Raw genomic sequence first — 72089 nt, 5'->3', positions numbered from 1 at the left:
TTCCTTGGGATTTTTGTTGTTAAAAAATAAATTTACATGTATTTTATTTATAAAAAAAATTAAAAAAGGGCCAAGGAAAAGCAGTAGCTAAGGAAAAGATGTAGCTAAGGAATTAATGTGACTAAGAAATAATTTCATTGAAACATAATTTTGTCACCATTCTTTGCATATATTTTATTACTGCTTTTCCTGACGATTGTATTTAAAAATAAACTTCTATTTATAAAAATTAAAAGGTCCAAGGAAAGCAGTAGCTATGAAAAGATGTAGCTAAGGAATTATGTGACTAATGAATTATTTCCTTGAAATATAATTTTTTGGCAACATTACTCCTTAGTGTCACATATTCTTTGTTACATCTTTTTCTTAGTTACTGCTTTTCCTTGAACCTTTTAATTTTTTCATAAATAAAATACATGTAAATTTATTTTAAAAAATACAAATGTCCAAGAAAAAAAAAAGTAGTCAGCGGGAAAAGATGTAGCTAAGGAATTAATGTGACTATAATTAATGTTGCAAAGAATTATATTTTGAGGAATATTCATTGTCACATGGATCTTAGCTACTATCTTTTTCTGCTTAAGCGCTTTCTTGGACATTTGTATTTTTAAAAAATAAATTTACATCTATATTATTTATTTAATAAATAAAAATGTCCAAGGAAAAGCAGTAGCTAAAGAAAAGATGTAGCTAAGGAATCAATGTGACTAATGAATTATTTCCTCGAAATATAATTCTTATAACATTAATTCATTTTAGTCACATATCTTCTATTAGCTTAGTTACTGCTTTCCTTGACCTTTTAATTTTTTTTCATAAATAAAATACATGTAAATTTATTTTTTAAAAATACAAATGTCCAAGAAAAAGCAGTAGCTCAGGAAAAGATGTAGCTAAGGAATTAATGTGACTAAGGAATAATTTCATTGAAACATAATTTTGGTTTTAATTTAGTTACATATCGTTTCCTTAGCTACTGCTTTTCCTTGGACCTTTTTAATTTTTTTTCATAAATAAAATACATGTAAATTTATTTTTTAAAAATACAAATGTCCAAGGAAAAGCAGTATCCAAGGAAAAGCAGTAGCTAAGGAAAAGATGTAGCTAAGGAATTAATGTGACTTGAATATTTCCTCGAAATATAATTTCCTATAACATACTTTGTTGTTATATCTTTTTTCTATTATTGCTTTTCCTTGGACATTTGTATTTTTGAAAAATAAATTTACATGTATTTTATTTATAAAGAAAAATAAAAAAGGTCCAAGGAAAAGCAGTAGCTAAGGAAAAGATGTAGCTATGAATTAATGTGACTAAGGAATTATTGTAAGCAAAGAATTATATTTCGAGGAATAATTCATTAGTCACATTGAGGCTTAGCTTACTTTCTTTTTCTACACTGTTTTCCTTTTGGACATTTTATTTATTAAATAAATAATATAGATGTAAATTTATTTTAAAATACAAATGTCCAAGAAAAAGCAGTAGCCATGAAAAGATGTAGCTATGAATTAATGTGACTATGAATAATTTCATTGAAACATAATTTTTTGTTATCTTTTAATTTTAGTTATCTTTTTCAACTGCTTTTCCTTGGACATTTTTTATTTATTTTATAGATAAAATACATGTAAATTTATTTTTTAAAAATACAAATGTCCAAGGAAAAGCAGTATCCAAGGAAAAGCAGTAGCTAAGGAAAAGATGTAGCTAAGAAATTAATGTGACTAATGAATTATTTCCTCGAAATATAATTCTTTGGCAACATTAATTCCTTAGCTACATCTTTTTTTTCTTTATTACTGCTTTCCTTGACATTTGTATTTTTTTAAAAAATAAACTTACATGTATTTTATTTTATAAAAAAAATTAAAAAGGTCCAAGGAAAAGCATAGCTAAGGAAAGATGTAGCTAAGTGAATTAATGTGACTAATGAATTATTTCTTGAAATAGGGTTTTGCTACAGGTATTCTTAGTCATTATTCCTTAGTTACATCTTTTTTCTATTACCGCTTTCCCTTGGACCTTTTTATTTTTTTTACAAAATATAAAATACATGTAAATTCATTTTTAAAAATACAAATAAAATTCAAGAAAAGCAGTAGCTAAGGAAAAGATGTAGCTAAGAAATTAATGTGACTAAGGAATTAATGTTGCCAAAGAATTATATTTCGAGGAAATAATTCATTAGTCTTATTGATTCTTTATTACATCTTTTTCTTTTTATTAATAGAAGTCCTTGACATTTTTATTTATTAAATAAATAATATAGATGTAAATTTATTTTTTAAAAATACAAATGTCCAAGAAAAAGCAGTAGCTAAGGAAAAGATGTAGCTAAGGAATTAATGTGACTAAGGAATAATTTCATTGAAACATAATTCTTTGGTTATTTCCATTATTCCCTTTACATTATCTTTCTATTTTTACTGCTTTTCCTTGGACATTTTTTATTTATTTTATAGATAAAAATACATGTAAATTTATTTTTAAAAATACAAATGTCCAAGGAAAAGTAGTATCCAAGGAAAAGCAGTAGCTATGAAAAGATGTATTAAGAAATTAATGACTAATGAATTACTCGAAATATAATTCTTGTTAATATTAATTCTTGTTGTTATCTTTTCTTTTATATTTTTCCTTTTTGGACATTTGTATTTTTAAAAAATGAATTTACATGTATTTTATTTATAAAGAAAAATAAAAAAGGTCCAAGGAAAAGCAGTAGCTAAGGAAAAGATGTAGCTAAGGAATTAATGTGACTAAGGAATTAATTTCATTGAAACATAATTTTTATAGGTTACATCTTTTTCTTTATACTGCTTTTCCTTGACATTTTTATTTATTTTATAGATAAAAATACATGTAAATTTATTTTTAAAAATACAAATGTCCAAGGAAAGCAGTATCAAGAAAAGCAGTAGCTATAGTGAAAAGATGTAGCTAAGAAATTAATGTGACTAATGAATTATTTCCTCGAATATATTTCTTAGTAAATATTAATTTTAGTTTTATCTTTTTCTTAACAGTTTCCTTTGGACATTTGTATTTTAAAAATAAATCTACATGTATTTTATTTATAAAAAAAAAATTAAAAAAAGGTCCAAGGAAAGCAGTTTTAAGTGAAAAGATGCTATGAATTAATGTGACTAATGAATTATTTTTCTTGAAATATATTCCTTATAACATTATTAGTCACATTACCCTATTGCTATCTTTTTCTATATACTGTTTCTTTTTGACCTTTTTTATTTTTCTTTATAAATAAAAATACATGTAAATCTATTTTTTTAAAAATACAAATGTTCAATAAGGAAAAGCTAAGTAGCTAAGGAAAAGATTGTAGCTAAGAAATTAATGTGACTAAGGGATTATTAAAGCTAAAGAATTATATTTCAAGGAAATATCTATTGTCACATTGATTCCTTAGCTACATCTTTTCTTTAGCTACTGCTTTTCCTTGGACATTTTTATTTATTAAATAAATAATATAGATGTAAATTTATTTTTTAAAAATACAAATGTCCAAGAAAAAGCAGTAGCTAAGGAAAAGATGTAGCTAAGGAATTAATGTGACTAAGGAATAATTTCATTGAAACATAATTTTTTTGTTATTTTATTCTTATTACATCTTTTCTTTTATATTTGCTTTCCTGACATTTTTTATTTATTTTATAGATAAAATACATGTAAATTTATTTTTAAAAATACAAATGTCCAAGGAAAGCAGTATCAGCTTGGTGCAGCTAAGCGAAAAGATGTAGCTAAGAAATTAATGACTAATGAATTATTTCCTCGAAATATATCTTTGGTAACATTATTTCCTTAGTTACATCTTTTTTTCTTATTACTGCTTTTCCTTGGACATTTGTATTTTTAAAAAAATAAATTTACATGTATTTATTTTATTAAAGAAAAATAAAAAAAGGTCCATGAAAAGCAGTAGCTATGAAAAAGATGTAGCTATGAATTAATGTGACTAAGGAATTAATGTTGCCAAAGAATTATATTTCGAGGAAATAATTCATTAGTCACATTGATTCCTTTATTACATCTTTCTTTAGCTACTGCTTTCCTTGACATTTTATTCATTAAATAAATAATATAGATGTAAATTTATTTTTAAAAAATACAAATGTCCAAGAAAGTAGTAGCTATGAAAAGATGTAGCTAAGGAATTAATACTAAGGAATAATTTCATTGAAACATAATTTTTGTTACTTTTTAATTTCCTAGTTACATCTTTTCCTATTACTGCTTTTCCTTGGATTTTTTATTTATTTTATAGATAAAAATACATGTAAATTTATTTTTAAAAAATACAAATGTCCAAGGAAAAGCAGTATCCAATGAAAGCAGTAGTTGGTGAAAAGATGTAGCTAAGAAATTAATGTGACTAATGAATTATTTCCTCGAAATATAATTCTTTTTTAAGTAAATATTACTTTATTACATCTTTTTTCTATTATTGCTTTTCTTGACATTTGTATTTTTAAAAAATAAACTTTACATGTATTTTATTTATAAAAAAAAATTAAAAAGGTCCAAGGAAAAGCAGTAGCTATGAAAAGATGTAGTTATGAATTATCGTGACTATTATTTTGAAATAGATTTTTGGCAACATTACTTAGTCACATTAATTTAGTTGTTATATTTTTTCTTGCTGCTTTCCTGGATCTTTTATTTTTCTTTATAAATAAAATACATGTAAATTCATTTTTTAAAAATACAAATGTCCAAGGAAAAGCAGTAGCTAAGGAAAAGATGTAGCTAAGAAATTAATGTGACTAAGGAATTAATGTTGCCAAAGAATTATATTTCAAGGAAATAATTCATTAGTCACATTGATCTTTAGTTGTCTTATTTTTTACTACTGCTTCCTTTTGACATTTTTATTTATTAAATAAAATAATATAGATGTAAATTTTATTTTTAAAAATACAAAATGTCCAAGAAAAGCAGTAGCTAAGGAAAAGATGTAGCTAGGAATTAATGTGACTAAGGAATAATTTCATTTTGAAACATAATTCTTTTGTTATCCCATTCTATTACATCTTTTTTTTCTTAGCTACTGCTTTTCCTTGGACATTTTTATTTATTAAATAATATAGATGTAAATTTATTTTTTAAAAATACAAATGTCCAAGAAAAAGCAGTAGCTAAGGAAAAGATGTAGCTAAGGAATTAATGTGACTAAGGAATAATTTCATTGAAACATAATTCTTTGGTTACCTTAATTCCTTAGCTACATCTTTTATTATTGCTCTAATTTCCTTGACATTTTATTTATTTTATAGATAAAATACATGTAAATTTATTTTTTAAAAATACAAATGTCCAAGGAAAAGCAGTATCCAAGGAAAAGCAGTAGCTAAGGAAAAGATGTAGCTAAGAAATTAATGTGACTAATGAATTATTTCCTCGAAATATAATTCTTTGGCAACATTAATTTCTATTATCTTTTTTTTTTCTGATTATTTGTATTTTTAAAAATAAACTACATGTATTTTATTTTAAAATTGAAAAAGTCCAAGGAAAAGCAGTAGCTAAGGAAAGATAGCTAGGAATTAATGTGACTAATGAATTATTTCCTTGAAATATTAATTTCTGGCAACATTAATCCTTTTTTAGTCACATTATTCTTTTATATCTTTTAGATACTGCTTTTCCTTGACCTTTTAATTTTTTTTTTATAAATAAAATACACGTAAATTTATTTTTAAAAATACAAATGTTCAAGAAAAAGCAGTAGCTAGTGAAAAGATGTAGCTATGAAAAGATGTAGCTATAAAAATAATGTAACTAATGAATTATTTCGGAAATATGTTCTTATAACATATTCCTTTTTAGTCACATTAATTCTTTTAGCTGCTATCTTTTCTATTACGTTTCTTTTCCTTGACATTTGTATTTTTAAAATAAATTTTACATGTATTTTATTTATAAAGAAAAAATAAAAAGGTCCAAGGAGTAGTAATTAAAAGGAAGATAGTTAAGGAATTAATGTGACTAATGAATTATTTGAAATATAATTCTTTTGGTCACCTTAATTCTTAGCTACATCTTTTTCTTTATTGTTTTTCTTTTGGATTATTTAAAATAAAAATACCCATATGTATTTTATTTATAAAAGAAAAAATGTAAAAAGGTCCAAGGAAAAGCAGTAAGTTGTGAAAGATGTAAATGTTCAATGTTGATTTCTTGAAATATATTTGGCAAATATTAATTTTGTCACATTATTTAGTTACATCTTTTTCTTGTTGCATTAAGTTTCGGACCTTTATTTTTAAATAAAAAATAAAATAATGTAAATTCATTTTTAAAAAATAAAATGTCCTAAAAGCAGTAGCTATGAAAAGATGTGCTAAGAAATTAATGTGACTAAGGAATTAATGTTGCCAAAGAATTATATTTCAAGGAAATAATTCATTAGTCACATTGATTCCTTAGCTATCTTTTTTATTATTAAACTTTTCCTTGGACATTTTATTTATTAAATAAATAATATAGATGTAAATTTATTTTTAATAATACAAATGTCCAAGGAAAAGCAGTATAGAATAGATAAGATGAATGACTTTTGATAATATATATTTTGATTTAGATCAATATGATTTTATTATTCCTAAATTTAAAAGAAAAAATATTGTTCAACTCAAAAATTATTTATTGCTTAAATAATAATTTAATCAATTAAAGTTTCTTTTGCCTGCATTTAATACCCTTTTTTTATTATTGTTATTACATTATTGTTTTAAATCTATTTCAAAAGCATTAAAAATTACTTTGCATTGAAAGCACGGTGAATACACATGCTCATTGATGTGTATTGTAAATGCCTGCGCTTCGTGTACACGCGTGGACGCAGCGCAGTCAGATAGAGAATTTATAGACGTGACACAAAGTCAGCAATACTGACTACACGGTGTGTGCACGATGGCTACATTCAGTGCATGCACTGGCGTGTACAATAGTGCCTGCACCTTTGGCTATCGGGGAAGTCGCTATCAAACTGTTGTTGAGTGTTCCGCTAGGGCATCTTAGGATAACTCGAGAATCCCCAGTGGTCAGGGATCTGATTGATACAATCAGATTGTTGAACAGTCTTGAGCTGTAGGTTACGGATTGTCGGGACGACAATCTTCATTGGGCGGAGGGTAGTGTTACGAATATGAAGTTAATCGCTCCCTCCTCCCTTATGATAGACAGAGACAGACAATATAGAATTAGTTAAGAACAAATGACGACCTTACTACCGGGAAAGAGATGAGAGAAAGAGTTAAGTTGCAGTTGCAATAGAATAGCAAATGAATAAAGACCTATTAATTTAAATAGAAAAGAAAGATATCATTTATTTTAACCCTAAAACGTAAATAAATATAAATAAACAAAAATAAAAAAACACTGAATATAAAGAAAAATACGATAATTATAGAAAAATATTAGGAAAAATATCAGTAAACAAAAAAAGAAAAGTATAGCAAAATATCATGGAAAAATCATATTTTTCAACAAGATTTTTCAAAAAAGATTTAAAAAATTATTAACATGATTAATTATTAAATATTCAAGTTAAAACAAAATATAAACGATCACTGGAGGATAGTGAGAAAAAATTAATGAACAATACTCATCAATAAATAATAAAGAAATAATGATACCAGTAGAAGCTAATATAAAAATCGATGACGATGAGGAAAATGGAAATATACCGAACATTAATTTCGAGTTTAAAAAATACAAGAAATTGTACATCTACCATTAATTCATTTGCAGGCAAAATAATTTTAGCGAAAAAAAAAAAAAAAAAAAAGAAAACTATTCAATAGTAATAATGACATTATTTAGATATCATCGCAATCATAATAGCAATAAATAAAGTGGAATTTATAGCGATTCTGGACATGGAGATGACCCATTAGAAGGAACAAGCCAAATGAATGAAAATTGAATAAATTTTAGTTGTAACAATAAACATTGTAACGATAGAGAATGAAATAAATTTGTAGTCACGAATTTCGATATAAATTAAAGAAGAAATTAAAATTCCCCCCGCAGGGAAGGCACAGTTGCTTCAGCAACTGTATGATCATTTTTTTAAAACGAATAACATGTATTTTATTTGTTAAATAAATAAATGATGATGAATAAATGAGCGCCGACAGTGGAGAAAAAGCCCTTAATTGTAATCATATATGTAATACTACTATATTGCTAACATCCTATCTTCCCAATAAGTGGAGCTTTTCTGGAGGCAAGAGCGTCGACGATATGTCCTTCTCTTTTCAGAGCAGTAAAAAATGAGAAAGAGTAGGGAGCGTAGGGAGGGTTCGGATTAACTCGACAACTCACCAATACTATTTTTACTTTCTCACGTATATTAAATAAATAAAATAAAATATTTTAAAATAATTGAAATAACTAAATGAAAAAAAAAAAAAATGAATGAAAAAAATTATTTTACTTTATTCAATATTTATTATTCAAATAATATAATTATTATTCGTACATTTAAATATATTTGTATACATATGTATACAATATACATATACATATGTATACATTGTGTTGGTGAGTTGTCGAGTTAATCCGAACCCTCCCTACGCTCCCTACTCTTTCTCATTTTTTACTGTTCTGAAAAAAGAAAGAAATATCGTCGACGCTCTTGCCTTCAGAGACACAAAGCGGCCATATTAGCAATATAGTAGTATTTATCATTGTGTCAACTCTGTTATCCCGGTTATCTGGTCGACTGACAACAATAACAAATAATAATAACAGAGTTGACGCCAATGCTCAGCCATTTTCTATTTTTAAAATCACTTTTGTACATTTGCTCACAGATGACGCTTTCTGATCCAACAGATGGCGTTTATCTGGAGCTCCAGTAGAAGATTTTTGTGAAAGAAAGCAACTATTAGGTGCTTTCTTTTGGGTGTTTATTTTTTTTCACTTTAATGCGCATGATCATGCACATGCGTATGTCATGCAAAGTTGAGGAGAGAGTAGTGGCGTCGAAACAAATAATTCTTAAAAAATAAGAATTAAAACATGGCTGATCCAGCTCCTTATGTCCTACGCTGTTGCAATCTGACTTTTTGCCGACTGCGCATTTAACTGCGCATGTGCGAAAATAAACAGGAAAAAAAATAAACACCCAAAGTAAAGGACCTAATCTCTTTGTCGCAGTCATACTGCTCGACAAAAATCTCTTGTACATGTCCGAATTATTATTCGAGTAGGAGCTCGGAAACATTCGGCAATGCACACAAATTCATTGTATATACGTGTGAACCGAACGGATTATTCGGACATGCGCAAAAAAATTTTTGTCGAGGCGTATGACTGAGACAGAGAGATTGTCCGCACTGTAATGAATCCGCACAAAATCATACCCTATGGCCACTATAGGGTTCTGACCTATTCACCATGGCATCTGGTGGCCGAATAGTGAACTATTTCCGAACGGTCGGAATCATAAGAATAATATAATACATACAGGACATACCACACATACAAATAGTGGAGTGGTGTGAGTCGTAGCCAAGTGTCAAAATACGTATACAGACATGGTAGAAATATACAGGTATGTCCATGCCTCGGTCGAAAAAAAAAATCTACTGCGCAGACCATTGGCGGCCATCTTGTTTGCATGTGTGTAAATCTGTGTGTCCGTCATATTATTATTATTGTACTATTAATTATTTATGTATGGCATGCTTAAAAGTTACATCAATCATAAATAAAAACTTTAAAAATAATATTTGATAATTCTACGTATTTATAGATGTTGCAAAACAATTAGAAATTGAACTTTTACTTTTTTACAAAAAAACAATTTGAAAAAATAAAAGAAATTTTTACATATTTAGTTGACAAACTAGAAGTTTGGATAAAAAGAACGATATAAATATTGCACTGGATGCAATACAATGTTTGGTACATACTTGTACGTACATTTGACTCAGAGTTTCTAATGAGCAAATTATAGAAGATAAAAAAAAAAAAAAAAGAAAAATAAGTTGAAAAAAATATGTAACAAAGCTTAATATGTATTTTATTTTTTATTTTTTATATAATTAATCATGTGTTTATGTATTTTTATTATTTCAATCTTTTATTAAGATCATCTTTAATATGTATTTTAATTTATGATTTAAATAAAGTCGCGTCACTTTAGCCAATATGGCAACCGGTGGTCAGCACTTCTCATTGGCTTAAAAAAACGTATGCGCATGGACCTACCTGTATATTTCTACCATGTATACAGATTTAATATTATAAATCACAATAAATAAATTGATAATTAAAAATAATGATTATAGATAACAATAAATAAATTGATAATTAAAAAATGAATGTCGAGGCTGGTATTTTTTCAGAGCGTATAAAAAAAACTGAATATATATGTTTAGTAGAGAATTCTATCAATCTTACTGAAAAAAAATTTTAATTGAATATTTCATATATTTTTAAAGACCAATAAATGCTTAATCAAAAACAAAAACTTGGAAACAGTAGACCGTCTGTTATTGTAGAATAAATTTATAAAAATGATCCATAATAATATGATAAAAATATAACCACTGAAATATAATAAAATGGGAAGTGAACTTCGTGTCGCCGAGAGAGAAAACTCAATGGTTGGGATGTTGTCCTTGTCGGTACAGTCACGTCAACTATAATTGGTTGAGACCAAGGTCTGTAGATTAATAGACGGTGTTGATCAGCAGTCCAATTCAAGGCAATTTTTACAATTTAGGACTTTTTTGCCGCGGATGGCGCTAGTAAAATTTTTTTATAAAGATTTCATATATACAAAGCTTCACAAGCGCCGCCAGTGGAGGAAAAAGCCCTAAATTGTAATGTCCTGTGAATTGACTGCAGGTCGTCGCATGACTCAGTGCGCATGCGCGGTCAGCCATGTTTGGTGCTGTTCCCGACTACTAATGTTTACCACATGTAAACAAACAGTGTATGGCATGTCAAAAATATTTCCAATTGAAAATTTAATCATTTATTTATTGAATAAATATTGTACGTCAATGTTGTGCGATCGGTTGCTTTCCCCAGAGATTCAGATCGTCGTCGAAAATGATCTACTGGTGCTGGTGTGAGCCAAATAAAACCAAGCTCAAGGTTATGTGAGGTAAGTTTATTTCTTCACATAATTTTCTTTTCTGAAATTATTAGTTTATAGTTAAAAATATTGATATTCACATATATTTATGAAAATCCATTATGATGAATCTCAATATGAACAACATCGTCAGGATGGCTCAAAAAATTAAACCAAATGCAGTACCAACTTTGTTTGATGATGTTTTGATAGATTATTTGAGTAAAATCCACCAAAATAAAAGTAACGTGAGTAAGAATAAACATTGAATTTTAACTTATATTAAAGTTGTCTTGATAAAAAAATATTAATAGTTATTTTTTTTTAGTACATGATGTTAGTTGGACTCCATTTGAATCACTAAAGCAGTTGTCAACAATAAACTTAGGTAAATCTTTTTCCAGACCATTGCTTGATGTAATTATAGATGAATATACCACTGACAACAAAAAGAGTTTATTCAAGTTACCAGGGTTTGAATTTATTAATTTAAATAATAGGTATCTAAATTCACGACCGCTATTGCCGTGGTAGGAGAAATAGTGGTGACGTCACACACTCACACATAAAAAAATATAAATTCTATATTATCAACGCGAACGTCAGACATATGATTCGTTTATCGGACAAAACGGAAAGTGTAATATTGGGTATATTATTCAAAATCGTCAATAAGCGATACTTGCTATAGTTGTATAGACCTAGTTGGATACAAATAATATAGATCACTATTCACTAGTCATGTAATATATATTTTTTGCAGAATTAAATTAAGAACTATAAATTTTCCGTATTAAAAAGAAATTATAAAATGGATCCGCGTTTCGTGTATTGAAAAAGAAACTTGAATACTTTTTTAGAATATTTAATATTTTTTTTTTTAATTTTTATTATATAAATTGGTAAAATTCGGAAGATTACCCTCCTTGTAGACCTCCATAGGTGCGTTCCGTGGCTACCCAGTCCATACTAACTTCAAAATAGGGACGAAAAAACTGAAAATCCTAATAATGCTAAGAGTTACTATGATACATCACTATAGTCCATGAAGAATAGAGAATGCTATAGTCAGAGAGAAGGCCAGAGATTTATAAAAATTTGAAATATTAAGTATTACTATTTTTTTCAGGTTTAAGGCATGTAGCCACTAGCATAGTTTTTCGATGAAGTTCTATGCCATAGCACTTGTGTCACCATATCTCACTAGCAATATACTAGAAAATAGCCACTGAGGACTATGTTAAAAAAATGCTGCACGCAGCATTTTCAGCATAGAACCGCTAACTTCACACTAGTTTTTTTTGATCCAGCCAACATTAAAAATACAACAACAATGGTTAGCGTTGTTAATAAATTTGTTTGATTATATTTACACATGTATAGTACATATATATAATGATTGCCTGTCAAATTACAAATTGTCAACAAATAAGAAAGGTTATATTTTTATTCATCTTTTATGTGTTTGAAAGCAAGTTGGTACAGCTGAAACAATTCCAAGAAACGATTAAAACGCCGCCGTACAGCCGTTATTCCTAGCGAAAATGGCGACACCGATCCGACAGTCGGTTTGTGCACTGATCTCATACAAAAACGACACGAAACCGACACACGACTATAAGAATTTCTGAGTCACAAAAAAAAATAGTAAGAAGCATTTAAAAAATAAAATTGACATTGAGTGCTTACGTGCAATCGTACGAACGCAAACAGACAAACCAAAGTTTGCGTACTTGCAATCGTACGATCGCAAGTACGCACGCAAGAAAAAATATTAAAAATCAGCGCGCGCATGCTTAATCCGCCAGATTATTTATTATTATTATGTTCCGCCAATAAATAATAATAAATATTGATCCAAACCTACTCCAATATTGATATGAATTTAAATTTTTATAAATAAAAATATTAATTTCTTAATTTAAAAAATCTCATTAAACTTTTTAATCAATGCTGCAGCTAATATCTGCCCTATCTATGATAATACAATATTAATTATGGGAACCGATGATGTAATTGGAATTTGCAAGGTTGATCATGATAATGTGGTTGAATACAAGAATAAACTATAGCTGAATATTATCACAGAAAAAGATTAAATCAATGAATTCAATCTAGCATTCTTAACAGAGGAATAATTGTGCTGAAAATATTAGAAATAATTATAATTATCATCATTGTATACGGGTGTCCACTTCAGACAAGTAGTTGAAAGATAATGTAAATGTATAATGCAATTATATAATATTATTGTAAATGAAAATAAATTTTTTATTATCAACTTTTATCAAAATTATCTAAAAATACAACTTTTATTATGAATTTTTTTTTTTTTACTTTTTAAAAATAAAAAAGTGACGTTTCATGTTACTTATAACTTATAAGTAACATCTTCTTCTTAATATGAAAGACCAGTTGCATTTAAAATTACATTTAGAAGATCACCTAATTTTAGAAGGCTGTTGACTTCTTTGAAGATAATGTCAATTTGTATTTGTTGTGGCCACAAATAGCTTTATCGTTCTTACTGAAAAACAGATGATAAAATAATGTATATTAAATAATGAATAAATGATAGATTTAAACAATAGTATTTAAAGAAATATTGACTTACGGTGTCACCATTTTTAAATAGTTTTGTGTTGAACTGTCTACCCAAAAGTTAGAACTTCAGATGTTGAAATTATATAAGATTATGCATGGACATAATCTTGACAGCTGTTAACAGCCTCACATCAACAATATCCCAAGCACACATTTATTATAATAATTTCCGTCAACAGTGGATTATTAGTATAAATATTGTAGACCATCCAAATTGTTGTCACCGTCTCATTAATTTAAAACGAAACAATTCGATAAACAATTATCACTGAATATGACACACCATACACAAACCATTTGTTTTGATTTGTTTATTGATAATAATAACAATATTAATATAATATGGCGAATAAAGCGGCGCGCCGATTATTTTTCAGGTGCGTAGTAATGATTGGTAGTACGCAAACTTTGGTGTTGTGTACTAGATGGTGCACGTAAGCACTCAATGTCCCTACCCGGCTTCCGTATAAAATTGACATTGAGTGCTTACGTGCAATCGTACGAACGCAAACAGACAAACCAAAGTTTGCGTACTTGCAATCGTACGATCGCAAGTACGCACGCAAGAAAATTAATAAAAATCAGCGCGCGCATGGTTAATCCGCCACATTATTTATTATTATTATGTTCCGCCAATAAATAATAATAAACATTGCTCCAAACCTATAGGAGTATACTCTAATATTGATATGAATTTAAATTTGTATAAATAAAAATATTGATTTCTTAATTTAAAAAATCTCATTAAAAACTTTTTAACTAATGCTGTAGCTAATATCTGCTCTATCTATGATTATACAATATTAATTATGGAAACAGATTATGGTAGTGCTGGTATAATTGGAATTGGCAAGGTTGATTATGATAATGTAGTTGAAGACGAGAATAAACTATAGCCGAAATTATCACAGGAAAAGATTAAATCAATGAATTCAATCTAGCATTCTTAACAGAGGAATAATTGTGATGAAAATATTAGAAATAATTATAATTATCATCATTGTATACTGGCCACGTCAGGCAAGTAGCTGAAAGATAATGTAATTGTATAATGAAATTATATAATATAATTGTAAATGAAAATAAATTTTTTATTATCAACTTTTATCAAAATTATCTAAAAATACAACTCTTATTATGAATTTTTTTTTTTACTTTTTAAAAATAAAAGTGACGTTTCATGCGTTACTTATAACTTATAAGTACAATATCTTCACCATCTTTTTCTTAATATGAAAGACCAGTTGGATTTAAAATTACATTTAGAAAATCACTCAATTTTAGATGGCTGTTAACTTCTTTGAAGATAATGTCAATTTGTATTGGTTGTGGCCACAAATAGCTTTCATCGTTTTTTACCATGGTAGAAATACTACAGGTATGGCAGTAGTCCATGCTTTTTTCGTCGCGTTCTGCGCAGCCTTATTTTTTTCAACCAATCAACAACGCGCTATCGAGCTGTTTTGCTTTTCTTTCTAACACGCAATCTCTATTATAAGATCCTCTCTCTCTAACATACTGTTTTGACAACTATTTTTCATATTGTTGTAAATACTAATAAATATATGTGGAGCATGTTTATAAAAAATCAAAAAAATAAAAAAACCAAGACAGTTTAACAAATAAATTATAATATTTTCATTGTTGTTGTTTTTTTTGATGCCACAAACAATAGAGGTTGTGTTGTATTTATTATACTTGGATTCATTTATTTAATATAAATAATTAATTTTTATTATTGATGTATGTGAATCATTATAAAATATACCAAATCTAGTTGAATAAATATGATAACTTTTGAAAAATTTAAAAAAAACTTGAAAATTTTCTTAACAAATTTGTATCGCGCGCGCATAAAGTCTTCCATTTTTGCGGCGAGAAGGCGACCTTTTAATTGGTCGATTCACAGCGGCCAAACCAGGCTGCGCACTGCCATACCTGTAGTATTTCTACCATGGTTCTTTACTGAAAAAAACAGATAATAAAATAATGTATAGTAAATAATGAATAAATGATAGTTTTAAGCAATAGTATTTGAAGAAATATTGACTTACGGTGTAACTAAGTCACTGAGCTCCTTTTTAAATAGTTTTGTGTTGAACTGTCTACCTAAAGAAGTTCAGATGTTGAAATGATATAAGATTATGCATGGACACAGCTGTTGACAGCGTCTTAACAATATCCCAAGCACATACATTTATTATGATAATTTCCGTCAATCGTGAATTATTAGGTATAAATATTGTATACCATCTAATATAATGTCACCGTCTCATTAATTTAAACAAAATAATTCGATGAACTGAATATGACAGACCATACACAAACCGTTTGTTTTGATTTGTTTATTAATAATAATAACAATATTAAATATAATATGGCGAATAATGCATGCGCGCGCCGATTTTTATTTTTATCTTGCGTGCGTAAGTAGGTGCTTTCTTTTGTGTATTTATTTTTTTTCCTATTTATTTTCGCGCAGGCGCAGTTGAATGCGCAGTCAGCAAAAAGTCAGATTGCAACAGCGTAGGACATAAGGAGCTGGATCAGATTTTTTATGATAATTTCCGTCAATCGTGAATTATTAGGTATAAATATTGTATATTATTCAAATTGTTTTCACCGTCTTATCAATTTAAACAAAATAATTCGATAAACAATTATCACTGAATATGACAGACCATACACAAACCATTTGTTTTGATTTGTTTATTAATAATAATAACAATATTAAATATAATATGGCGAATAATGCATGCGCGTGCCGACTTTTATTTTTTTCTTGCGTGCGTACGATTGCACGTAAGCACTCAATGTCCCTACCCGGCTTCCGTACTAATGAGAACAATTTTGCCTCGTGAATACAGCAGTCCAATTCACAGGGCAAATTTTTTACAATTTAGGGCTATTTTTTGCCGCTGATGGCGCTTGTAAAAGTTTTTTTATATAGATTTTATATACAAAAGCTTCACAAGCGCCGTCAGTGGAGGAAAAAAGCCCTAAATTGTAATGCCCTGTGAATTGGACTGCGGGTGCAGTAAAAAAGCAAAGCTTAGGGTGCATTCCTTCAATAAAAAAATTTTTTTCGTTTTGCAATTTCGCCCTGTAATACCGACTAAAAACTAGAAACAGAAACAACGACAAAAGTGATAAAATTCTCTACGCCATATTCCAGACTTTACAGTTTACGATAATGTGTGGTACGACCCATGTGACAATAGGTGTGTTCGTTCACTTTTCACACCGAGCGTATGCACGGACCGTATGCAAGGAAGCGCTAGCGTTTTGCGGTCATTTGAAGAAACTTTAGCAACTAAAATTTACTATTTATTTATTGCTATTCGTTTTTTGCAGTTCTTTCGCTCTCTTTCATTATTATTAATTAGTAATTTGTTCTTGCGTCTGAGAAAAAATTATTAAATTAACAAAATAAACACAATGACTGAAAATAACGAATGTTTTAGTAAATTTTAGTTACTAAAGTTTCTTCAAATGACCGCAAAACACTAGTGCTTCCTTGCATACGCTCCGTGCATACGCTCGGTGTGAATAGTGAACGAACACACCTAATAACAAACAATCACAACAAGTCAATTTTCTATTTATTTCAGTTTGATAAAAACATTGAACAGTTATCCACAGTTATCCATCTAATAATTCTAAGCCAAAAAAAATAATGTCATGTGTCAGTACTGCCACTACAAGAAACAGCTTTTTCTTATAAAATTTTGGCCGGTATTACAGGGCGAAATTGCAAAACGAAAAAAAAATTTTTATTAAAGGAATGCACCCTTACACTCCTTATTCACCACCATGATTGGGTATAAGGAATTATTTTTTGAGCAACTGTAATTCCTTAGCCACGCATCTTTTCCTTAGCTACTGCTTTTCCTTGGACATTTTTATTTATTTTATGAATAAAATACATGTAAATTCATTTTTTGAAAATACAAATGTCGAAGGTAAAGCAGTAGCTAAGGAAAAGATGTAGCTAAGGAATTAAGGTTGCCAAAGAATTATATTTTAAACCACATTATTTTTTTTAAACATAATTCTTTGGCAACTTTAGTTCCTTAGCTACATCTTTTCTTTAGCTACTGCTTTTCCTTGGACATTTTTATTTATTTTATGAATAAAATACATGTAAATTCATTTTTTAAATATAAATGTCGAAGGAAAAGCAGTAACTAAGGGGAAAATGTAGCTAAAGAATTAAAGTTGCCAAAGAATTATGTTTCAAGGAAATAATGTTGCTTAAAATATACCTATAATCTAATTCCTTAGCTACATCTTTTCCTTAGCTACTGCTTTTCCTTGAACATTTTTATTTATTTCAAATAAAATTACATGTATATTATTTATTTGATAAATAAAACTGTCCAAGGAAAAGCAGTAGCTAAGGAAAAGATGTAGCTAAGGAATAACAGTTGCCAAAAAAATTCTGTTTCAAGCAACATTACTTTCTTAAAACATAATTGTTTGGCAACATTAATTTCCGAGCTACATCTTTTCTTAGCCACTGCTTCTCCTTGATATCTCATATAATTATTTAACAGTAAATGCAAATAAAATACATGAAGCAACATATATCGAGCAATGCCAGCTAATTGTCGAGTCGACAGTCGGTAAGAATGTTCAAAAATGGCGTCTCAGGTATCTTACAGTTTCTTACAGTATTTTACAGTATCTTACTGTAAGTGTAACAAACCTCAAAAATCGACCATTTATTCATTTTATAATGATTCACATACATCAATAATAAAAATTAATTATTTATATTAAATAAATGAATCCAAGTATAATAAATACAGCACAACCTCTATTGTTTGTGGCATCAAAAAAAACAACAACAATGAAAATATTATAATTTATTTGTTAACTTGTCTTGGTTTTTTTATTTTTTTGATTTTTTATAAACATGCTTCACATATATTTATTAGTATTTACAACAATATAAAAAATAGTTGTCAAAGCAGTATGTTAGAGAGAGAGGATCTTATAATAGAGATTACGTGTTAGAAAGAAAAGCAAAACAGCTCGATGGCGCGTTGTTGATTGGTTGAAAAAATAAGGCTGCGCAGAACGCGACGAAAAAAGCATGGACTACTGCCATACCTGTAGTACTTCTACCAAGAAGACTAGAGAATGTCTCTAGTAATGGTTATTTGAAGTATCCATCAGACTTATTGTATAAGTATTCTGTGGAACAAGCAATTTTAAAAACAGTTGCTAGAGGTAGATTGAGCTGTTATAGTTTTCTAGAAGTAGCTGAAAATATTTTAAAAGAAGAAACATCATTTGTTGGTTGTCCCAAACATAGGGATTTAGGGAAGCATTGACAAAAGCTGTGATTAATATTTATTCTGTACGTAGAGCTCAAATAATTAGCAAACAATATGGAAAATTATATGATCAAAAAAGGAAAGAAGAAAGAGCATATCGAAAAAGAGTTAAGCTTGTTAGTACAAGTAAAAACAAAGAAAAAAACATTATTAAAAAAAAACCAATAATTCTAAAATTAAAAAATACATCTGTTATGAAAAGAAAAATAACTAAAGTTCAAAATACCATCAAAAAAACAGTAAAAAACTAGTACATAATCAAAGCTCATTTTGCTATTAATTTAATATATTATTAATTAAAATCAAATTTTTATAAACTTGCATTGACCAACATTGACTGAAAAATAAAAATAATAGTGTATCTAAACTTATGATATTAAAAATTGTTTATTTAATTTTATTTTATATCCTCAGATACATAAAGTATTTTAATAATTGTTAGTGTTTAATAATTTTTATACAATTGATTCAATATGTTATGGTACATTTTTTTGAAAAATGTTTTAAATATAAATACTGATGATACATCCTGAATATTTTATATTCAAGAATTATAAGCAAATGTTATACATTTGTGTGTATTTAAAAATTAAATGAATATACAATTGATTTTATGAAATTTCATTTGACGTATTATTGACAATTAAAAGCTATCGAATAATATGTAATCAAGAAGCTCATATTTGTATCTTAAGATAGTGATATTTTATCAAGAATATTTATAATTTTCTGAACATCACTTGTTGATTTCAAAGGTCTAAATTTTATCCAATCAATAAACTTTCTACCACGAGTTATTTTTACTTTCAAATCAGGGTAAACAACACAGCTAAGAAGAGTAAAATCGCTTTGGCCTTTGGTATAAATTATAGTATTTCCTGATGTAACAAGCCTTCCCCACGCTTTACTAGGTAATTGAACAACATCTCTATCTGTGGCAAGTACTTGGTACAGCTTGTGGCAAGATACATCTTTAGCTTTGGCCATAATCAATTACAATAATGTTTGCTTGATGTAAATATCTAGAAGAAGAAATATATTTATAAAATTTGTTATGAATATATATTATTAAATAATACTCCAATAATATTGAAATGTATTATTGGAGTAACATTGGTACACAAACACAAAACATATATTTTAAATGCATACTTACATATGATTGACGATATTCCAAAAGTCACTCTATTATTTCGTATAAAAATTATTTTTCTTTGTGAGTGTTTTTTTGTAATATTTAATTAATAAATAATCAACTAAACCACAAGAGAAAAATTGTTGATTGAGACTGTCAGTTGTGTTGGGTTATGTTGTATTATTTTGACACACACACTACTACAAAATCCACATATTTTATTATTACAAGTTCGGAAAGCCCGGAAAAGACCGATCGTTTAGCCGAATTTCTGTCTGGTAAGGTAAAGTGGCTCTAGCTGGATCCCGACGTATATGGTCCCATCAAAAGCTACTCCCATGGTAGAAATACTATTATTTCTACCATGGCTACTCCCACCACCGAAGTTTACTCTCCTGGTCTCTAGTCTTTTTGACTTCTACCATGGGAGACACCGCTTTAATTAACCTATGCATTCCCAAATTATGAGAATCATTTCCCAAACGATTCTATATCTCAGTTTTTTATTTTTTATAATCCTGCCAACCAAGTATATGGACTATGGAGCCGCTGCTCATGTCCCCAAGCCGAATTTTCTTAATCAATCATAGAGGTGAATACCTCCATGTAACCAATCAATAACTTTTGAAATCTGCAGAAGTAATCGATGATTTTTTAAAAATAATCTTCGTTATTCAAAGAAGTACCTATAAGCTGCAGTAAAATAAAAATTTTTCATGAGGGTTCTTTAAACAGAAGTTAAAACGTGCCGTTGCTTTCTATGCTTGTGCTAAATTGTTGTCAACTTTGACACTAAATATCTCGGTATAAACCCCGAAGAAAATTGAAAAAAAAAAAATTGTTAAAATAGAACGTTATTTCATTTAAAAAATGAGTCTACTTTGAACAAAATTGCTGAGGGAATTATTTTATTTTATTATTTTAATATTTATTTTACATTCTTTGAAAAGAAAAGAGAAAATCAACAAGTTTTTCAAATAGTATCATCAAGACACTATTTGAAGATCTATACAAGCTTCATCATCGATATCTAAATCTTGAGGAGTATCTTCATCTTGAATCCGTTCTCCATCAAAATAGAATTTCATTTTTGAAAGACCCAAGTTTAGCTTATCAGCACAATACTGAGCTAATTGTAAAAATCGTTCATTTCGTTTCATTTGATATGTAAGCGATTGTTTTCCTGACAATTGAATTTTAATTTTGCAACTTGATGAATCCAACTCGTAATTCTTATTCTCAAACTCTAAAGTTTGTATAGCATCCACGTTGACTATACCACCCTCTGAAAACCATAGACATAATTGAATAAAGTAATGTGTACAGTATATGTAATGTATACATGTATAAAGTAAAATACATTATTACCAAGTACATCAGTAATGGATAAACCCAAAGATGAAGGCGTGTCTGTATTTTTAATTGGGACATCTTTTTTTAGAAGTAAGACTTGAGTTTGAGAAACATTTTCTACATTTGCAAAATGCTTAAAAACTTCTGAAAAAGGATCATCCTATAACAAAGAGAAATTAAAATATTATTTGAATAGTAATATAATATATCATTGGAACAATAATAAAAATTTATTCCAAGAACATTTTCATTTAGTCATAAGAATTATAATTAATTTTAGTTTTTCTCAATACAGAAACTTCTAGTGAGACTCAAAATTTCCAAAAAAGAACTGATGAAATTGTTCACAATTTCGATTAAAATACTTTTTAGGAGAGATCTCGTGTTGATAGAAAATTCTTACCATCGCAAGCTCGATGTGTTCTATATGTCGCGACCTCCATCTTACTGTTATTCGAATTGTGTCAAGAGTATCAACAGAAATATCGTTATCAGAATCATTATATTCGTCCAAGTCAACAGTTTCAAAACTGTTAGTTATATTAGGACATGCATTTCGGATAACAGAATCGTTATTACGATTGACATCACACAAATCAGTCTGAAAAACCATAATATTATTACGCATAACTACAAAGAAATCTTAAAAGTGAAAAAGATATAATTCGTCTCAAACCAATTTATTGGAGTTATCCTGGAACGTTTCTGACTGTTTTGAGTTAACAAGTGAGTTATCGGTTTCTCTGAAAAAGTAATATCTAGTAAATGATTTTATTATGATACAAAAAGTCAAATCAAATCATATACCGGTTTGAAAGATAATTATTGTCGTCATCTAAAGATTTATCTTTTTCCTTATGGCGCTGAGATTTGTACGCTGTAAAAAAAATTGAACAATTAGATAGGTACTTGTACTAAATAGTTACTATTACTAAGTAAAGCAGTTAAAAGCTGAAGTCGTATTTCGTAAATGATATTTAAGTATATATGAAAAACGAACATTTCAAACGTGCAGCAGCATTAATGTAGAGTTCACCATCTTCATCGTCGTATACTGGTATCGACGACATATGAAACATTTGTTGATGGACGTTACTGTCAAATGTCAATGCGTTACTGCTAGGCGAGCTATTTACTGCAGTCCAATTCACAAGGCATTACAATTTAGGGCTTTTTTTCACCACTCACAGCGCTTGTGAAGCTTTTGTATGTAAAATCTATATAAAAAAAATTTTTACAAGCGCCATCAGCGGCAAAAAAAAGCCCTAAATTGTAAAAAATTTGCCCCGTGAATTGGACTGCTGAATGTTTGGATCTGAGTTTTTCCCTCCATGCACCCGTATTCAACAGTCCAATCAAGAAGACTAGAAATACTGCACCCGCACCCGTATTCACGGGGCAAAATTGTTCTCATTAGGGCTATTTTTTTCCGCTGATGGCGCTTGACAAAATTTTTTGTTATATAGATTTCACATAGAAAAGCTCCACAAACGCCACCATCGGAAAAAAAACGCCCTAATGAGAACATCCTCTGAATACGGTGTTGATTAGGAGTTTTTTCCGATGGTGGCGCTTGTGAAGCTTTTCTATGTAAAATCTATATAAAAAGTTCACAAGCGCCGCCATCAGAAAAAAAAAGCCCTAATGAGAACATCCTCTGAATACGGGTGCAGGAGGACTTACTCCCTATCTCGCCTGTATATAAAAACCGTATCGCTATATGGTCGCCGCAAAATTGAGGGGCGCTAGTAGTACCACGGTAACGTGCGCGACTTGTATCGCTTTTTTTTTACAATGCGCACAATATACTCTAACAAACATCATGTGTATAATGCTCTATTAAGGCTTGTGGCCACTAGCATAGTTTTTCGACCAAGTTCTATGCCATAGCACTTGTGTCACTATATCTAACTGGAAACTTACTAGAAAATGGCCGCCGAGGACTATGTTGAAAAAATGCTGCATGCAGCATTTTCAGCATAGAACCGCTAACTTCACACTAGTTTTTTTTGATACAGCCAACATTAAAAAAATACAACAACAATGGTTAGCGTTGTTAATAAATTTCTTTGTTTATATTTACACATGTATAGTACATATATATAATGATTGACTGTCAAAATATCGAATTGTCAACAAATAAAAAAGGTTATATTTTTATTTATCTTTTATGTGTTTGTAAGCAAGTTGGTACAGCTGCAACAATTTCAAGAAACGATTAAAACGCCGCCCTATAGCCGTCATATGTGAACTTTTCCTTCCATAGCGCTATGGCATAGAACTTGGTCGAAAAACTATGCTAGTGGCCACAAGCCTTTAGTGTTTGTCAGAGTATGTTTGCATTGTGCGCATTGTAAAAAAAAAGCGATACAAGTCGCGCACGTTACCGTGTTACTACTAGCGCCCCTCAATTATGCGGCGACCGTATAGCAATACGGTTTTTTGAGACAAGTTCGTCCTCCTGTATTTCTAGTCTTCTTGAGTCCAATTCACAGGGCAAATTTTTTACAATTTAGGGCTATTTTTTGCCGCTGATGGCGCCTGTAAAATTTTTTTTATATAGATTTTATATACTTCACAAGCGCCGTCAGTGGAGGAAAAAAGCCCTAAATTGTAATGCCCTGCACCCGTATTCAGAGGATGTTCTCATTAGGGCGTTTTTTTTCCGATTGTGGCGTTTGTGGAGCTTTTCTATGTGAAATCTATATAAAAAAAATTTTGTCAAGCGCCATCAGCGGGAAAAAAAGCCCTAATGAAAACAATTTTGCCCCGTGAATACGGGTGCCGAACAGCCCACGTATGGGAAGCATAGGCGATGCGCAATATAGTAATATTAAATATATGGTGAAATCTGTATAAAAAAAATTTTACAAGCGCCATCACCAGCAAAATAGAGCCCTAAATTGTAAAAAATTTGCCCTGTGAATTGGACTGCAGGTATATCCATTTCTCGGACGAAAATAAAAATCTACTGCGCAGACTATCGGTGGCCATCTTGTTTGCATGTGTGTAAATCTGTGTGTCCGTCATATTATTATTATTGTACTGTTAATTATTTATGTATGGCATGCTTAAAAGTGACATTAATCATGAATAAAAACTTTAAAAATATTATTTGATAGTTCGTATTTATAGATGTTGCAACATAATTAGAAATTGATCTTTTACTTTTTCACAAAAAACAATTAGAAAAAATAAAAGAAATTTTTACATATTTAGTTAACAAACTAGAAGTTTAGCTATATAAAGAACAATATAAATATTGCACTGGATGCAATACAATGTTTGGTACATTGAGTTTTTAATGAGCAAATTATAGAATAAAAAAAAAAAAAAAAGAAAAATAAGTTAAAAAAAATATGTAACAAAGCTTAATATGTATTTTATTTTTTTTATAATTAATCATTTGTTTATGTATTTTTATTATTTTAATCTTCTATTAAGATCATCTTTAATATGTACACACACACACACACACACACACACACACACACACACACACACACACACACACACACACACACACACAGTTCAAAGAAAATAGACGACATGGGGTGCATTCCTTTAATAAAAATTTTTTTTTCGTTTTGCAATTTCGCCCTGTAATACCGGCCAAAATTTTATAGGAAAAAGCTGTTTCTTGTAGTGGCAGTACAGGCACATGACATTATTTTTTTTGGCTTCCAATTATTAGATGGATAACTGTTCAATGTTAATATCAAACTGAAATAAATGAAAAATTGACTTGTTGTGATTGTTTGTTATTGTCACATAGCTCGTACCACACATTATCGTAAACTGTAAAGCCTGGAATATTGCATAGAGAAAAGCTGTGTTCGATGGTCGTCTCGGCTCAGTTCCGTCTCACTTACGGCTCACTTATGGCGCTAGCGACGTACGGTTGTTTGAGGAACTACAAAGGCACAAAATCTCAATACAGGTGCTTATCTATATCATCACTGTATCAATGCTTCAATAAATATTGTTTATTTACTTTATGCAAACAGTGTCATCATAATAATCTATTACAATGAGTTGATAAATATATAGTCAAAATGAATATAGAAAATATAATTCAGGTGAGAGCAAATAGTGAATGAAAGAAATAAAAATGAAAATACAAATTTTGGAGATGGAATTATTATCTGTGCTATTGAACAATAATTTTTTATCTTTCATACATAGGAAATAGATGAAAACAATCAAAATAATATTATGAACTCATTTTGTTATTACAAAATTAAAGTTTTAATAAATAACAATAAATTTTGAAACGACAACGAACAACAACAACAATCGTCATTTCGTCAATCAACAATATTTATTAGGGCATTGATACAGTGATGATATAGATAGGCACCTGTATTGAGATCAATTGAGATTTTGTGCCTTTGTAGTTCTTCAAACAACCGTACGTCGCTAGCGCCATAAGTGAGCCGTAAGTGAGACGGAACTGAGCCGAGACGACCATCGAACACAGCTAGTTTTATCACTTTTGTCGTTGTTTCTGTTTTTAGTTTTTAGTCGGTATTACAGGGCGAAATTGCAAAACGAAAAAAAAATTTTTATTAAAGGAATGCACCCATGGGGTGCGTTCCGTGGCTATCCAGCAGTCCAATTCACAGGGCAAATTTTTTACAATTTAGGGCTTACATACAAAAGCTTCACAAGCGCCGTGAGTGGTGAAAAAAAGCCCTAAATTGTAATGCCCTGTGAATTGGACTGCAGCACCCGTATTCACAGGGCAAATTTTATACAATTTAGAGCTTTTTTTTGCCACTGATGGCGCTTATAAATTTTTTTTTATATAGATTTTACATATAAAAGCTCCACGAGCGTCACCGGTGGATGAAAAAAGCCCTAAATTGTAATGCCCTGTGAATACGGGTGCGGCACCCGTATTCACGAGGCAAAATTGTTCTCATTAGGGCTTTTTTTTCCGCTGATGTCGCTTGACGAAATTTTTTTTATATATCACATAGAAAAGCTTCACAAACGCCACCATCGAAAAAAAAACGCCCTAATGAGAACATCCTCTGAATACGGGTGCCAGTGTTGGGTAGGTATGATACCGGTGTATCATACAGCAGTATCATACACTGTATCATACAGTATGATACATCTCCATTATCATACGCCATGTATCATACATTAAGAGCGCCTCTACATTTCACTTTTTAAACTATTTTACTGACGCCATTTTGCCTATCCGCCATTATACACATATTTGGCGCCCAAAAACAATATGTTAACATCCAACATAATATGTAATCTCAAGAATTTATTAATATTCATTAATAAATCAACTAACGAAAAATGATTGTGTGTATTTTACTTGAATAATCTCAAAAATTACAATAAAAAAATGAGATAATAGCCATGATATGTGGGCAAGGAGGGTTTTGACAAGTTCTAAGGAACATCATGAAATGCCAAGAAAAAAGATAGTTTCATTAGCTTGCAAAAAAAAAATAATAAATACAGTAATTATGAGATTATAATCACACAGATAATTCAACTCAATAATCACTTAATATCACAAATATATTTTCCCTGTCGTTCTTCATGAGAAACGTAATATATTAATCTGGGAGACCTATTTGCCAAGTTGACCTCTTTCATCATATTAGCATACTTGAATATAATCCAGGCGAACTCATGAGTCAATTTTTTAAAGAAGTCATAATAATAACTGTTCAATCATTTTCTCGTATAATGTTTTAATTCTAATAAAACTTTTTATACAAGTTGATGAATTTATTTATTATTTATCGTGTAATAAAAAAAAAAGTTTGACAGCTGTGTACAGTGGTGTGAGTGAGAGTTTGATAAATCATTTAGTTCATTTTATAAAAAAAGAGGGCACTTTCAACTACCATACACTTTATGTAGTATGATACGTATCATACGTATGATTGTATGATACCCCGAAAATCGTCGAATTACCCAACACTGACGGGTGCAGCAGTCCAATTCACAAGGCGTTACAATTTAAAGCTTTTTCCTCCACTGGCGGCGCTTGTGAAGCTTTTGTATGTAAAATCTATATAAAAAAAATTTTACAAGCGCCATCAGCGGCGAAAAATAGCCCTAAATTGTAAAAAATTAGCCCTGCACCCGTATTCAGAGGATGTTCTCATTAAGACTTTTTTTTTCCGATGGTGGCGCTTGTGAAGCTTTTCTATGTAAAATCTATATAAATCTATATAAAAAGTTCACAAGCGCCGCCATCGGGTGCAGCACCCGTATTCAGAGGATGTTCTCATTAGGGCGTTTTTTTTCCGATGGTGGCGTTTGTGAAGCCTTTCTATATGAAATCTATATAAAAAAAATTTTGTCAAGCGCCATCAGCGGAAAAAAAAGCCCTAATGAGAACAATTTTGCCCCGTGAATACGGGTGCAGTGAATTGGACTGCAGTCCGTACGAACTTCAAAATGGTGGAGTTTGGAAATATTTTGATCCTTTGTTATGGGGCGCATTCCTTTAATATAAAATTTTTTTCGTTTTGCAATTTCGCCCTGTAATACTGACTAAAAACTAGAAACAGAAAAAACGACAAAAAAGATAAATTTCTCTATCCAATATTCCAGCCTTTACAGTTTACGATAATGTGTGGTATGAGCTATGTGACAATAACAAACAATCACAACAAGTCAATTTTCTATTTATTTCAGTTTGATATAAACATTGAACAGTTATCCATCTAATAATTGGAAGCCAAAAAAAATAATGTCATGTGCCAGTACTGCCACTACACGAAACAGCTTTTTCCTATAAAATTTTGGCCGGTATTACAGGGCGAAATTGAAAACGAAAAAAAATTTTTTATCAAAGGATTGACACAAATCCGACAGACGTACGACAGTATATTTTTATTTTGTATTTAATATAAAAAAAGAGCATTTTATTAATAACAATTTTTTTTTTTTGTCAAAATTTATTCAAAAAATAAAAACTTAATATGCCTAAAATTATTAAAATATTATAACTTTAATATTGAACAAAAATTTTTATTAATAAAATGCTTTTTTTTATATTAAATACAAAATAAAAATATACTGTCGTACGTCTGTCGGATTTACAATTCTCACAGTCGTGTGTCGGAATTGTGTGAGAATTGTAAAATCTCACAGTCGTGTACAGATGATTCTGACAGCTAACCTCACTTTTAATACATAAATGGAATTGAGTTTTTTCAATAAAAAAATTATTTAAAAAAAATTCTAATGTGTCTTAAGTTGTGAGAATATTATTTAGAAATTTTAAGACATAATATTTTATTTTTTAAATGCTTCTTACTATTTTTTTTTGTGACTCAGAAATTCTTATAGTCGTGTGTCGGTTTCGTGTCGTTTTTGTATGAGATCAGTGCACAAACCGACTGTCGGATCGGTGTCGCCATTTTCGCTAGGAATAACGGCTGTACGGCGGCGTTTTAATCGTTTCTTGGAATTGTTTCAGCTGTACCAACTTGCTTTCAAACACATAAAAGATGAATAAAAATATAACCTTTCTTATTTGTTGACAATTTGTAATTTGACAGGCAATCATTATATATATGTACTATACATGTGTAAATATAATCAAACAAATTTATTAACAACGCTAACCATTGTTGTTGTATTTTTAATGTTGGCTGGATCAAAAAAAACTAGTGTGAAGTTAGCGGTTCTATGCTGAAAATGCTGCGTGCAGCATTTTTTTAACATAGTCCTCAGTGGCTATTTTCTAGTATATTGCTAGTGAGATATGGTGACACAAGTGCTATGGCATAGAACTTCATCGAAAAACTATGCTAGTGGCTACATGCCTTAAACCTGAAAAAAATAGTAATACTTAATATTTCAAATTTTTATAAATCTCTGGCCTTCTCTCTGACTATAGCATGAAGAATAGAGAACAGGAGGACGAACTAAAATGGGGCTATCGAGCCAAAAACGCTACAAAAACTAACAAGGTGAATTAGTTCTATTTTGGCCTGTAGATAGCTCTGCTGCGAGGCTCGGACCACTTTTAGTTGTGGTAGTTACGTACGTGTGATAATATATGAAACGGTATCTTTACATGTGTAGGTGCAATGTTTATGTTTATCATATCAATGTGTGAAGTTAATGTTTTTTTTATTAAACAATATATTTAATAACTTTTAACAATTATATTGAATAGATTAAAGAAAAAAATTACAATTTTACGGAAAAAGTATGCGCGAAAGTATACATGATTATAAAAAAAAATTAAAAAAATCAAGGTTGATCATGATTCAATAATAAAAATATTTATCAATTGAATTTATATCAAAAAAGAAATCTTGATTAAAATTAATTTAAAAAAAAAAAATAATATTGTCGGAAATACAATACTCGTATAAACATGTTCGTTATTTTTAGAATTAATTTTTTCTATATTTCAATTCATAAGTGCTTTGAAAAAATATTGACTCCAATATTAACAATTTAGCATCTATCAAATAATAACAAAAATAAAGTGATTTAAAAACAAATTTTGAACTATGTTAATCATTATTTGTTTTAGTTTGTTATTTACAGATAATTGTAAGTTACCTTTAATATAATAAATTAGTTGATATTGTTATAGTTTAAAAACATTTTTAAAGTTTATTTTTTATATATATGTCAATAGCCGAATACTATTTTAGTAGCCATACCTAAAACTCATAGTAATTATCATTAAAATTATATGCATTAATTTCTTGACTTAAATTTCATTATTTTATTATTATTATATTATTATGAATATATATAAAAAAAAAACTATGTACTTATTTTATCTTCATTATACACCAAGATTGTTTACATTGGAGTAATCTAAAGAGTAATAACTAATCAATTTTATGTTCTTGACAATTTATTATTAATTTTTTTATTATGAATATTATTATTTTTATTTATTATTTTGTAAAAAAATAATAAATAATAAAAATGATTACTTTATTTATTAGTTAATAATAATAAACATTGATAAACAACGATACACACTCAGCAGCTCACAGCTGTCAGTTGGGTGGTCCAAGAGCGCTATTTCGCCCTCTTTGTATAAATTTTAAAACTAATTCACGAGTCGATTTTTATACACATTTTTAGCTTACGGAGTTCGTCCTCCTGTTCTCTATTCTTCATGGACTATAGTGATGTATCATAGTAACTCTTAGCATTATTAGGATTTTCAGTTTTTTCGTCCCTATTTTGAAGTTAGTATGGACTGGGTAGCCACGGAACGCACCTATGGAGGTCTACAAGGAGGGTAATCTTCCGAATTTTACCAATTTATATAATAAAAATTAAAAAAAAAAATATTAAATATTCTAAAAAAGTATTCAAGTTTCTTTTTCAATACACGAAACGCGGATCCATTTTATAATTTCTTTTTAATACGGAAAATTTATAGTTCTTAATTTAATTCTGCAAAAAATATATATTACATGACTAGTGAATAGTGATCTATATTATTTGTATCCAACTAGGTCTATACAACTATAGCAAGTATCGCTTATTGACGATTTTGAATAATATACCCAATATTACACTTTCCGTTTTGTCCGATAAACGAATCATATGTCTGACGTTCGCGTTGATAATATAGAATTTATATTTTTTTATGTGTGAGTGTGTGACGTCACCACTATTTCTCCTACCACGGCAATAGCGGTCGTGAATTTAGATACCTATTATTTAAATTAATAAATTCAAACCCTGGTAACTTGAATAAACTCTTTTTGTTGTCAGTGGTATATTCATCTATAATTACATCAAGCAATGGTCTGGAAAAAGATTTACCTAAGTTTATTGTTGACAACTGCTTTAGTGATTCAAATGGAGTCCAACTAACATCATGTACTAAAAAAAAATAACTATTAATATTTTTTTATCAAGACAACTTTAATATAAGTTAAAATTCAATGTTTATTCTTACTCACGTTACTTTTATTTTGGTGGATTTTACTCAAATAATCTATCAAAACATCATCAAACAAAGTTGGTACTGCATTTGGTTTTAATTTTTTTTGAGCCATCCTGACGATGTTGTTCATATTGAGATTCATCATAATGGATTTTCATAAATATATCTGTGAATATCAATATTTTTTAACTAGTAAACTAATAATTTCAGAAAAAAGAAAATTATGTGAAGAAATAAACTTACCTCACATAACCTTGAGCTTGGTTTTATTTGGCTCACACCAGCACCAGTAGATCATTTTCAACGACGATCTGAATTTCTGGGGAAAGCAACCGATCGCACAACATTGACGTACAATATTCATTCAATAAATAAATGATTAAATTTTCAATTGGAAATATTTTTGACATGCCATACACTGTTTGTTTACATTATGTGGTAAACATTAGTAGTGGGGAACAGCACCAAACATGGCTGACCGCGCATGCGCACTGAGTCATGCGACGACCTGCAGTCCAATTCACAGGACATTACAATTTAGGGCTTTTTTCCTCCACTGGCGGCGCTTGTGAAGCTTTTGTATATGAAATCTATATAAAAAAAATTTTACTAGCGCCATCCGCGGCAAAAAAAAGTCCTAAATTGTAAAAAATTTGCCTTGTGAATTGGACTGCTGATCCCAGCCGTCTATTAATCTACAGACCTTGGTCTCAACCAATTATAGTTGACGTGACTGTACCGACAAGGACAACATCCCAACCATTGAGTTTCTCTCTCGGCGACACGAAGTTCACTTCCCAGTTTTATTATATTTCAGTGGTTATATTTTTATCATATTATTATGGATCATTTTTTATAAATTTATTCTACAATAACAGACGGTCTACTGTTTCCAAGTTTTTGTTTTTGATTAAGCATTTATTGGTCTTTAAAAATATATGAAATATTCAATTAAAATTTTTTTTCAGTAAGATTGATAGAATTCTCTACTAAACATATATATTCAGTTTTTTTTATACGCTCTGAAAAAATACCAGCCTCGACATTCATTTTTTAATTATCAATTTATTTATTGTTATCTATAATCATTATTTTTAATTATCAATTTATTTATTGTGATTTATAATATTAAATCTGTATACATGGTAGAAATATACAGGTAGGTCCATGCGCATACGTTTTTTTAAGCCAATGAGAAGTGCTGACCACCGGTTGCCATATTGGCTAAAGTGGCGCGACTTTATTTAAATCATAAATTAAAATACATATTAAAGATGATCTTAATAAAAGATTGAAATAATAAAAATACATAAACACATGATTAATTATATAAAAAATAAAAAATAAAATACATATTAAGCTTTGTTACATATTTTTTTCAACTTATTTTTCTTTTTTTTTTTTTTTTATCTTCTATAATTTGCTCATTAGAAACTCTGAGTCAAATGTACGTACAAGTATGTACCAAACATTGTATTGCATCCAGTGCAATATTTATATCGTTCTTTTTATCCAAACTTCTAGTTTGTCAACTAAATATGTAAAAATTTCTTTTATTTTTTCAAATTGTTTTTTTGTAAAAAAGTAAAAGTTCAATTTCTAATTGTTTTGCAACATCTATAAATACGTAGAATTATCAAATATTATTTTTAAAGTTTTTATTTATGATTGATGTAACTTTTAAGCATGCCATACATAAATAATTAATAGTACAATAATAATAATATGACGGACACACAGATTTACACACATGCAAACAAGATGGCCGCCAATGGTCTGCGCAGTAGATTTTTTTTTTCGACCGAGGCATGGACATACCTGTATATTTCTACCATGTCTGTATACGTATTTTGACACTTGGCTACGACTCACACCACTCCACTATTTGTATGTGTGGTATGTCCTGTATGTATTATATTATTCTTATGATTCCGACCGTTCGGAAATAGTTCACTATTCGGCCACCAGATGCCATGGTGAATAGGTCAGAACCCTATAGTGGCCATAGGGTATGATTTTGTGCGGATTCATTACAGTGCGGACAATCTCTCTGTCTCAGTCATACGCCTCGACAAAAATTTTTTTGCGCATGTCCGAATAATCCGTTCGGTTCACACGTATATACAATGAATTTGTGTGCATTGCCGAATGTTTCCGAGCTCCTACTCGAATAATAATTCGGACATGTACAAGAGATTTTTGTCGAGCAGTATGACTGCGACAAAGAGATTAGGTCCTTTACTTTGGGTGTTTATTTTTTTTCCTGTTTATTTTCGCACATGCGCAGTTAAATGCGCAGTCGGCAAAAAGTCAGATTGCAACAGCGTAGGACATAAGGAGCTGGATCAGCCATGTTTTAATTCTTATTTTTTAAGAATTATTTGTTTCGACGCCACTACTCTCTCCTCAACTTTGCATGACATACGCATGTGCATGATCATGCGCATTAAAGTGAAAAAAAATAAACACCCAAAAGAAAGCACCTAATAGTTGCTTTCTTTCACAAAAATCTTCTACTGGAGTTCCAGATAAACGCTATCTGTTGGATCAGAAAGCGTCATCTGTGAGCAAATGTACAATAGTGATTTTAAAAATACAAAATGGCTGAGCATAGGCGTCAAGTCTGTTATTATTATTTGTTATTGTTGTCGGTCGACCAGATAACCGGGATAACAGAGTTGACACAATGATAAATACTACTATATTGCTAATATGGCCGCTTTGTGTCTCTGAAGGCAAGAGCGTCGACGATATTTCTTTCTTTTTTCAGAACAGTAAAAAATGAGAAAGAGTAGGGAGCGTAGGGAGGGTTCGGATTAACTCGACAACTCACCAACACAATGTATACATATGTATATGTATATTGTATACATATGTATACAAATATATTTAAATGTACGAATAATAATTATATTATTTGAATAATAAATATTGAATAAAGTAAAATAATTTTTTTCATTCATTTTTTTTTTTTTTCATTTAGTTATTTCAATTATTTTAAAATATTTTATTTTATTTATTTAATATACGTGAGAAAGTAAAAATAGTATTGGTGAGTTGTCGAGTTAATCCGAACCCTCCCTACGCTCCCTACTCTTTCTCATTTTTTACTGCTCTGAAAAGAGAAGGACATATCGTCGACGCTCTTGCCTCCAGAAAAGCTCCACTTATTGGGAAGATAGGATGTTAGCAATATAGTAGTATTACATATATGATTACAATTAAGGGCTTTTTCTCCACTGTCGGCGCTCATTTATTCATCATCATTTATTTATTTAACAAATAAAATACATGTTATTCGTTTTAAAAAAATGATCATACAGTTGCTGAAGCAACTGTGCCTTCCCTGCGGGGGGAATTTTAATTTCTTCTTTAATTTATATCGAAATTCGTGACTACAAATTTATTTCATTCTCTATCGTTACAATGTTTATTGTTACAACTAAAATTTATTCAATTTTCATTCATTTGGCTTGTTCCTTCTAATGGGTCATCTCCATGTCCAGAATCGCTATAAATTCCACTTTATTTATTGCTATTATGATTGCGATGATATCTAAATAATGTCATTATTACTATTGAATAGTTTTCTTTTTTTTTTTTTTTTTTTTCGCTAAAATTATTTTGCCTGCAAATGAATTAATTGGTAGATGTACAATTTCTTGTATTTTTTTAAACTCGAAATTAATGTTCGGTATATTTCCATTTTCCTCATCGTCATCGAATTTTATATTAGCTTCTACTGGTATCATTATTTCTTTATTATTTATTGATGAGTATTGTTCATTAATTTTTCTCACTTATCCTCCAGTGATCGTTTATATTTTGTTTAACTTGAATATTTAATAATTAATCATGTTAATAATTTTTTTTTAAATCTTTTTTTTGAAAAATCTTGTTGAAAAATATGATTTTTCCATGATATTTTGCTATACTTTTCTTTTTTGTTTACTGATATTTTCCTAATATTTTTCTATAATTATCGTATTTTTCTTTATATTCAGTGATTTTTCTATATTTTTGTTTATTCGTATATATTGTTACGTTTTAGGGTTAAAATAAATGATATCTTTCTTTTCTATTTAAATTAATAGGTCTTTATTCATTTGCTATTCTATTGCAACTGCAACTTAACTCTTTCTCTCATCTCTTTCCCGGTAGTAAGGTCGTCATTTGTTCTTAACTAATTCTATATTGTCTGTCTCTGTCTATCATAAGGGAGGAGGGAGCGATTAACTTCATATTCGTAACACTACCCTCCGCCCAATGAAGATTGTCGTCCCGACAATCCGTAACCTACAGCTCAAGACTGTTCAACAATCTGATTGTATCAATCAGATCCCTGACCACTGGGGATTCTCGAGTTATCCTAAGATGTTGTTCAGTATTCACTCACGGTTCAGGGGAAAACCCAATGTAAAAACCCTGAACGAACAACATTTACAATTCTATTTTATATCTACAGTCAATTTTATTCAGTCAATAGAATATCTTCATTCAATCTATCTTTTTTTTATTGATTTATTCTTCTCCTAGATATTTGTCTTCTCCTAGATGATTAATTGTATTTATGATTGCAGTTTAATTATTCCTCCATGTAGTATAATATCAACCTAAATAAGTAAATTAAGAAAACCTAAAAAAAAAAATATAATTTGCATAATTATGGTTATTATTTATTCGTTTTCAAAGCGTCCTTTGAAAACAAACAACATCAATTATCATTTTTACTAGTATTTTAATCTGTGGTGTACACCCATCAATAACCAAGTCACATTCATGCTCTTATTCAGGCCATTGATAAGAATTTCTCATCAAAGAGACGACACGTCTGCCATGATTCCAAGGAATTGACTGCAGCAGTCCAATTCACAGGGCATTACAATTTAGGGCTTTTTTTCTCCACTGTCAGTGCTTGTGAGGCTTTTGTATGTAAAATCTATATAAAAAAAATTTTACAAGCGCCATCAGCGGCAAAAAATAGCCCTAAATTGTAAAAAATTTGCCCTGTGAATTGGACTGCAGGAGGTTGTCCTCGAATTAAATCCAAAGGTAATCTTAATTCTCGACCCAACATTAATTTTGCTGGTGTATATTGTGTGGTTTCATGCTTTGCCGATCTATAAGCCAAAAGAAATAAAGGGACTCATTTATCCCAATCTTTCTGATGTTGAGTTACATATTTTGCCAGATATTCTTTTAAAGTTCGATTCAATCTTTCTACCATACCATTAGATTCTGGATGAAGAGGAGTTGTTCGAGTTTTATGGATATTTAATAACTTCATTGTTTCTTTAAAAACTTCAGATTCAAAATTTCTTCCTTGATCTGAATGAAGTTCTAATGGAATTCCAAATCTTGAAATAACATTCACTATTAAAGCTTCTGCTACGGTTGTAGCTTTGAAATTCGGTAATGGTATTGCTTCTGGCCAACGAGAAAAATAGTCTGTTATTACTAATATATAACGATTTCCTGTTTTAGATTTAGGTAAAGGTCCTAGAATATCTATTGCTAATCGTTCAAATGGAAAGCTTGGAAATTTTTTTATGAGGGCCTTTTTTAGCGAAACAAATTTTACATCTTTTACACCATTCTTCAACGTCTTGTTTACATTTTGCCCAGTAGAAATTTTTTCTAATTTTTGCAAGTGTTTTATTTATTCCAAAATGTCCACCTGCTGGATTATCGTGTGCTTCTTCTAAAATTTGTTTTGTATTTTTCTCTGGTACTATTATTTGTAATATAAACTTTGTTTTATCTGATGATTCCCAATTACGACATAAACATTCATCTTTAAGGATTCATGAATCCCAAATTAATAAATAAATTTTCATAATTTCTCCTAATTGTGAAATTTCTTGCCAGTCAGGTATTTTATTTACTTTTTTAAATTCAATGAGTGTTTTAATGATTGGATCCTCATTTTGTAATTCTTTCCAATTCAATGTATCGTCAAGAGGCACGGTAGTGCCTCGCGTCAAGTATGAGAAAAAAAAAAAAAGTGGGAGAAACGAGATTTAACTACCGTGCCTATATATTATCGACACAAAGCTAACCCTAACCCTCCAATTCCTCGGGAAATTATTTTAAAATATGATTGATCAGATAAATATATTATGTCTTCTGATCATTTTATTAAATCAATATCACACTTTTTTATAAAAAAAAAAACAGATTTTTTAGAAGTATACTTTTCTTTTAAACTTCAAAATCATTTTCAGAAATTGCGCTTTTCTTGAAATTCTTATAAAACCTTACCGCACTCTGACAAACATTATAAAACCAAAATCAGATCAAAGCATTATGGCTGCCAAGTCCAGAGCAATTCACAACCTTATAAAATAAAAATTGAGCAATAATAGTCGAATGGTGTGAAAGAACCTTTATTTATATCATATACAGTATTCAATATCGCATCGTTGGTGCTACAGTATTCAATATCGCAGCGATGGTGCGCGCGCCATATGCCGTTGGGATATAGGCGCGAATTCTACTCATCAGCACCCGTATTCAGAGGATGTTCTCAACTTTTTATATAGATTTTACATAGAAAAGCTTCACAAGCGCCACCATCGGAAAAAAACGCCCTAATGACAACATCCTCTGAATACGGGTGCAGGAGTGCTAATGTGTGCTAATATACAACATACACATGCTTACTGATAAACGTAACCTTTTGTTTATACATCCTTTTGTCTTTATCGTGCCCTTGTTTCTTGTGCCTTTTGGAATATATTATTCGATTGATGTGAAAAATATTAGATAATTATATATTTATTTGGTGTAAATTGGATAACAACTGTCAAGGTAATAATATATTATACTATATAGTAAATAATACAATTTCAATATCAAGAGGCACGGTAGTGCCTCGCGTCAAGTATGAGAAAAAAAAAAAAAGTGGGAGAAACGAGATTAACTACCGTGCCTATATATTATCGGCATAGAGCTAACCTTAACCCTTCAATTCCTCGGGAAATTATTTTAAAATATGATTGATCAGATAAATATATTATGTCTTCTGATCATTTTATTAAATATCATACTTTTTTTTTAAAAAAAAAACAGAATTTTTAGATGTATACTTTTTTTTTAAACTTCAAAATCAATTTCAGAAATTGCGTTTTTCTTGATATTATCTTAAAAACTCAGGACACTCTGACAAACATTAAAAACCAAAATTAAATCAAAGCATTATGGCTTCTAAGTCCAGAGCAATTCGACAACCTTATGAAATAAAATTGAGCAATAATAGTAGAATGGTGTGAGAGAACCTTCATTTATATCAGTACAGTACAGTATTCAATATCGCAGCGATGGTGCCTCCGCCATATGCCGTTGGGATATGGGCGCGAATCCTGCTCATCAGGTGTGCTAATGTACTAATATACAACATACACATGCTTGCTGATAAACGTAACCTTTTGTTTATAGATCCTTTTGTCTTTATCGTGCCTTTGTTTCTTGTGCCTTTTGGAATATATTATTTGATTGATGTCTTCTGATCATCTTATAAATTAATTGAATCTTTTTAACGTACAACGCTAGCAAAATTTTTGGGGCGTGGCCTAAATCCAGCTCCTACCCTGGTGGAAATTATTTCTCCGGATTTCTCCGGATTTCTCCGGATTTTCTCCGGATAACTCCCGACTTTCTCCGGATGACTCCCGACTTTCTCCGGATGACTCCCGATTTTCTCCGGATGACTCCCGACTTTCTCCGGATGACTCCCGACTTTCTCCGGACTTCTGCGTAATTGAGATTTCCGGAGACGTTAGTGAAAAAAATTTTTTTTCGGATTTTCTCCGGATTTGCATCAGCATTTATTTGTTGCATTTTTTTTATGGAAAATAAATTTAAAAAATAGAATGAATGGTGTCATACTAGGAGAGTCTATGTGAGAAATATCAATAGGTAATTTTTCATCATCTATTTTATTTTGTTGAAATAAAGCTTGAACAAGAAACAGATTCAAAAATAATATGGAATACAAAAAATCAAATGCCTGAGCAAGAAATAGTTTTTATTTAATTATTGAGGTGTGAATGAAAATATTGTTTTTATATTACATATTCATATACATATATAAAAAACATTACTATATAAACCTAATCGCCATAACAGCCATACGGTATTAAAATGACATATTCGCATTCTTTAATTTTTACGTACAAACAAGGTCGTTGTAAATCGTGCGTTCCAAATGGTAGAATATTATTTACAGTAGAGCATTTTTTTATATGTAGGGTTACCATGCGTCCTGATTTAGCAGGACATGTCCTGATTTTGATTGGCTTGTCCTGATACGGTCCTGATTTGTCAAATGTCCTGATTTTTGAGACTTGTTCACAATTTTAAAAATTTTTTTTTTATTGTAATTTTTTTTTTTTAGTAAATAGGTATAATATAGAATTTATCATTTACGCTAACTATGATAGACTCTTGAATACCTCTAATTATTGAAATTAAAATGGCGTGCAGAATATGTACCTCGTCCTATCGAGTATAGAGGGCCCGATGCAAAATTTCTATAGCGTAGGCAACCCTTCTTTTATTTTTGTAAATTTTGTGGCTTGCCACTTAATTTCTTTAGCTAAATTAATTTTTTAAAAATGAATAAGTAAGCCACATCCTTCCCTTAGCCATTTTTTTTACTGCTTATAATTTGTTTAAATAAATAAAAAGCTATTAACAAATGGCTAAAGAAAGAATGTGGCTTGCCAGTTAAATTTTTTAGCTAAATTGATTCTTCAAAAATTAATTGGTAAGCAACATCCTTTCCTTAGCCATTTTTTCTATAGCTTTCAATTTCCTGGTAGAAATAATTTATCCGGATTTTTTCCGGATTTCTCAGAATTTTCTACGCAATTCACAATTGAGACTACCGGAGATATTAATCCGGAATTTATTCGGATTTTCTCCGGATTATCTTGGAAGAAAATTCGGTTTTTATATTTCGGATGTAAACTCTTATTTCTGGTTCTTTTATTAATTTTTCTATTTTTTTTTGTTGGTTTTTTTTAAGCGAAAATTCCGGAAAAAATCCGGAGATATTATGAAAATAGTCTGGAGATTACTCTGTAAATATCTCTGGAAGTCTCAATTACGTCGAAATCCTATTGACAATCAATTGGTAAGCAACATCTATTTCTTAGCCATTTTTCCTATAGCTTTCAATTTGTTTGAATAAATAAAAAGCTATATTGTCAAGTTGCTAAAAAAAGGATGTAGCTCGCTAATTATTTTCTTTAGCCAAAGTAATTTTTCAAAAATTAATTGGTAAGCAACTTCCTTCCTTAGCCATTTTTCTCATAGCTTTCAGTTTGTTTAAATAATTATCAATTTAACAACTTAAAAGCTATAACAAAAAAGCCTAACGAAAGGATTTTGCTTACCAATTAATTTTTGATGGATTAATTTAGACAAAAAAATTAACTACTGTAAAAAATTTTTCTATCGTTTGTGTAATTTTGATGAATAATTATTGAATAATTAAAAGAAAACAAATGAATAAGTAACATATAATCAAAATAAATGAATTGTTATGATTATCTACTTGAAACATAAATTTATAGGTGGAGGGGGTAAAATTTTGGAGTGGGAGGAAAATGTCCTGATTTGGCTTTTTCGAGATATGGTAACCCTATTTATATGTTCGATCGTAACATCTGGTGTACGCAAAAAGTTTTGTTCGATATGAAACAAATTTATATATAAAATTATTCTTTCATGATTTTGATAAGATATTTTATAAATTTTTAATATCTTTCCAATTTGCCCGGAACGAAGCAACACAATAGAATCGTTCGATTTTTTACATCGCGATTCATGATATGAAAAAGTAACATATCTTACACCTTTGCAAATAATTTTGTTATAAGAAAAACAAGTGTCAATATCATGGTTTAAGTCTTGTAGTTCTTGTCTCGAGAGAGTATGATTTTTGCCTGTACCCAATAGCACGCAATCTTCTGATCTTTCGAAAAACTTTAGATTTTTATCGAAGAGTGAACTACAAAATGTCGTGACTGCATTGCTTTTAAACAACAAATTGAGCAAAATTTAGCATCCATGTTTAGCTTTTACACAGAATACACACACATACATTCATAAAATAGATATTAAGATGGCGTCAAGATCAGTGTTGCAAACTGACAAAAAAAGCACTATTGCCGGGGTCATTACGAGAAAATAAAAACTAATTAAAATTGTTGAAATTACAATAATATGATATATTATGCAATAACATAGACGAAATGATAAGATTCTCTAGTAAAAAGTATTATTAATAAGCCACAAACGACCGAGAAAGATCCATTTTTTTAGTTATTTGGGGTTGGTAACGCAAAAACTATCCATGTAAAAGCATAGGCAGTATATTGAGGACACGCCCCCAAAAATTTTGGCCGGTTGTACCTTAACACAGGAAATATTCATGCTTGACAACCCCAAATAAATAAAAAAAAATATTTTCAATTAGTTTTTTATGTATGAAATCAATCATTATTTATATATATTTTGATCAGTATAATTATTTTATAGCATAAAGAATCATTTTTCCATAAAAAAAATTTTATAATCGTATTTAAAAAAAAAACACTGAATTGTGTTTATTATGTTGTCAGATTGATGGTGATAAACAGTGAAAAACCTGATGAAATTCCATTTTTTTGTGGATAGTTTTTATAATTACAAAAAATCTAATATTATTTGCCCCAATAATATTGGTATCAAAAAAAACTTGATATTTTTTTTTATAATTCAGTAGTTTTTGGGAAATCTGTCATTTCATTTGACCACATTTGTTTATGTTTCAAATTATTTAGTCACACTTGCTCCCATAAGAGCCATGTATAACCTCTCTAAAACAGGCTTACTTTAATAATTAATATAAAAAAAACGAATATTATTACCTATAATTCTAAGAGCATATTAAGATTCGTTATTATTTCATTTTTCTAATCTCAAAATTTCAGAACATTCTCATTCCATCAAGTTTACTAGCGTTGTACGTTAATAAAAATAAAAACAGATTTTTGAGATGTATACCTTTTTTTTAAACTTTAAAATCATTTTTAGAAATTGCGTTTTTCTTGAAGATTATTTATAAAACCTTACTGCACTCTGACAAACATTATAAAACCAAATCAGATCAAAGCAATATGGTTTCCAAGTCCAGAGCAATTTGACAACATTATAAAAATGAAATTGTGCAAGGTAGTAGTAGATGGTGTGGGAAACCTTTATATTTACCACAGTATCCAATATCGCATCGATGGCGCAAATTAAATAATGATACTTTAAGCTATGTTCCCAAGTCACATGTTATTGTTTATTTTTTTTTCCATTAAGTTTAATGAGTTTTTTTTTTACATCATGTGTAAACAAAAATATAAAATATTTTTATTTACGAAAGGATTTATTTTCGATTATCTAAATCAGCTGCCAGAAGCATCGGTCTATAGAGCAAGAAAGCTAACATATTTAGATGGTGTGAAAAAACCTTTATATATGTCAGTATAGTATTCAATATCGCATCGATGGCGCGAATCAAATAATGATACTTCAACCTATGTTCCCAAGTCTCATGTTGTTATTGTTTATTTTTCTTTCCGTCAAGTTTAATGAGTTTTTTTTTTTACAGGATATGTAAATAGAAATATAAAATATTTTTATTTACGAAATTATTTACGAAAGGATTTATTTTTCAATATCAAAATCAGCTGCTAAAAGCATCTGTCTATAGAGCAAAAAAACTAACATATTTAGATGGTGTAAAAAATCCTTTATATATGTCAGTATAGTATTTAATATCGCATCGATGGTGCGTGCGCCATATGTTGTTGGGATATAGGCGCGAATCCCAGGTCTGTAAAGTTAGCACATACATTTATAGCATAATCAAACCAGACTATAAAAAACAAAAAAAAACGCACGAAAATTGCGGATTCCGCACAAAAAACGCATATAATTCGCACGTAACTCCTGATATAGTCCGGTTTGATTGTGCTAACTTCACATACCTGCAAATCCTGTCATGCTAATTATGCTAATATATACAACATACACATGTTTCCTGATGAACGTAACCTTTTGTTTATATATCTTTTCGTATTTATTGTGCTTTTGGAAATATATATATATTATTATGTTATTATATAAAAAATATTCATAATTATATATTTATTTGATTGGAATTTGGATATTAATTGTCAAGGTAATTAATATTATAATAATACAATAAATAAATAATATCAATATAGATTGATGCATATAGTAATTAAGTAAATTTTATAAATTTGTATTGTGTGCAATTGTGTGATATTTTGGTGACAATTCATTTACATTTACAAATGAAAAACAATAGAAGAAAAGAATGAAATTAAATGTAACCAGTGCAATAAAATTTTTAGTGGAAAAAGAAGTCTTCATGCTTATACAAGTTGAATTCATAAAATTGAGCTGGTTAAGACAATAACTGAAAACGAAACTTGTGTATACTGTGATGAAGAATATCCAAATAAAACAAACTTGTATTATCACTATTCACATTGTCATCAAGTCTCAGAGTATCAAACTATAAATTGTCCATTCGTAGGTTGTGATGAATTTGTGAATATATATGAGTATACTTATTTAAAACAGAGAAAACACATTTGAAACAAGCATCATTATCCAGTGAAGATGGAAGAATTCGCTTTTCTTAATGATGATAGTGATTACAATGTTATTTGTTCATTTATTCATTTCATTAATAATAATTAGTGTGATATTTTCTAATATAAATTATATTTATTCATTGTAAAATATATTATTTATACAGATTTCATGGATTGGAAGCGTAGAGTTAAAACTAAAAAGGCTGCACCTTTATAATAAAAGATACGAAAAGCAGAGTTTTGGTAATTCCAACACCAAAAGACAATACATCTGCAACTGCAACTTTAAAAAATTCAAAACCACTGTATCTGTCCATCTATGATGGATGTTACAGGTGTTAAAGATCCTGACAATAATAATCAAAGTAAGGGTGCGAACTCACGACAAGCTAAAATTTCCGCTTATAAACATGGCAGCTATAAAAATAACCAAAAAGTAATTAAATTCACTAAATTATCACTGAATTAACTACTATTTACTGAATTGACTGCAAATCCGTGGTGTCTCTCCGTGACTGCAGAACAAGCTTGACACCACCAAGCTTGTTCTAAAATCACGGATTCGCGATAAATTTAGTAAATTTAGTTACTTTTTGGTGATTTTTATAGCCGCCATGTTAACAAGCGGAAATTTTAGCTTGTCATGAGTTCGCACCCTAAAATTGATGTCAAGTATTGGTTATTTGATTGTAGAAAACCCTGAATTTTCGAAAAAAAACTGTTTTTGAAATATTTCCATGTTAAATAAAGTGTATTTTATATTTTGTTATTTTTGGCTTATTAATATTTTTTTATTATTGTTTTATCAATTATCGATATTTTATATATTTTTCTATTGTTGTCAAGTGTATTCAATTTTAGAGCTGTGTGTTCACACGCAAGTTTTTGCTGCAATGCTTTATGCTTCATGAATGAGTGCCCTCATCGGTAAGTTTTCTCGCTCACTGACGAATCGAGTCTCCGCTCGGTCTCTACGACTTCACAGCTCTATGGTGTTATTCATTTTTCATTAGCAATATACAATTGTAGCTACGAACAAAAGTATTTAGAAAAATGTGAATCGTGTTCATATGCAAATGTTTCCTTGTCAAACGAATTTATGATAAATCTTTTAATACCAAATAAAAATAACACATCCATTTTGCAAGAAACTTATCGATCAATCACTATCATTGTGGCACGAAGGGGTTGGTACATGTGTCGATTGTTTTAGATCAACGAAAATTCTAAGAAAGATTGAAGTCCTCAAAATTAATGATATCATTGTTTTAAGTCTACTCTACATCAATAAATTTAAATGGTCAAGTAAAAATGATAATTGCTTAATTATCAAAGGAATACCTACTTCTAAAATTCACATTTGTGGTTCTACCAAGAAGACTAGAAAGAAGAAGAGTCAACTCCGTACATTGGAAATGGGACAAAATATGTCCTGTACCTCGAGCTTCTTAAATTTGCCAATTTGGCGCTGATTGGGTTCTACGTATAAAGTTAGTTATTTTGTCAGTTATTTCCGCAAAAATACTAGCTGGATAAAAATTGATAATTTGTTCGTTGCCAGCAAAAACTGGTGAAGTAATGCAAAAAAAGCTTACATATTTTTTTTTTAGAACGAACAAAAATTAATACGGATGGTACCAAGTAATTTTATATACTTCTTAATATTATAGTTTTTTCTATCGAATGATTGAAGGACTTTACAAAAAGATGTGATATCTAAACAAAAAAAGAAACACAGTTTTTTTTACAAAAAGGAGCGTCAAGTATTCGAAATCCCCACTAATTATGTGATTATAGTAATTTTATTTTATATTGATATTTATTAATTTTTTACATACAAAAAGATATAATACCAAAATAAGTCAAGAAGGAAATATTTAACGCATATAATTAAGTCTTAATCTTTGACAAAATTTTATACTTGACCCCGCCCGGTTCTTCCCAAATAAAATTTAAAGACTTTCACACTAATGCAGATCTACTGAAATTTAGTAGTCGTTCACTTTCAACATAAATGTATGCGCAGTCACAACCTTGCAACTTTATTATAGTAGTTTCATATAAAAAAGACAAGAATAGAGCGTGACAAGTGTGATTTTTTTGAAAATCTATGAAAAGTATTTGAATTATATTAAATTAATGTCTTAGAGCTCAAACGCACGACAAGCTAACTTTTGCTTGTAAACATGGCTGACGTAATTCTGAGTGATCTAAGCATGCGCAACACGTAAAATTACTAGAAAAACCACGATGGCTGGGGACATATTACTACTTTCATGGGAATTAGGACGGCCATGTTTACAAGTTCGACACAACCCAACTTGTTGCGCGTGCTCAGTGCGCTTTACAAGCGAAACTAGGCTTATCGTGAGTTTAAACCCTTAGCTTATTAGCATTGTAACTGAATTCATTTAGATTTTTTGGTGATATCTGGGAAAATTGCATAGTGGACACTGTAAAATATATATTCGGCGCTCGTGTCATATTGTGTCATACGCATTCATTATTGAATTGTTGATTGACGAAATAAGTATATATATATATGTATAGAGGCCGGTATATATATATATGTATATATATATTTTTTTAAACACGCCGGCAAGGTAACGAGATTGTACGCTGCCAGTCCTAAGCCTAGATAAAATGTGAAGGGTATATATATATAATAATGGATAATTGGAAAATACCATTAACTCTGTTGTCGAGACGTGTGTAGGCTTCAAATTTTATTTGGGAAGAACCGGGCGGGGTCAAGTATAAAATTTTGTCAAAGATTAAGACTTAATTATATGCGTTAAATATTTCCTTCTTGACTTATTTTGGTATTATATCTTTTTGTATGTAAAAAATTAATAAATATCAATATAAAATAAAATTACTATAATCACATAATTAGTGGGGATTTCGAATACTTGACGCTCCTTTTTGTAAAAAAAACTGTGTTTCTTTTTTTGTTTAGATCTACATTACAAACAATTTGAAAAATTGTATGTTTATCTTCCTTCTGTTATTAAAATTTTTAGTACATTTTTTACAAGTGCATGGTCTTCTCGATAGTGCATCTGCATTAAAATGTATTTTGCCTGGTCGATACTGTATTTCAAAATCGAAGTTACTTAAAATTTCCATCCATCTTGCCATTCGACCTTCTAAATTTTTAAACGATATGAGCCATCTCAATGATGCGTGATCAGTCCGAATTGTAAATTTTTTTCCAATTAAATAATGACGGAAATGCTCAACTGATTTAATTATAGCTAATAATTCTCTTCTGGTTACACAGTAATTTTTTTCTGTTTTATTAAGGCATTTGCTAAAATATGCTATTACTTTTTCCTCATTATTTTGAATTTGTGAAAGAGTGCATCCTAATGCAAAATTTGATGCATCAGTATCTAATATAAATTCACCATTTAATTTTGGAGTTGTTAGGATTGGGAATGAAGTTAGAATATCTTTTAATTTTTTAAAGGCTATTTCAGCATCATTATTCCATGAAAACTGTTTATTTTTTTCAGTTAATTTATGTAATGGTTTTGCAATATTTGCAAAATTTTTTACAAATTTTCTATAATAAGAGCATAAGCCTAAGAAACTTTGTAGTTCAGTAATATTACTCGGAGTTGGCCATTCTAAAACTGTTTTAATTTCATCTTGTTGACACTTAAATTCTGTACCATTAATCACATATCCAAGGAATAGTACTTCTCTTTGAAAAAAATAGCATTTTTTATGATTAACTTTAAGGTTTGCTTCTACTAATCTTGAAAAAACCACTTGTAAGTTCCCGAGAAAAACGAGTTATATATAAGTATATATAGTTATATATAGTTATATATAACATTATTTATATATATATATAACTATATATAGATATATGTAACTATATATAGATATATATATCTATATATAGACATATATAACTATATATAGATATATGTATACTCGGGAAAAAAGGTTTATATATATAATTATATATAATTATATATAGTTATATATATTTATATATAGTTGTATATAATTATATGAAGATCTGTGACACATTATATTATATATAAAAAAATTTTTTTTTATTTTGTTAATTAACTGAAGAGCGATGCGCAACTTTGACAATTTGGTTGTAATCGCGGCTGTTTTTTTTTTTATTTTTTTTAAACCTAACACATGAGAGGATTCGAACCCTTGACCGGCGCAAACACGAATTCTTAATCTAACGTTTTCCCACTGAGCCACGAGCGCAACTACATGATGGTATGAAAATTTCTGTCCTCATAAAGCATGACTCGTCTTATTTAATATCAGACATGACTTATGTTAGTCCAAAAACGTAAAGTGGACAATTTTTTTTTATATGAAATTAAGGTTTAATTTGGACTTTTTGTCAACATCTTTGGATAACTCTTAAAGATACTTAAATTTAGATTTATCTCAAGTCTGTGACAAGATGAATTTATAAAAATGGTTACAAACGAAGATTATGTTGTAACTTAAGTAATTAAATATAGGTACTGAACTTGTTAAAAATATCAAAATTGCTCACGGAGTTCGAATTTTAATAAATGCATTTAACATTAATCGTATAAATTATCGTATAAATTAAATAAATACAAAGCAATATGAACTCTTAACCATTATAAAAAAAGGAGACGGAAACAGAATGAAAAGTAATTGCTAGTTTCACAAAATATATCGATTTTTAAAAGAAAGGTCCTATGCAAGAGTACGTGTGGGTGACACATTACATACCTCGAAAACTTACAAAAAAATAAAAACGAATAACGATACCGTTCAAATTATTATGAACAGAGATTATTATGAACAAGGATGAAATTTATTATGGTAAAATTCAACGCCATTTTGACCACAATGATGAGTGGTGTTTTCTTATGAAATGTTTCAGTACAAAAAATATTTTATATCGACAGCTATATACAACGATATATTATTATATATAATGATATATATATATATATACTTATATATAATGATATAGAACTAGGTATAATTATATATAATTATATATACATACAGTGGTGGTTTCGGGGACTACTTCATATATACAATGGTGGTTTTGAGGACATTTGGTGGTTTTGAGGACGGTCCCCAAAACAACATCTCAGTTAATGGTGGTTTTGAGGACGGTCCTCAAAACCCCATTTGAAAAATATGCTTTGGTGGTTTTGAGGACTTTTTATTTTACCAGGTATAATTTTCATAAATTGAAATGTGAAGTAGGTATTACGACCGATTTATCTTCAATTGATTCCATCTTAAACTATAAATAGTAATGATTCGATGAAAAAATTCAATTATTTACCAAAATAAGAATTTTTTCGTGTGTCCCTGAAACCTCCATTCCAAGAACATCATTTTTCGATCTACTGGAGGTTTCAAGGACTTTTGATAAAAAAGCAACATTACTGCGCTAAATGCATTTTTACGATTCAATTCAAACTACAAACATGTTCTCAGTGAATTTTCAGTATAAAGAAAATATCACTATGCTTTATAATAACATTTAACATAATTATATCTGTTTTAATATTGCATGTCCCCGAAACCACCAATAACTACCTTTTTTTTTTCACACAGAGGCAGTTTTGAGGACTTAATTTTTGGAACCTCAATTCGATGGAACAGTCGAATTTATGAATTTCGATATGAATTTTCTGGCAGTTCTCAATAAGATTCTTCCCTTTTCATGAAATTCATCGTTGAAATTGCAGTCGACTGGATAATAACTTTCGATTCTACTTTAATCTAAATGTCGCCAAAACCACCATTTTACGGATTTCGTATCTCCAGCTATTGGCAGTTTTGAAGATATTCTGTAAAAATAGAAAATGCACAGGAATACGCAGGAATAGTGTACTCGTTTTTAAGAATCTTTACGGATATCTGAAATCTATAAGACATAACAACAAGTTTTTTCGGAAAACACAAAAAAAAAATTGTTCATCAAATAATTGTTGAAAGTCCTCGAAAGCACCGTGACATACAATTTTTATAATTTTGGAATGGTTGTTTCAAGGACATATGCTAAAATTTGAATATGAGTAGAGGTTTAGAAATTTCATAGAACCTTTCTGATAATCTCAAACGATACTCAAATATAAACGGAATTAACGACGTATTTTCAAAACGTCCTCAAAACCACCATACTACGAAATTTTTTTAGTCGTAGAACGGTGGTTTTGAGGACTTGCAGCCTATACCGGAAATTATAAACTTAATCTTACAAACTTAAAATGAAGCCATTCTTCTACACTGTAACTTGTTATAGTTTTAATAATTTATTTGACAAATCAAATCCTGAAGACTATCACACGAGACCAGAATATAAGAAAATTCTCCGACGAAAAACGCGTTGACTGCAAAGACGGTCGTTCTGTATTTTTTCGACATGGAAAGTTGAGACAATTTTTTCCGGTTTTCCGAAACCTCAGAAATGATTGATCACCTTGAATCAGTAGCCTGAACAACGAGATACCGCCTTAATTTAGTAGCATTAGAAATTCTTAGATACCGTCGGGAAAACCGAAACTTAATTCGTTTTGATAACAATAACTGAAACTATTTGTTAGACAGTAAGATTTAGAGAAAGACCGTTGTCTATGTTACAAGTTCTACTCAAACTTTCTTGGTGTCGACGGAACGTGCGGGTTTGGAAATTTCATAGAACCTTTCTGATAATCTCAAACCATACTCAAATCAAAACGGAATCAACGACGTAATTTTGAGACGTCCTCAAAACCACCATACTACGAAAGTTTTTTATTCGTAGAACGGTGGTTTTGAGGACTTGCAGCCTATACCGGAAATTATAAAATAAATATTTCAAACTCGAAATAAGGCCATTCTTCTACACTGGAATTTATTATAGTCTTAATAATTTGTTGGGCGAATCGAATCATAAGGACTATCACATGAAACCAAAATATAAGAAAAATTCTCCGACGAAAAACGCGTTGACTGGAAAGACGGTCGTTCTGAATTCTTTCAACATGGAAAGTTAAGACAATTTTTTCCGGATTTCCGAAACCTCAGAAATGATTGATCACCTTGAAACAATAGCCTGAACAACGAGATACCGCCTTGATTGAATAGCATTAAAAATTCTTAGATACCTTCAGGAAAACCGAAACTGAATTCGTGTCGATAGCAATCTATTTGTTAGACAGTAGGTATTTAGAGAAAGACCGTTGTCTTTGTTACAAGTTCTAAGTAATTTTTCTTGGTGTCCACGAAACGTGCGGATTTGGAAATTTTAGAGTAGAACTTTTCTGATAATCTTAAACCATACTTGAATCAAAACGGAATTAACGACGTAATTTTGAGACGTCCTCAAAACCACCATACTGCGAAAGTTTTTTATTCGTAGAACGGTGGTTTTAGAGACTTGCAGCCTATATCGGAAAGTATAAAATAAATATTTCAAACTTGAAATAAGGCCATTCTTCTACACTGTAATTTATTATAGTTTTAATAATTTATTGAACGAATCGAATCATAAGGACAATCACATAAAACCAAAATATAAGGAAATTCTCCGACGAAAAACGCGTTGACTGGAAAGACGGTAGTTCTGTATTTTTTTAACATGGAAAGTTGAGACCCATTTTTCCGGTTTTCCGGAACGTTAGAAATAATTGATCACCTTGAACCAATAGCCTGAACAACGAGATACCGCCTTGATTAAATAGCATTAAAAATTCTTAGATACCTTCGGGAAAACCGAAACTGAATTCATGTCGATAGCAATAACTGAATTTATTTGTTAGACAGTAGGTATTTAGAGAAAGTCCGTTTTCTTTCTTACAAGTTCTACTCAAACTTTCTTGCTGTCTACGAAACGTGCAGGTTTGGAAATTTCATAGAATCTTACTGATAATCTCAAACCATACTTAAATCAAAACGGAATTAACGACGTAATTTTAAGACGTCCTCAAAACCACCATACTGCGAAAGTTTTTTATTCGTAGAACGGTGGTTTTGAGGACTTGCAGCCTATACCGGAAATTATAAAATAAATATTTCAAACTCGAAATAAGGCCATTCTTCTACACTGGAATTTATTATAGTCTTAATAATTTATTGGGCGAATCGAATCATAAGGACTATCACATGAAACCAAAATATAAGAAAAATTCTCCGACGAAAAACGCGTTGACTGGAAAGACGGTCGTTCTGAATTCTTTCAACATGGAAAGTTAAGACAATTTTTTCCGGTTTTCCGAAACCTCAGAAATGATTGATCACCTTGAAACAATAGCCTGAACAACGAGATACCGCCTTGATTGAATAGCATTAAAAATTCTTAGATACCTTCAGGAAAACCGAAACTGAATTCGTGTCGATAGCAATCTATTTGTTAGACAGTAGGTATTTAGAGAAAGACCGTTGTCTTTGTTACAAGTTCTACGTAATTTTTCTTGGTGTCCACGAAACGTGCGGATTTGGAAATTTCATAGTAGAACCTTTCTGATAATCTTAAACCATACTTGAATCAAAACGGAATTAACGACGTAATTTTGAGACGTCCTCAAAACCACCATACTGCGAAAGTTTTTTATTCGTAGAACGGTGGTTTTAGGGACTTGCAGCCTATATCGGAAAGTATAAAATAAATATTTCAAACTTGAAATAAGGCCATTCTTCTACACTGTAATTTATTATAGTTTTAATAATTTATTGAACGAATCGAATCATAAGGACAATCACATAAAACCAAAATATAAGGAAATTCTCCGACGAAAAACGCGTTGACTGGAAAGACGGTCGTTCTGTATTCTTTCAACATGGAAAGTTGAGACCATTTTCCCGGTTTTCCGGAACCTTAGAAATGATTGATCACTTTGAACCAGTAGCCTAAACAACGAGATACCGCCTTAATTTAGTAGCATTAAAAATTCTTAGATACCTCCGAGAAAACCGGAACTTTATTTGTTTCGATAGCAATAACTGAAACTATTTGTTAGACAGTAGGTATTTAGAGAATGACCGTTGTCTATGTTACAAGTCTACTCAAACTTTCTCGGTGTACACGGGACCTGCGAGTTTGGAAATTTCATAGAACCTTTCTGATAATCTTAAACCATACTTGAATCAAAACGGAATCAACGACGTAATTTTGAGACGTCCTTAAAACCACCATGCTGCAAAAGTTTTTTATTCGTAGAACGGTGGTTTTGAGGACTCGCAGCCTATACCAGAAATTATAAAATAAATATTTCAAACTCGAAATAAGGCCATTCTTCTACACTGTAATTTATTATAGTTTTAATAATTTATTGGACGAATTTAATCATAAGGAATATCACATGAAATCAAAATATAAGGAAATTCTCCGACGAAAATCGCGTTGATTTGGAAGACGGTCGTTCTGTATTCTTTTAACATAGAAAGTTGAGACCATTTTTTCCGGTTTTCCGGAACCTTGGAAATGATTGATTACTTTGAACCAGTAGCCTGAACAACGAGATACCGCCTTAATTTAGTAGCATTAGAAATTCTTAGATACCTTCGGGAAAACCGAAACTGAATTATTTTCGATAGCAATAACTGAAACTATTTGTTATAGACAGTAGGTATTTAGAGAAAGACTGTTGTCTTTGTTACAAGTTCTACTTAATTTTTCTTGGTGTCCACGGAACGTACCAAACCATAAACTTCTTCCGTTAGTGCTTTTAGGAACATGAAGCCCATACTGAAATTCATACAATCGTTAAGTATGACTTAAAAAATGGCCGCATTGTATGTTTACTCTCAGAACTCTTTAATTGCAAGTTCAAAAATTTTTCTTCTAATATTTCTTTTATTCTATGATATTTTTCCGTTTTTCACTGATATTTTTCCAGTTTCTCGGATTCAGTCCACTTCGTAGAAATAGATGATGTTATACACGTATTCCAAACAGTCATAACTCTGTACTCTATTTTCTATCATTAGTTCGTTTAAGTTCTATGAAAAGTCTTCAGAACGACCAACATAATCCGGATAAAAAAATATAATAAAAGGGTTCGAGGACATCATGTAAGATATATAAATAGTGTTTTATCTTCAAGTCCTATCATATGGCCCTAACACATTTTATAAATTGTCATTCAATATAAGTATTAATCAACATATATAAGAAATATTGCAACCGTCAAGGCAGTCATTGGGTTGAATTAAAGTGATAATTGAATTTTTGAAAGAAAAGTCCTTGAAACCTCCATTACATAGTTTTTTTAAAAAAATCTATCGGAGGTTTTGGGGACATCAAGTTAAAATGATAATAAAGAAGTCCTATCATATGGCTCTGATACATTTTGTGAATTGTTATTCAATATAAGTATTAATCAATAGATATAAGGACTATTGCCACCGTCAAAACAGTCATTGAGTTATTTTAAAAAGATAAGTGAATTTTTTAAAAAAAAGTCCTTGAAACCTCCATTACATAGTTTTTTTAAAAAAATCTATCGGAGGTTTTGGGGACATCAAGTTAAAATGATAATAAAGAAGTCCTATCATATGGCTCTGATACATTTTATGAATCATTATTCAATATAAGTATTAATCAATAGATATAACGACTTTTGCCGCCGTTAAACCGTCATTGAGTTATTTTAAGAAGATAAGTGAATTTTTAAAAGAAAAGTCCTTGAAACCTCCATTACATAGTTTTTTAAAAAAATCTATCGGAGGTTTTGGGGACATCAAGTTAAAACGATAACAAAAAAGTCTTATCATATGTCCCTGATACATTTTGTGAATTGATATTCAATATAAGTATTAATCAATAGATATAAGGACTATTGCCACCGTAAAAACAGTCATTGGGTTATATTAAAGGGATAATTAAAATTTGAAAAGAAAAGTCCTCGAAACCACCATTACATAGATAAATTCTTCATGCATCGGTTGTTTTGATGACTTGTGTCAAATCTTAAATTTTATGTATTAAAAATGTAAAATTTACTACTTCTATTTTTTGTACCTTCTAAATTCATGCCAACACAATACTAAAATACAAAGGATTCGAATAAATAAGGTAAGTGAAGGGTTGAAACAGTGTCATAACGATAGTCCTCAAAAGTACCAATCGATGAAAATTTTTTTATTTTGGTGTATACAATAAAATCGTCTATGATTTTATGAAACAGATGATTAAAAATTTTTTTTCCAATATGTATTTCAAAGCTTTTTTTTTAAGCTTTCGAATGGTCGTATTTCCAAGTCTCTAACTTAAAAATTGATAAAGTTATGAACAAAAGTATAAAATAAACACTTTGCTTACATGTATTTTAAATGGAAAATATTCAAAGTCGATGAGCGACATTAAAAAAAAAAAAAAAAAAAAAAATTGAAAATAGTAGATTGTTTCTCTTATTGAATACTAAGATTTGGCAGGGAGAGAAAAAATTTTTTTTTGAAACGGTCTAATATATATATATACGGGCTCCACAGAAATTTGAACGAAAACTACGACAAGCGGCAGGAAAGAATTAGGAAGAAGTCACTTTCATCTCGAAAAAACGGAACCACCCTAAGGCCCAAAACCACTCTCCTGAGTAGGCGTTATTAAAAAATAGGTAAAGGGACTAGCCAATACTAAGGGCGGGCCCCAACAACCCTCGGCCACCATTGAAAAACGTAATGGCTGTGCATCCTCCCTAAAGTCGGCTGTCAAAAGCGTCCTTTTTATTTAAAAAATAAGTATTATTAAAAATTTTTTGTTAAATAATTGATAATAATATTGATTTTGTTTCAATAATCGATAGTTTAACTACTCCTTTAAATATATACCATTTAAATTATAATACTAATAATAATTTCGATTTTATTTAAAACAATCGATAGAAAATAGTAATATTTTTTTAATATTCATTATTTGCACAATTTGAAATTAATAAAAATATCGATTTTATTTTAAATAATCGATAGTTAAATATCCTTCGTTAAAAATTCCTTTATTCACAAAATATTAATTAATAAAATTTCAATTTTGTTTTTGATCGTTAGTTAATGTTGACTTTTTTAATATTTACTACTTATACAACAATAATTAATAAAATTTTAATTTTTAATCAAATAATTGATAGATTAACATTCCTTTTCCGTGTAGAAAAATATGCGTCCGGATGAATTCATAAAGAATTCACCATGAAATCATTATGAGTTCACCATGAAATTCCGTCAACGAAACAAATATGAACTTGTTAATTCATAGTAAATACATGGTGAATTCATAACAGCTTCACAGATTCATGGTGACTTCTTTATGAATCCATAAGAAATGTAACTTTTTTTTTTCAATTGCAACAGAAAAAACATTTATTTAACCAGAAAATGAAAATCAAATCAAATACAATTAAGCAGCTTTTTTTTTCTTTTCCGTTTCTCGTAAAGTACAACACATTTTCATTATTTTTTTATGAAATTCTGGTTTGGATAGTCTACTTGATTTGCGACATGTGTTGTGAACATATTCTGAAATATCAAAGTATACTGGTAAGGTAATAATCTAATCATTAATTCTTACATTATTGAGAGTTAGTAATAAATAATAAATAAGAGAGTATAAGAGAGTAATAATAAATAATAAATTATCAATAATGCAGTAATTATAATGAAAAGATTATTACCTTCAATAGCTTCATATTGGTTTTTTGGAATCATTTCTCTACCAGTCTTTTCTTTTACTGTCATTCTTGCGAGGTTATCTTTTCCAATCATTTTCTTGAAGATTTGTCGTGCCATTTCTCCGGGATTGCCACGTAAAAATTTTGTTGTGTTGATTATCCAGTTTTTGTCCACCTCAATTTTAGACTTTTGAATCAGCAAGTTCTAAAATAAATTTTTACAATATAATATACACATTTTTTAGAATTGAAATTCAATATAATATTTTATTTTCTAGTATTTTAACCTACCACATCTCTCTCGATATTTATTAATGTATTTTTAGAAGAATGTTGTTGTGGTGGAGTTGAATTTGATACAGACGATGTTGACGCTGATGATCTATTTGAGTTGCAAGCTACCACATCAAAATTATCAATTTTTTCGTTTTTTTTTTCGATCATTTTTACTTTATGTAACTCTAAGTCTTCTACAGCATTTTCAAGAAATATTATAGTCGCCATCGTAGCTAGATAAAGAATAGTTGTGTTAGTAGAATTTGTAAAATATTTTTAAAAAAATTATTATAATTATACCAGTGTTTGTACTGCTTGTTGGATCTTCATTAGATTGGTATTGTAAGCCAAGACTTGTACTCAGAGCCTTTAAATATTTTATAATGCCAAATGTTTCTAAACAGATAATTTTTTTTAGTAGTTCAATTATTTTATTATTATCAAAACTTTCTGACTTACCTGATAATGTGGGCTGATATTCTGGTGTAATTTTACTGCATGTATCTGCTTTCGTTTCATCATTATCTGAGTTAACGATGTCTGATTGTTCTATATCAGAATAATTTTGTTTTTCATTTTTTTGTTTTTTATTGATTACGTTTTCATCTGAAGATGAAATATGGTCTATCGACGTCACTAATAAATAAATGGAATATAAAGAAACATGACGTTTAAACAATAATAAAAAAATCTTGAAAATATATAAAGAAACATACGTTTTTTAATGGTTTTTTTTTTGTCATCATCTTCATCAGAGTTTGAATTAGAACTATCACTGTACGTAATGCCAAGAATATGTGTAGACGGCTCTTGAATTTTAGTCAAATTGTCTGGGCTCTTGCACACACTCGTGTCGACACGTGAACTTAATCGAATCTTTTTACTATCATTTTCTAACTCGTGTTGATCCGAGTCATCATCAGTTGAAGTATCGATGATGGTCTGAATAGATTTAATATTTTTTTTTACATATTTTTTATTTTTTTCAGGCTTTTTCTGTCTCTGTTCATGTTCGTCTGATGAATAATTGTCTTCTGAATTTACTTCATATGTTTTTATGTCTTTATTTATAAAGTATAAAGTAATTCAAAACATGTAAAAATAGGAAAAAACGATTAGTTAATAATAAGCTCATTTAAATAAAAGTAGAAAAATATTCTATAGGTTTTATCTTACTCTTGTTTGTCTGTAAAACGCTTTCATATGTGTTAGATAAATAATCATCATCATCCGTAGAAATATTGTGAAAATTCTGTTGGTGTCGTTTATTAGTAGTTGCTATTGGTGACGGAAGTTGACGTTTTTTAAAGCTTTTATTATTTTCATCAATGCTTACAAGTATATCTTCTTTCAAGCCTTGAAAAAATAAAAATTAAAAAAGGTAAATTATTAATCACAGACAATATGAATACAAATAAAAAAATACAATTTTTTGATAGCAATTTTACCTTGCGTTGCTTCTTCAGTAATATTTGGTAAATCTGCTATTTCTTCATCGATATTGTGATGAATTACTTTTTTTTTTAAATATTTAGTTTCTTTATCTGGGTTGATATTAATATCTGGCAATTTGATAATAATGCCATTTATATCAACTTCTATTGCATCAAGGAACATCTTGTTGTCTAGAAAAGAAAAAAATTTATTAAGAAATTGAAAAAAAATATCTAAGGTTACATGCCACAAAAATATATGTATGAACACATACCATTTTTTAATAATATCCTTGCACTAACCCATTTACCTCCCCATTTAACTTCACTATTTTTTTTTTTTTGTCGCACATTTTTTGATAAAACGGTATCAATATTTTGAGTTTCTTGAAAAAAAGCAAGAGAATACATTTTTATTTGGGTTTTAATAAATTTGTGTTAATATTAAAACAAATGCATGAGCTACACTATACAGCAAGAAAATGCTCCTTGGTAACGTATTCCAACAAACAAATGCATGAGCTACCGTATAGCAACAAGTTTGTTTACTTACGTTACTTGACTACCTAATATAAATAAACATATGAATAAATAAATAAATAATATTCAATTAAAAAAAAATAAAAAGCTTTAACTTTTAATCGTATAAAAATTCAACATAATAATATTAAATTAATATAATAAATATCAATATATTAATTTATTTAGAATATTGACTGTGCCCGTAAAAAGAAAGATACTCATAAACATTTAAAATGTCTCGACGTAATCGAGAATATCATGAATACTCGAGGACTACTCAATGGCGTATTAGAAAAAAATTAAAGGCTGATTTTTCGTCCAGTGAAGACGAAAACGATATAGAAAATTGTAAGGTTTTTATATTTATACATTTATATGATATAATATAAAATTAATAAATAAATAAATATTTAGCGCATGAAAACGTGGCTGACAGACGTTTCTTCGTGCCAAGAGTATCCGATGAGTTTCAAATGTCACAGAGTGATTCATCATCCTTGAGTGGAAATGAAGAAATTTCACGACAGTGTATGTATTTTTTAAATCTAAATTTTAATTTTTTTACGATTAAAAATGACATTAATACATAAGCCTTAACTAGTAAAAAAGCTTTGAAATTTCTTACTTGCTTAAATAGATATATCAACATACACAATGTATAAAACATAAAAATAAAATTAATAAAAATATTTTAAAAATAGCTTTACAAAGTGGCATCCAGTCAGATTCGAGCAATGGTCTTCAAGATGTTTATTTCGACGCCAGTAGTACGGAATATGACAGATCAGACGAGCAAAGTACTTGTTCACATGATGAATCTACTCATGGCTGCGATTCTTCTTCATCAGAAGAGGCTTTTTCCACTGAGTCATCAGACGACAGTGAAAATGATGAAAATGAATACTTAAAAAATAATTTATTCAAGTCTATCGATGAACCATTATACACAGGAGCACCTATAACTCTTGGAGAGAGTATATTATCTGTTCTAATATTTACTATTCGACATAAACTTAGTAAAAGTTGTCTTGCTGATTTACTCCAATTAATTTTTTTACATTGCATACAGCCAAACCTTTGCATTAAATCTGTTTATAAATTTAAAAAATTTTTTTCAAAAAATCAGACATATTATAAAAAACATTTTTTCTGTTCTGATTGTTACACAAAAGTTATGAACACTAATTCAGTATGTCCAAAATGCCAATCGAGTTTAAATATTAATTATTTTCTAGAAATACCAATCATACCGCAAATTGAAAAACTTATGAATAGACCGGGCTTTGTTGATAAATTAGTATCTCGTTTCAATCGTAAAAAAATATTTGAAAATAATTTAGAGGATATTTTTGATGGCTCACTATATAAAAAATTTACTGAGAACAATGGTTTTTTAAATCACTTATGGAATTTATCTTTTACGTGGAACACCGACGGAATAGCAATTTTTAAATCTTCAAAATTACAAACTTGGCCATTTTTTCTGCAAATTAACGAACTGCCTTTTGCAGATAGATGTAAAAAAGAAAACATTATATTGGCTGGTATTTGGTCTGGAGGTGAGAAGCCAAAAGTAAATTTATTTTTAAGTGTTTTCCGTGAATCATTCTTGCAATTATATAGAGGGATTGAAATGACTATTAATAATATCAATGTAATTATTCGGGCAAAGCTAATTTGTGGGACGGGTGATATACCAGCGCGCTCATCAATGTTAAATATGAAACAACACCTAGCATCTTTCGGCTGTTTAATTTGCAAAATAAAAACTATAGTTGTTGATAATATTCGAATCTATCCGTATGCTAAAAAATTAAAATTACGTACAAGTCAAGAAACAATTATTGATGGTAAACGAGCGCTTGATTTAAAAGTAGATAATGTAAATGGTGTTAAAGGCCCAACAGTACTCTCTCAAATTACAGATAATTTTATTGAAACTACTGCAGTAGATGATATGCATTGCGTATATTTGGGGGTTGTAAAAAAATTAATTAATATATGGTTAGACACGAAGGAAAAAGGGTCATTGAGTCGCTTTACTTTATTTATTAATCAACAACTTGCTAATATCAAACCACCTTCATTTGTCACTCGTTTACCACGACCTATTAGTGACCGGAAATACTGGAAAGCTCACGAGCTACGGAATTTTTTATTATACTATTCAGTTCCAATTTTAAGCATCATAATGTCACCAGAACAATTTGATCATCATAAAAAATTAGTATGTGGAATAATACTTTTAAGTAGTCAAAGCGTAAGCGAAGTTATGATCAATACAGCGTCTAATTGCTTAAATAATTATGTATCTGATTTTCGTAAAATTTATTACGAGCATCATATGACATGCAACTTGCATCTTTTGTTGCATCTTCCTGACAATGTGCGTAAATTTGGCCCTCTTCGTACGACATCTCTATTTCCTTACGAAAATTTAAATGGTATATTTAAGAGCTTAGTTTTTGGGACAAGGTATTCACATTTACAAATTTGCAATTTAGTATCTACATTTAACAATTTGATAACATTAAAATCAAGATTTTTAGAAAAAGAAAAAAGTGAAATGATAAAATTTTGTGAAAAAATGGAATTAAGTTCCAAGCGTAGAAAAAAGCTCATACACATAGAAAAATCTTCGTATATTCTTGGGGCAGAAAAAAAAGTTATACTATTTGACGAAAAAATTATAAATGCTTTAAAACCTATGAATATTGATTGTAACGATATTTGCTTTACTTTTAAACGACTTTATCATGCTGGAGTTGTCTACGATTCAAAATCCTATAATCGACGACGAAAAACAGACTCTAGCTTGATAAAATACGAGAATAATAGTAAAATTTGTGCAGGATATATTGATATTTTTATAAAAATTATTTTTTCTACAAACAATCAATTATTAACTTTTGCAATAATCAATGAAGTTGATATTGTTTGTCCATCAGTCAAAACGTCGTTACGAAGTGCTGAAATAAATAATATGTGTATAGGAAAAGTGGTCTCAAATAGGCCACTCTTTGCCGTTGAAATAAATAAAATAAAGAATGTTTGTTTTAAAATAACAAATCCACAAGATCCGGAATTATTTTATATTATTGATCCAGTTAATAGTCTCGAGTTTGAACAATAAAACAAATTTTTATTGTTATGAAAATGATTGTTGTATCACGTACATTAATATTATATAAGTATATTGTTGTCTCAATTACATGTTGTATATTTGAATTTTATTTTTCTCAATAATAATGTAATAAATCAATTATTTGTTTATGCATTGGTTTAATAATAAAATTGGAAAAAAAACAATATGCCTTTTCTTTAAAATAATCTACGAAAACATTACGAACACATGAAAAAAAGTTACATTCTTTATGAATTCATGAAGAATCCACTATGAATTAACAAGTTCATATTTGTTTCATTGACGGAATTTCATGGCGAACTCATAATGATTTCATGGTGAATTCTTTATGAATTCATCCGGACGCATATTTTTCTACACGCATATTTTTCTATACATGAATGTACATTGATGTACAAAGTTCAATTACTGAATAAAATCGCAAAAAAAAAAAATGTCCCCGAAACCACCACTGGATATATATATATATGTTCTTATATATAACTATGTATAATTTTACATAATTGTATGTCCTTATATACAACTATATACAACTATATACAACTATATATAATTATATATAATAGTATATAATTATATATAGTTATATATAACTCATTTTTCTCAGGATAGATTTCTGAATATCCATACAAAGTTATATATAACAGTATATATTTATGCATACTTATATGAAGTTATATATAAATATATATAATTATATATAGTTATACATAACTATATATAATTATATATTCTTATATATAACTATGTATAATTTTACATAATTGTATGTCCTTATATACAACTATATATAATTATATATAATTATATATAGTTATATATAACTTATTTTTCTCAGGATAGATTTCTGAATATCCATACAAAGTTATATATAACAGTATATATTTATGCATACTTATATGAAGTTATATATAGATATATAAAATTATATATAGTTATATATACTTATATATATATGTTTGTGCTGGCATGCTTTTGAGGACATTTTTCAGAAGATAGGGTGGGGGTATATATAAGTCTATAAAACTCAGACAAATCATGTATGATAGTTTTTATACAGATAATTCTTGTTTAAATTGCATATATTAACAATTAAGTATAAACAACTGATTTTGAGGACATTCACTTATATAAACTAAATTTCGAGGACGTCTTTAAATATATATATATATAAAATAAAAAGGGTATATAAACAAATAATTTAGGCATATGTAGACAATATATCATTGTAGAAAATATATATTACAGCTTTTATAAAGATATTTTTTTTTTTCACCCACATACAGACGAAAAACTATAGATAAGATATTTTGGGGACGTTTCGATATATATAAATTGAAGTTTTAATGTACTCGATTTTTCCGCAATAGTAAATGTTGAAATAACAATTACATGATACCTCTAAAGAAAAATTTGTTCAAAAAATTATTTTCTATTTAAATAAGATAGACGTGGTCTTATTTGTACCGATAAAAACAAAATTTGTAGAAATAGAAATGACGTAAAAATAGCATGGATTCTGAAAGAATGTCTTTAAACAATCATTAAATGGAGGTCCACTGAAAAATTAAGTCTTGATGATTAAGTACAAAATAATAAAAAAAAAATTAACAATGATTTTTCATGTAAATGAAACACATGACGTTTTCACGTCATGAGTTTGTCATTATTTCACACTGACTAGATTGCTGTTGAATGCAAATTATGACAAGAAAGAACTCAATGTTCAACTTGTTTATGGTATAAAATACAATCTATAATAACTTGCTGCTTGGACTTTCGTTGTAAAAATAATTTCACTATATTGAATTAATGAAATTGGAAATCAGCACCGAGTGTATATTTAAATATATACATAATCAGTAGTTTGAGAACAGTCCTCGAATTCATTGCTATATCAGTGAACTTGTCCCTGAACTACTATATGCACAAATTCATATCTTATACGTATATAAATTTGTGCATATCGTAGTTTGAGGACTAGTCCATTGATATAATAGTGAATTCAGGGACTGTCCTCAAAATACTGATCCCGTAAATGTTTAATATATGCACTTAGTACGAATTCACAATTAAATTGATTTAATATAATAAAATGATTTTGACAATGAAAATCCAAGCAGCAGGTTATTATAGATTATATTGTATACCATAAACAAGTTGAACATTGAGTTTTTTCTTGTCACAATTTGCATCCAACGACAATCTAGTCAGTGTGAGATAATGACAAACTCATGACGTGAAAACGTCATGTGTTTTATTTACATGAAAAATCATTATTAATTTTGTTTCTTATGATTTTGTACCTTATCATCAAGGCTTAATTTTTTAGTGGACCTTTACTCAAACATTATTTGAAGCCATTGTTTCAGGATCCATGCTATTTATACATCATGGATTAGTCACAATTCCGAATTGCCAGAATTATTCATGGATCAGTTCTATCCTGAAAATAATGAATATGACACTAGGAAGAGATGTAAAAAAAAAATTATAATAACTTGCTGCTTGGATTTCTATTGTAAAAATCATTTTATTATATTAAATTAATATTAAATTGCGAATTAGTACTAAGTGTATATCTAAAAATATACTGAATCAGTAGTTCAAGGACAGTCCCTAAATGCGCTGTTATATTAATGGACTAGTCCTCAAACTATGAAATACACAAATTCATATACTCATACGTATAATATGAAACTATGAATTTGTGCTATTCGTAGTTTGAGGACTACCCTGGTGGAAATATCACTCCGGCATTTCTCTGTTTTTGGCTGATTTCCGGAGAAATTACTCCAGCGTGAGGTTGGTGGTGGAGAAATTACTCTGGCATGAAGTTAATGGCGGAGGAATTATTCCGGTATGGAATTGATGGCGGACAAATTATTCCGGCATCAGATCGGTGAAGGAGAAGAAACATCAGCATAAAAGTGGTGCCGGAGGAATTATCCCGGCATGGGAGTAGTGCCGGAGAAATTATTCCGACATGGGATCGATTGTGGAGAAATTATTCCGGCATAGAATTAGTGCCGGAGAAATTATTCTGGCGTGGGATTGATGGCCGGGAAATTATTCCGACATGAAAGGAGTGCCGGAGAATTTATTCCGGCATGGGATCAGTGCAGGAAGAAACTCCGACATAAAACTAGTTGTGGATTAATTTTTCCGACATTAATCTCATGCCGGAGTGATTACTCAACCATCAATATCATGTTGGAGTAATGACTCCGGCATAAGATTAATGTCGGAAAAACTAATCCGCCACTAGTTTGATGCCGGAGTTTTTTCTCCTCCACTGATCCCAAGCCGAAATAATTTCTCCAGCACTCCTTCAATGTCAAAAAAATTTCTCCGGCACTCCTTTATGCCGGAAAAATTTCTCCGCCATAAATTACATGCCAGAATAATTTCTCCTTTACTGATTTCATGCCAGAATAATTTCTCCGGCACTGATCTTATGCCGCAATAATTTCTCCGGCACCAATCCCATGCCAGAATAATTCCTCCGGCACTACTTTTATGCCGGAGTTTTTCCTCCTTCACTGATGTCATGCCGGAGTGATTTTCCTACCATTAATCCTTATCCTGAAAGTAAATGGGCCAAAACGGTGTAATGCCGGAGAAATGCCGGAATAATGGCGGAGAAATATTTTTACCATGGTAGTCCATTGATATAACATTGAATTCAGGGACTGTCCTTAAAATACTGATATTGTATATATTTAGATATACACTTAGTACTAATTTGTGATTTTAATTATTTTGATGTAATAAAATTATTTTTACAATGAAAATCTAAGCAGCAATTTATTATGAATTTTATTTTACATCCCTTACTTGTATCATATTCATTATTTTTATGACAGAACTCATCCATCACGAATTCTGCCAGAATGATGTTGAAATAGTATGGATACTGAAAAAATGTCTTCAAACAAAGTTTAAGTGTAAGTCGACTAAAAAATTAGATGTTGATGATCAAGTACGTAATAATAAAAAAAAGTATGAACAATAATTTCTCAGAAATGCATGTTCATACAACACATGACGTTTTCACGTCATGAGTTTGTCATTATTTTAAACTTACTGAATTGATGTTGGATACAAAAAAAAAAAACTCAATAATTACCCCTTTATGATATAAAATACAATTTATAATAACTTGCTGCTTTGATTTTCATTGTAAAAATTAATTTATTCTATTAATCTAATTAGATTGCGTATTAGTACTAAGTGTATATCTAAAAATATACAAAATCAGTATTTTGAGGACAGTCCCTGAATTCGTTGTTATATCAATGGACTAGTCCTCAAACTGCAATATGCACGAATTCATCAGTTCATACGTATAATATATAAATTTGTGCATATCTTAGTTTGAGGACTAGTCCATTAATATAACAGCGAATTCAGGGACTGTCCTTAAAATACTGATCTCGTACATTTTCAGATATACACTCACTACGAATTCGCAATTTAATTAATTTAATAAAATATAATGATTATTAAAATGAAAATCTGAGCAACAATTATAAATTGTATTCTATAAATAGGTTAAACATTGAGTTTTTCCTTGTAACAAAATGCATCCAACAACAATTTAGTCAGTATGAGTAACGACAAACTCATGCCGTGACTGTTATAAACATGCATCTTTGAGAAATTATTATTAAATATTTCTTTCATTATTTCGTACTTAATCATCAAGACTTAATTTTTTAGTGGACCTCCACTTAAACATTGTTTAAAGACTTTATCCAGAATCCGTGCTATTTCAGCATCATGGATTTGTCAATATCCCAAAGTGGCAGAACTATTGTTGAATAACTTCTGTTATAAAAGTACTGAATATGCAACGAGATAGTGATGTAAAATAAAATTTATAATAACTTGCTGCTTGGATTTCCATTGTAAAAGTCATTTTATTATATTAAATTACTTTAATTGCGAATTAGTACTAAGTGTATATCTGAAAATATACAAAATCAGTAGTTCAAGGACAGTCCCTAAATTCGCTGTTATATTAATGGACTAGTCCTCAAACTACGATATGCACAAATTTATATACTTATACGTATAATATATGAATTTGTGCATATCGTAGTTTGAGGACTAGTCGATTGATATAACATTGAATTCAGGGACTGTCCTCAAAATACTGATTTTGTATATATTTAGATATACACTTAGTACTAATTTGCGATTTTAATTATTTTGATGTAATAAAATTATTTTTAAAATGAAAATCTAAGCAGCAAGTTATTATAAATTTTATTTTACATCCCTTACTTGTATCATATTCATTATTTTTATGACAGAACTCATCCATCACTAATTCTGCCAGAATGATGTTGAAATAGTATGGATACTGGAAAAATGTCTTCAAACAAAGTTTAAGTGTAAGTCCACTAAAAATTGGGTGTTGATGATCAGGTACGCAATAATAAAAAAAAGTACAAACAATAATTTCTCAGAGATGCATGTTGATACAACACATGACGTTTTTACGTCATGAGTTCGTCATTATTTCAAACTCACTAAATTGATGTTGGATACATATTGTTACAAAAAAAGAACTCAATAATCAACCCGTTTATGATATAAAATACAATTTATAATAACTTGCTGCTTTGTTTTTAATTGTAAAAATTAATTTATTCTATATTAAATTAATAAGATTGCGTATTAGTACTAAGTGTATATCTAAAAATATACAAAATCATTTGTATCAAAATTAAAAAGTAATACCGGATTAATCATAATAATAGAACTAGCTCTTGGAAATTTACAATTTTGAAATCCTGGCTGATCAAATAATGTCCCCAAAATCGCTCTTAAACTAAATACGTTTTTTGGGGACTGTCCTCAAAATCTATGCCTTTATCAATAGTTCATTTTAAGGACATTTCTGCATTTCGAGGACCGTCCCTGAAAATTATTGAAAAAAATTGAGGGTCTTGAAATAATTCCAGGATAAAATATTTTTTTTGAGGACGGTCCTTAAACTAACGTCGTCACCTAAAAAATAACGGGGACCGTCCTCAAAATGCAGAAATGTCCTCGAAGTCCTGGATAAATGACTGAAATGGACCTCAAAATCACGTCTACACATACATATAATTATATATAGTTATATACAGTTATATATAACTATATATAGTTATATATAGTTATATATACTTTTATATAGTTATATATAGTTATATATAACTCGTTTTCCTCGGGTTTGTAACGTGTTTATCGAAGTTTTTTTCTAGAATAATTATATCATCTAAATATACTAAACATGCTTTTTCTAATAATCGTTCTAAAACTTTGTACATAATCCTCATAAAACTTGCAGGAGCATTACACAGGCCAAAGGGTAGTACTTCGTATTGCCATAGTTTATTACCAATTGCAAATGCTGTTTTTTCCTTATCCTCTGGTTCTAAAGGAATTTGCCAATAACCACTCTTAAGATCAATTATAGAAAACCAACATGATCCTCTGGTAAGATTAAGTAAATCTTCAATATTAGGTACTGGAATTGAATCTTTAATTGTAACGTCATTTAATCGACGATAGTCTTGACAAAATCTTATATCACCATCTTTTTTTTTAACTAATACAACTGGTGAAGACCAAGCACTGTGACTTGGCTCGATTATACCATTTTTTATCACACAATTTATCGTAAGCTAGTTCTCTATAATGAAAAGGAATACGACGTGGATTTTGTTTAATTGGTTTTGTATTTGTTACGTTTATTTTATGGTTAATTTTTTGATTGCAACCTAATCCATTCCATTTGAAACAATCTTGAAATTTACTAAAAAATTTTTTACATTCTATGATTTGATCATTTGTTAATAATTTTGAAGAATTTTTTATTTGATCTGATAAAATTTCTGGTATTTCAATTTCTTCTAATTCTATTTGATTGATTGATATTATTTTAATTTCGTTATTCATATTAAATTTTTTTGATATTAAATCCTGAAATTTTGTGAAAATTTCATTTTTCTTTAGAAAATCTATTCCTAAAATTGCATCATCTTTAATATCAGCTGTGATAATATCGAGGTTAGTGCTTATATTATTGATTTTTATATCGAGATTTTTAATATTTTTAAATGGAAATTTTTCTTTCGATGCTGTATAAATTTTTAAATTTTTTCTTATAATGATAAGTGGTTTTTTTATTTTATTAATTATTTTATTGTTAACTACAGTTATGTCAGAGCCAGTGTCTATAATCATCATACATTTAATTTCTTCAATAGAACCAAATATTTTTAATTTTTTATCATTTTCATTTCTATGTTCGATTTTATAAATTTTTAAACTAGTTGGAACCAATTTGTCCCCCAACAAACTGGTTCCCTCTAGTTTAACGAATTATTTTTATTTTTATTTTGATGAATATTTTTATTTTTATCACAATTATTTGCATAGTAGCCCGCTTTTTTGCATTTATAACAAACGATTTCAGATCTATTTTTATTACTTTTTTCTCCATTTGTTTTGTTTTTATCATAAATATTATTATGATTATTATTATAATTATTATTTCTCTTTTCAAAGTTATTATTATCAATCATTTTTTCATTTTTATTTTTATAATGGTATTCATAAGGTTTAACTCTTTAATTGAATTTTGAATTTCTCATATCTTTTTCTTTTTTATTTTTATAAACTAAATTTGTAACAGATAACAACTCACTTGCTCTTTCAACTGCTTCGTATAGAGACTCTATTCTTTCTGAACATAGGGTGAATTCGATTCGTGAGTTGTGAATTCCATTAATGAATTGGAGACATGCTATACGGTCACGTGCTTCACTTGGTAGGTTGAAATGAGCTAAATTAGTCAATTTTTCAATTTCTTCCGCGAAATTCGAAAAATCCTGGTCGTATTTTTGTTTTAATCCTAATAATTGATTATAATACATACGAGAAAATTGTCTTTCATTAAATTTTTTGTCCAGTAATTCTGTTATCTTATCAATTTGTTTCAATTCAGTGGCCGACAAGTTTTCTAATACTACTTGAGCTTTACCTCTTAATGATGATGCTAATTGAGCTGCCTTTTCACTTTCATTCCAATTATTATTTTCTGCGACAATATTAAAATGAATTTGATAGCGATTCCACGAGGTTAATCCGTCATAATCATTGAGTTTAATTATTGAGTTGTTACGTGTAACGTTTGTTGTTGAGTCATAATTTTTATTAGTGTTATACGTATTGGAATTAGAAGTTGAAGCTCCAATGTTTATTTCTGGTAAGGATTTAAATTTACTTATCTGGATATGAGGTGAATTTCTTGAGAAAACATGTTCCGATCTTATTGTTGGTTTATTGTTCTTGTGTTCTTTTGAGTTACAATCTTTTTGAAGTCTAATCCGAGGTTCACTGATATTTGTAGAGCTATTAATTTCTCTGAATAATTGAATTGTTTCTTCTCTAGCTATTTTACGTGATTCTTCTAATTCTCTTCGTAGAAATTCTCTGAACACTAATATTTTTTCATCAAATTCTTTTTTTAAAGCTTCTAAATCTGATTTAGATATTTTTTTTTTTTTTTTTTATTTATTTGTCATACTTAAATATCACTTTTTATAATTATTATTATTATTTATTTTTTTTTTATTTAATGTTATTTTATTTCCCTTTTTTTTTTTTTGTGATTTTTTATTCTAGAATGGAAAATGAAGAAAAATTTAAACAGCTGTGAGCGTTTCACTATTTTAAATAAAATAAAGGTCGAATTAATTAACTTAAGGGAGTACTTTTAAGATAATCCAAATAGAAAGTTTAGGAAAAAGCGTAGTGTTAATTGCAACAAAAAGTCTATATCGGAGCCCGAAATTTTTGCCTGATACTGTACAAATCCCAGCCAATCACAGCCAAGTTGTGTTCGGGAAAACGCTCGGATTAATGTGTACTTGTGTTTGTGTGAATCTATGATGCTTGTTGTGACAGCTGTTTATTTAGTTGTAAAGTGAAAAAAAATCCTATACCTGCAATGTTAATTATGACTTATAGTACATAGTAAAAAATAGTTTGAAAAATTCAATTTACGAATAATCCGTTTGTTAATTCAACAAAAATTTATAAACTAAAATTTTCATTTTTTATTCGAAATATTTTCAATATGATACCATTTTATTAAAATGTTTGAAAAATTTTTTTTTTTTTTGTAAATTTAATAAGCAATTTGAGTACAATTGAGTCTTATAAATTTTTATTTTTCTTTATAATAATTTATGAAAATATGAAAAGCTTTTAATTTCAGATCAAATATAAAAAAATTTTTTCTTCATGAATCAAAATATTTAATTAATTAAATTATTTATTATTTATTTTTTTAATCAATAAAAAAATTTTTTTATTGATTAAAAAAATAAATAATTTTCTATTAAAATTTTCATCTTTCAAGATAATCATATAAATGATTTAAAATCATAATTAATAGTAAAATTTCATATGTTAATGAAATTTATAGCAAACTTTAAAATAAAAATAGTTTTCAAAATAGTATAGTAAAAAATAATTTGAAGGAACAAACAAATAAACAAACAATCTGAGTAGGCACTACAAATATTTAATTTTTAATTTAATTTTTTATTTATTTTTATGTTTTAATCAGTGTCACTGACATCTATTTTTCTTCATATTAATATATAAAAAGCTTTTTAATTATTTTCTTTTTTTTCTTTTATGATAGAAATAATTAATAATTAATGATATGAATTTTTCGTTCATGATAGTTATCAATTACATAAGTAAACATCATAGTTAATAGTTTAATTCAATATTTCAACAATATTGATGGCAAATATACTTTATATTGAAAGATAAATTTTTTTTTATATTCATTTTATCTGGATACTTTTTTATAGTATAAATATACTTGCTTATGAACAATGAATAACAAATTTATTTTGTTATAGAATTAAAGTTGAAAA

General features: G+C 29.2%; 2 protein-coding genes and 1 long non-coding RNA gene across 6 annotated transcripts; all 3 read right to left on the bottom strand.

Moving 5' to 3' along the window:
* Nucleotides 1–21091: 21091 nt before the first annotated feature.
* Nucleotides 21092–22976, bottom strand: LOC122857550 (uncharacterized protein CG4449). Of its 2 annotated transcripts, none has more exons than XM_044159800.1 (7): nucleotides 22858–22976; nucleotides 22554–22691; nucleotides 22361–22430; nucleotides 22230–22311; nucleotides 21957–22154; nucleotides 21569–21713; nucleotides 21092–21485 (listed from the first exon to the last, which is right to left on the bottom strand). In XM_044159800.1, exons 2-7 carry the CDS (start codon nucleotides 22630–22632, stop codon nucleotides 21187–21189), a joined length of 873 nt encoding a protein of 290 aa, XP_044015735.1. In that variant the 5' UTR covers nucleotides 22633–22691; nucleotides 22858–22976; the 3' UTR covers nucleotides 21092–21186. The 2 variants fall into 2 exon arrangements, with proteins under 2 accessions (XP_044015735.1, XP_044015736.1); XM_044159801.1 differs by having other exon boundaries at nucleotides 22230–22296.
* Nucleotides 22977–30845: 7869 nt separating this feature from the next.
* Nucleotides 30846–32782, bottom strand: LOC122857565. 3 transcript variants are annotated; one of them, XR_006374219.1, is made up of 3 exons: nucleotides 31716–32782; nucleotides 31489–31638; nucleotides 30846–31408 (listed from the first exon to the last, which is right to left on the bottom strand). It is a non-coding gene; the product is annotated as an uncharacterized LOC122857565 (long non-coding RNA). The 3 variants fall into 3 exon arrangements; XR_006374217.1 differs by having other exon boundaries at nucleotides 31489–31585; XR_006374218.1 differs by having other exon boundaries at nucleotides 31721–32782.
* A 23707-nt stretch (nucleotides 32783–56489) lies between these two features.
* Nucleotides 56490–58880, bottom strand: LOC122856350. The gene is made up of 9 exons (XM_044158033.1): nucleotides 58745–58880; nucleotides 58485–58661; nucleotides 58213–58392; nucleotides 57753–58097; nucleotides 57496–57672; nucleotides 57337–57432; nucleotides 57052–57269; nucleotides 56764–56965; nucleotides 56490–56608 (listed from the first exon to the last, which is right to left on the bottom strand). Exons 1-9 carry the CDS (start codon nucleotides 58878–58880, stop codon nucleotides 56490–56492), a joined length of 1650 nt encoding a protein of 549 aa, XP_044013968.1.
* Between the last annotated feature and the right edge of the window lie 13209 nt (nucleotides 58881–72089).

The sequence above is a fragment of the Aphidius gifuensis genome, linkage group LG5, assembly GCF_014905175.1.
Source record: "Aphidius gifuensis isolate YNYX2018 linkage group LG5, ASM1490517v1, whole genome shotgun sequence".
Taxonomy (NCBI): Eukaryota; Metazoa; Arthropoda; class Insecta; order Hymenoptera; family Braconidae; genus Aphidius; species Aphidius gifuensis.
Note: the sequence above shows the minus strand (reverse complement) of the source record. Positions and strands in the feature narration are given on the sequence as shown.

What these genes read in the sequence shown, in the direction of transcription:
- LOC122857550 (XM_044159800.1), bottom strand. Translation starts at nt 22,632, where the DNA reads ATGTTTCATATGTCGTCGATACCAGTATACGACGATGAAGATGGTGAA. An exon ending in TGCTGCTGCACGTTTGAAAT is followed by an intron (nt 22,431 to 22,553) that starts GTTCGTTTTTCA and finishes TTTTTTTTACAG; the next exon opens with CGTACAAATCTCAGCGCCAT. An exon ending in AGGATAACTCCAATAAATTG is followed by an intron (nt 22,155 to 22,229) that starts GTTTGAGACGAA and finishes ATGGTTTTTCAG; the next exon opens with ACTGATTTGTGTGATGTCAA.
- LOC122856350 (XM_044158033.1), bottom strand. Translation starts at nt 58,880, where the DNA reads ATGTATTCTCTTGCTTTTTTTCAAGAAACTCAAAATATTGATACCGTT. An exon ending in TACTGAAGAAGCAACGCAAG is followed by an intron (nt 58,393 to 58,484) that starts GTAAAATTGCTA and finishes TATTTTTTCAAG; the next exon opens with GCTTGAAAGAAGATATACTT. An exon ending in CGTTTTACAGACAAACAAGA is followed by an intron (nt 58,098 to 58,212) that starts GTAAGATAAAAC and finishes TTATAAATAAAG; the next exon opens with ACATAAAAACATATGAAGTA.